Raw genomic sequence first — 66,086 nt, 5'->3', positions numbered from 1 at the left:
TACTACTACTGTGAATTTCTTCCTACCTACTGCTCTGTAGTATCATATTCCAAGTCTGAAATAATCCATGGGAAGCCAGCATATTCAGGGCTGGGAGACAGCTCAGAAGGCTATTGCATGCTTTAGATGCCACAGGCCAGGCACTGCATGGTCTCCTGAGCAGTGGAGTGAGTGACCACCCAACCCTATTGTGCTGGGAATTGCCCCTGGGCACTGTGAGTGTGACCCCCAATACCCAAAATAAATAAATTAGTACATATATATATATCACTGTATCACTGTCATCCCGTTGTTCATCGATTTGCTCGAGCAGGTGTCAGTAACTTCTCCATTCGTCCCTGTCGCGTGCTAGTGTAGCCCAATGGCATATTGGGGGCTCATTCAGGGTCAGGAGATTGAGGACCATCGTTGTTACTGTTTTTGGCATATCAAGTATGCCACGGGGAGCTTGCCAGGCTCTGCCCTGTGGGCGGGATAGCTCTCGGTAGTTTGCTGGGCTCTCTGAGAGGGACGGAGGCTTTTGGGACGGCCTCTAATTGCCTTTACAGGCGTTCCCAGTCTACCAAATGTATACACACCTGCCTTCGTCTCTGGGCAGCACCTGGGACATCTGTGACCTCAGGTTGATCGCAGGTTGAGGTTGACAGAGTACGCCTAGAGGTTGTTGAGCTATATTTGTTAACTTATTTTTTTTTTTATTGAACCACTTTGAGATACACCACAAAGTTTTTCATGATTGGGTTTCAGTCATACTATGTTCCAATACCGGTCTCTTCATGAGTGTACACTTCCCACCAACAAGGTTCTCAGTTTCCCTCCCACTCCCCACCTCATTAGTATATATTTTTAAAGTAGAGCAGCAGGGGCCAGAGTGCTAATACAGAGGGTAGGTTGCTTGCCTTGCACACAGCCAATCTGGGTTCAATCCCAAGCACCCCATATGGTCCCCTGAATCATCCAGGAGTAATCCCTGAGCCAGGAGTAAGCCCTGAGCGCAGTCTGGTGTGGCCCAAAAAAAAACAAAAAAGGAGGGGTGTAGTTCATATAACAGAATTCAACAAATGCTACAAATTAGAACTTGTTTATTTTAAAATTTTTACTGTCAGGGAGGGTGATGTTCAGAGCCACACCAGATATGCGCCAGGCTTACTCCTAGTCCTATGTTCAGGGGTGATTTCTGGAGTACTCAGGGGACTATAAGTGGTACAAGGGATTAGACTGGGGTCAGTGTCATGTAAAGGTAAATGCTTTAACCCCTTTACTAGCTCGCCTGCCCTTATTTTGGTTTTTTGTTCTGTTTTGTTTTGTTTTATCTTGGGGGGGGTCACACCCGGCGATGCACAGGGGTTACTCCTGGCTCTGCACTCAGGAATTACTCCTGGCGGTGCTCAGGGGACCATACGAGATGCTGGGATTCGAACCTGGGTCGGCCCCCTGCAAGGCAAACGCCCTACCGCTGTGCCCCTCCAGCCCCTCCTGCCCTTATTCTGTTTGTTGACTGGCCTTAAGAAAATGGTGGGAGATGGGGACGATACTCAAAGGGCTGGAACCCATTATTTACATGCAGGAGATTTGGAGTGATAATAAGTGAGTAGAGCATTTGCCTTGCATGCAGCTAAATGGGTTCAATCCCCGGCATCCCATTAGGTCCAAATGACTGACAGGAGTAATTCCTGAGTGCAAAGCCAGGAGTAACCCCTGAGCATCACAGGTGTGACCTAAAAAGCAAAAAAGAAATTGTTCATGATTAAAAAAAAAATCATCATGAGGGGCTGGAGCGATAGCACAGCGGGTAGGGCATTTGCCTTGCATGCGGCCAACCCGGGTTCGAATCCCAGCATCCCATATGGTCCCTGAGCACCACCAGGGGTAATTCCTGAGTGAAGAGCCAGGAGTAACCCCTGTGCATCGCCGGGTGTAACCCAAAAAAACAAAAACAAAAAAAAAATCATCATGAAAAAAATTTTTTGCAGAGGTTCAGGTTTGACCCTTGGCACCACACAGTTCCCTGAGCACTTCCAGGGAACTGACTCTGGGTGTTGCCCCCAACCCCAACAACGAAAGGGGAAAAAATGGTAGAGAAAATGTTAATAGTGCAGATAAAATTTGAAAAATGTCATTTCTAGTAAATGAGTATACATAGTGAATAATGTAAAACTTTCCAGTAGTTAGGGGCTGGAGCAATATCACAGCGGGTAGGGCATTTGCCTTGTACGCGGCCGACCCGGGTTCGAATCCCAGCATCCCACATGGTCTCCCAAGCACCACCAAGAGTAATTCCTGAGTGCAGAGCCAGGAGTAACCCCTGTGCATCACCGGGTGTGACCCCTCCCCCAAAAAAAGCAAAAAAAAAAAAAGGATAAATAAAACCTTTCCAGTATCTAAAAGCTATCCTTCAGTGATGAATGAATGAATGAGTGAAGTTCCTGAATGCTCACCTTACTGGATTGTATAAATAAGAAATATCTGGCCCCTGGATCCTTACACAGGACTTCTAAAACATTTGTGATTCTCTGGGTGAAAGATTATCTTTTATTATTCAGAACAAGCTCATTCCTGAGCCAGAGAGATAGCAGAGTGGACAAGGTGCTTGTCTAGTGAGTGACCAACCTACATTGATACCGGGCACCCCATATAGTCCCTTAAGCCCTACCAGGAGTGATCCCTGAGCACAGAGCCAGGAGTAAGCCCGAGCACTGCCAGGTCTGCTCCCAAAACAAAACAAAACAAAAGAACAAACCCTTTCCTGCCTGAGTGTATGCTAATAAGATGGCTTGGGTGGGCTCTCTATGCAACCTCAGGATCCCCTGATTAAACCTCTGTTTGTGGGGGCCCAGAGCCATCGTACAGGGCCCTCTGGTAGGACCCTTTCTTGCATGGGGCCAACTGGAGTTTGACCCCTGGTATATTCCATATGATTGCCTGAGCCCTTCTAGGACTAATTCCTTAGTGCAGAGCCAGGAGTAAGCCCTGAGCACAATTTTGGTGAAGCCCAAAAACAGTGAGAAGAGAAGGGAAGGGGAGGGGAGGGGAGGGGAGGGAGGAGAGGGGATGGAAGAGAAAGAGATCTGATTTTCTAGCTTTATGCCTGCCAGGGAAGGGAAGGGAAGGGAAGGGAGGGGAGGGGAGGGGAGGGGAGGGAAGAGAGAGAGATCTGATTTTCTAGTTTTATGCCTGCCCTGGATTAGAGTAGGAACTTTCTGCCCTTCCCACCCAACTCAGGGATAGGCGGAGTACACCCGGTTGCATCCACCTCAGCGCCCCCCAACCCCGGCCCCATGCATACCTCCTCTTCTGGTTCATCTGTATTCTTTATGAAATCCCTTGTAATAAACTGGTAGCACTGTAGCACTGTGTCCTGTTGCTCATCGATTTGCTCGAGTGGGCACCAGTAACATCACCATTGTGAGACTTGTTACTGTTTTTGGCATATTGAATATGCCACGGGTAGCTTGCCAGGTTCTGCTGTGCGGGCAGGATACTCTCAGTAGCTTGCCAGGCTCTCTGAGAGGGGCGGAGGAATAGAACCCGGGTCGGTCCTGTGCAAGGCAAATGCCCTACCTGCTGTGCTATCGCTCCAGTATGTTAATAAATATTTCCTGAGTTGCATGAATTGTTCTAAGAAATGATAGAGTCCAAGGAAGGAGTTCTGAGAACCTCTGGTTTCTATCTGGTTCATCAAGGTCTGGGGAGAGATCTCCATGGACTGGAGCACATACTTTACCTGCAGGAGGCTCAGGTTATCCCTGACACTGCACAGCCCCTGGGCACCACCAGGATTAAAAAAAAAAAAAAAAAGATTTATGATTTGTCAATTGTCTTACACATCATTTAAAAAAAAATTTTTTTTGGCCACACCCAGCAGTGTTCAAGGGTTCTCTCCTAGCTCTGTGTTCAGGGATCACTCCAGGGGGGGTTGGGAGCCATGTGGGGTGCTGGGGATCAAACTGGGTTGTCTTGTGCAAGGCAAGTACCTGACCCACTGTACTATCTCTGTGGCTCTTAACACATACTTTATATCAGTCAAGTTTATAAATAAATTGTGTATATGTATACATGTGAATTTATTTTTGTGCGGGGGTGGGGGGCGCGGGGGGGGGAGGGAAGTGGTTCTGGTGACACTCAGGGATTACTCCTGGTTCTGTGCTTGAGGGATGCTCTCAGCTGTGCTGGGGAACCTTATGTTGCTCTAGGCTTAAGCTGATGTTTGCTGTATGTGATGCAAATGCCTTAATCCCTGTACTATCTTGACAGCCCCATCCATTCATCTTCTGCAATCTCTGCAATTGTTCTCTCTCTCTCTCTCTCTCTCTCTCTCTCTCTCTCTCTCTCTCTCTCTGTCTCAGAGGCCATCTGGCAGTGCTCAGGGCTTTCTCCTGGCTCTACAGTGCTCAGGGATTACTCCTGATGGGTCTGGGAGACCATGTGGGGTGCCAAGAATTGAACCTGGGTTGACTGTTTATAAGGCGAGCTCTCTACCAACGACTATTACTGTTATTCCAAATTAAAATAAGTTCATTTATTTTTAAGTTAATTTGTTTCTGTTTCCTCCCCTTTACTCCCCATTGTTTTTGTTGTTGATGCTATGGCGACTGGTTGTTGGGCTCAGACACTAGCTAGTGTGTTCGCAAAAGGTTCATACCGGGTTGATGTAAACACTCAGCCACAGTGCTCACAAAGGTTTGCACACCTTCCAGTTATGGTGCTTGCTTGCACAGCCGGGACTGCGGACAGTAGAGCAGCTAGGCTCTTACCCAGTGCGTATGCTCACAGTCACCGTGGGCCTGCATTTGCTTCTGAGGGCTTGTTTAGTCACTGATTTTGATCCTGATGTACTCAGGATCGACTGAGGAGCTAGTACTTGAGGATAACCTGCTCCAGAGTGATCCCTGGTGCTGCCCAGAGGACCATATGTGGTGCTGGAAATGGAACTGGGCCACACGCATGGCAGGAACTTTAAACCTTTTTTTTCTGGCCTGAGAGCTAATCCTCAAGTTATCAGCATACCAAAGGGGAGCATCAGCCAGTTAACAGACAACATAATGTGAGGCTTAAGGAACAGGAAGAAATCAGAGAGCAGGGAGGGCCTGGGATTAGTTAATCTTGGGAAAGTGTGCTATTTTTGATGGACTGTCAGAGAAGATCCCTATAATAAGCTAACAACCACCAAGGTGTGAAAAAAAATAATCAAGTAATATCCAATGGAGCTAGAGAGATAATACAGCAGGTAGGGCACTTGCCTTGTACTCAGTTGACCCGAGTTTGATCCCCAGCATCCCATATGGTCCCCTAAGTACTACCAGGAGTGATTCCTGAGGGAAGAGCCAGGAGTAAACCCTGAGCAGCGCTGGATGTGGCCAGAAGACAAACAAACAAACAAAAAGTCCAAGCAGAGACAGTGAATCAATCATGGGAAGAGAGACTCAAGGTGGGAATGGACTCTGTGTGTCTGGGGACAGACCAGGGCCAGTTTGACTAGCGTTGGTAAGCCAGCTGAAAGCCATAAACTGAGATCCAAGACCTGGAGGGGGCATGTAGGGAGGAGCCCAAGTGGTAGAGCTTGATCCCTAGCACCACACGCCCATGCCTTCCAGCATCACTGGGTGGGGCTCTGTAATTTATCTATTTTGGTTTTGGGGCCACACCTAGCTATGCTCAGAGTTTATTCCTGATTCTGCACTCCGGGATCATGTCTGGCAGAGTCTAGGGGACCATGAGCGGTGCTGGGGATCACACCCAGGTTGGCCACAAAGAAGGCCAGAGCTTTACCCTCTCTACTATGTCTCCAGTCCCTGTGGCTCCTGTAAAGCTGACAATCGCGGGACTAGAGAGAGAGAGAGCGCTCAATAAGATGAGCACAGGCTTTGCAAGCAGGAAGCCTGGGCTCAATCCCAGGCACTCCTGGTACCCTGACCACTGCTGGGAGTGACCCCTGAGCAGTGAGCCTGGAGTAGCCTCTAGCATCTCCCAGTATGGTCCCACCGAAGAAAACCCAAAATTCATTTGCACACCCACCACCACCACCCCTCAAATTTAAACAATAACAACAAAACCCTAACAGACACAGAAATGGCCTGGTAGGCTTAGGGGTTTGAGTTCTGTTTTATTGAAGACACTCAGTAGTGGAGAGTTTAACAGAGAGCTGTGTCATCACCTGGCCTATTTTTATAAGCTCACTTAGGGCAGCTTTGCAAAGGGCTGCAGTGGGTGGGGCAAAAGAAAAAAAAAAGTGGAGACCAGTCAGGAGCCGAGAGATGCTTGGCTTGGACCCGGGAGGCAGTAGTCGGGAAGAATGGGCTGATGAGAAAAAGGAAGATTGGAGCCAGAGAGTTAGTTCAGTGGGGAGGGGGCTTGCCTTGCACGTGGCTGACCAGGTTCAATCCTCGGCATCCCAAATGATTCCCCCCAGCTTTCGAGGAGTGATCCCTGAGTGCAGAGTCAGGAGTAACCCCTGAGAACGGCCAGGTGTGGAAAAAAAAAAACACTAAATAAATGCATCACATTTTTTAAATGGGAGATTTTACGTATGTTGCAAAGCCTACCTCACTGGAAGAATGAAGGGTTTGGCTCTCAAAGGAAAAAAAGTGAATGGAGGGGCTGGATCAATAGCACAGAAGGTAGGGCGTTTGCCTTGCACACAGCCAACCCCGGTTCGATTCCCAGCATCCCATATGGTCCCCCGAGCACCGCCAGGAGTAACTCCTGAGTGCATGAGCCAGGAGTAACCCCTGAGCATCGCTGGGTGTGACCCCAAAAGCAAAAATAAATAAATAAATAAATAAATACATTGAGGATGACTTCTTGGGCCTGAGCATCTGTGAGGCTGAAATTCCATTTCCTTGAAAGAAACCAGAGGGGCCAGAGAGACAGACAGGAGGGAGGCACTCGCCTGGCACAGGGCTGGCCCTGGTCCAGTTTCCTGTGTCATCTAAAGTCCACTTCTACCCCACCCCCATCTCCAAATGAAAAAGAAATCAGAAAGTGGATGAGAGTGTGTAGGTCAGGAACCATGGTGGAATTTATTGGTAAGACGCTCCAATGAATGTCTGGTGTAATGGAAATGTTCTGTGCCCTATTTTAGGTGGCGGCCATCTGTGGATAACTGTCCAAATTCAAGGCGCTGTGGGGCCTGGGCCTGGGATCTGCTCGGTGGTAGAGCACAGGCTTCCCGTGTATGAGGCCCTGGACTTGATCACTGGCACAAAAATAAAAGCAAAACCAAACAATGGCTCATTAAGTTTATTGTGTTTTGTTTTGGTTGGGGGCCATACCCAGCAGTGCTCAGGGCTTACTCCTAGCTCTCCATTCAAGAATTATTCCTGGCAGTGCTCTGGTCACCATCTGGGGCTCCAGGATCAAACCCAGGTTGGCAATGTGCAAGGCCAGTGTCCTACTCATCACACTATCTCTCCGGCCCCATCAGTGAGTTTTTTTTTGTTGTTATTCCTTTTTGTTGCTAGGGATTAAACCCAGGGCTTCACATCCAGGAAACCTGCCCCTCTACCTCTGAACTATATTATCCCTGGCCCCAATGAACCGAATATTTAAGATCGCTGCGTTTTGTTTATATAAGTTGTACCTAAACACACACACAGAGACATACCCTGCCCCGGAATGATCATTTATGGGGGAAATGAAACAAAAGAGGGACTATATTCCAGCCCTTCAAGCCGAGGGCCCACCCTCTCGAAAAGAAAAAAAAAAGCAGGTTTATTTATTTATTTTTATTGTTTGTTCACTTGGGGCCACACAGAAGTCCTCAGGGCTTACTCCTGGCTCTGCACTGAGAGGTCACTCCTGGCAGGCTTGTGGGAACCATATGGGGTGCAGGGATTGAAGCTGGGTCGGCTGTGTGCCAAGTAAGTGCCCTACCTGCTGTACTATCGCTCCAGCTCCTATAAGTCATCTTTGATGTTTCTTCCTGCTCTAGGAATCTTAGGGCTATTGATGGCTCTAGTTCAAAAGAAATGACAGCCTGCCTTCTAGGTTTTAAATATTGTTCCTAAGGGCACACTTATAAGGAGGGGTCAGAAAGATACTACAATGAGGAGGGCACTTGCCTTGCACGTGGTTGACCCCGGTTAGATCCCCAGCACCTCATATGGTCCCCTGAGCATCGAGAGGAGTGATCCCTGAGCACAGAACCAAGAGTAAGCCCTGAGCACAGCCAGGTGTGGCCCAACACCCCCAAAACAGAAAAAAAAAATCACAAGTTCATGGCACCTGTGTAGTACAAGACAGGTAGTAACTTGTCCAAAGTGTCAAGTTAAAGTGAAAGGTCAACATTGATTTCGCTCTAGAGAAACTTCTGTGAGCCCAGCAGACTCCAACAGGGAGCACTCTCCCTCTCACTGGCCACTCTGGGTGCTGCCCACCAGGAGCCTTGGTTTCATTTCTGATTCCCCCCGTTAATAGGTCTATCAGAAATGACTTTTTCTTTTCTTTTTCTTTTTTTATTTTATTTATTTATTTTTGCTTTGTGTGTGTGTGCGTGTGTGTGTGTGTGTGTGTGTGTGAGACACCTGGCGATGCACAGGGGTTACTCTTGGCTCTGCACTCAGGAATTATTCCTGGCATTGCTCAGGGGACCATATGGGATGCTGGGAATCGAACTCGGGTCAGCCGAGTGCCAGGCAAATCCCCTACTCGCTGTGCTATTGCTCCAGCCCCCTCTTTTTCTTTTAAATGGAGCAACACAGAGACATAGATAGAAGCAAACATACAGAGGCAACCTAGATTAATAGAAACAAAAACCAATCACCACCAGCAAGGATTTTTTTTTACTTACTTTTTTTTTTCTTTTTTGGGGTCACACCTGTCGATGCACAGGGTTTAGCCCTGGTTCTGCACTCAGGAATTACCCCTGGCATTGCTCAGGGGACCATATGGGATGCTGGGAATCGAACCTGGATTGGCCACATGCAAGGTAAACACCCTACCCGCTGTGCTATTGCTCCAGCCCCCTTGTTTTTATTTTTTTGGTCTTGAGGGCCACACTCGGCACTGCTCAGGGCATACTTTTAGGTCTGTGCTCAGGGATCACTTCTGGTGTAGCTAGGGGAACAACATGGGGTACCGAGGATCAAATCTGAGTTCACTGCATGCAAGGCAGGCATCCTACCCGAGCTACTATGTCTCGGGCCCCTTTCCTACAATTTCTAACAAGACAAATGACGCTGAGCTGAATCCTCACAATTCCCACCACTGGGTGTGCCCTGCCCCCACCTCCCAATAATACAAGAGGGTAAAATATATATACACGCTACACCAAGGGAAACTTTTCATACCAGTTATTTAGGGAAGGAGGGGATATTCCCAAACATTGCTCTGTGGGTTACTCAAGTAATATTCAGGGGTTACTCATGTGACACTGAGTCTGGTACTGCTCAAGCCTGCCAGGAGCCACCAGTCTTCCCCATCCTTCCTTCTCCTGGCGTTCAGGGACCATGCATGCTAGGAACTGAACCCAGGGCCACTGCATGCCAGACATGTGCTCTAGCCCTCTGACGCCCTCCTGGGTCCTCCCCACTAAATTTTTTTAGTGTTGTTTTGGGGTCACACCTGGCAGTTTTCAGGATGACTCTTGTCTATGAGCTAGAGGGTCATTCCTGGAGGTGCTCAGGGGACCATATGGGGTGTGAGGATAGACCACATGCAAGGCAAGTGCCTTACCTGGCCCCTTCCTACCAATTCTTTTATTTGTTTTTTTGTTTTTTGGACACGCCTGATGGTGCTCAGGGTCTTTTCCTGGTTCTGTACTCAGGGACCAGCCCTTGGAGGGGCTCTGAGGGCCATACTGCAGTAACAAGGATCCAACCCCCATGAGCCATGTGCAAGACGAGTGCCCTACCCACTGTACTATCTCTCTGGGCCCCAGCTCTCTACCAATTCTCTCTACCAATTCTTTTTTTTGTTTGTTTTTTGCTTTTTGGGTCACACCCAGCGATGCACAGGGGTTACTCCCGGCTCTGTACTCAGGAATTACCCCTGGCGGTGCTCAGGGGACCATATGGGATGCTGGGATTCGAACCTGGGTTGGCTGCGTGCAAGGCAAACACCCTGCCCACTGTGCTATAGCTCCAGCCCCTCTCTACCAATTCTTACCTCCAGGGTAATACCACAAACTCATCCACCCAATGCCCATGGAATCATTCTAAATATTCTCCCACTCAGGCACCTGTTTCCCTACCTCACGCCTAAGCACTATGAAGTCTCCCGGACCTCAGAGCGATCCCCAAGCACCTTCCTCACGCTGTGGCATCTCGTGCTGGAGGCATCAAGGCTGAGAGAGGCGTCTCAGCTGTCTGCGTCTCACAGAGCATAGAGGAGGGACAGGGAGATGTGAGGAGTGATTCATATTGGCTCTGTGGTCTGAGTCTCACCCATAGTCTCCAAAGGGACACATGGATAACTACAGAGCGTAGGCTAAGAGAAAGGCAAGGAGATATGGTGGTGGCCAGTGGGACACTTGATCCCTGCTGGGCCCAGGGGGACACCGGGGGGGGGGGGGCGGGTGGGAGCAGAGAATGTACAGAAGTCGCCTCTGGGCAGGGGTTTGCAGAGCCCCAACTCTTAGGGAGGTGGATAAAGAATCCCACGATGGAGAAAAAGTCATCTTGCATGTGCTTCTTCTCCCGCCTCATGTTCTCCACTGACTGCCTGACCCTCAGCAGAAGGTACGGGACAAAGAAACCTGTTGACCAGACACCAACCCTGGGCCCGAGCAGGGCGGAAAGCAGATCTGTAGGGGGGCAAGTATGCACCACTGGGGGCCGGAGTGATGGAACAGCAGGTAGGGCGCTTGTCTTGCACACAGCCGGCCTGAGTTCAACCCTCCGTACCCCATCTGGTCCCTGGAACACCGCCAGGAGTGATTCCTGAGTGCAGAGTTAGGAGCAAGCCCTGAGCATTGCTGGGTGCGGACTGAAAGAGAGAAGGAAGGAAGAGAGGAGACAGAGAAAGGATGCACGCACCGTCATCAAGTTCTCCATTGAAATTTCTTACAAACTTGTGATTGCCCCCGACTGTGGACTGAAAAGGAGGAAGGCACAGGCCTGCCAGGACCCTAAGACCTGCAGGACAGGCAAGAGCCCCTGGCTCTGGTCCTGGGATACTGGTGAGAGGCAGAAGACCGGCTGGGTGGAAGGAAGTTTCCCGGGGCTGTAGTGTTGGCTCGGCCCAACCCTGACTCACCTATATTTGGTGGAATTAGGAAAGCTGCTGAGGCCCTGCCTCAAGGAACCTGGAGTACGGAGGAGACCAGGGATGGCGACTGACCGAAATGGGCCGGGGAGACCCTCCCATGGGCACCTAGAGAGCAGTCAGAGATACTCACTCTAGGACAGACCCAGAGGGGCTGGGGCCTGCGTCCTCGGGTCTGCAAGGGAGCTCGGGGGAGTCTGGGAGGCCATCTCCTTCCTCAGAGTAAAGATATCCTTCCGGGGCTCCTCACAGACTTTTATTTCATGCTGGGGCCTCACCCGGCAAGTTGTTAGGATTCTCTCCTACAGTGCTCAGGGTTCACTCCTGACAGTGAGCAACTGAAGCAGAATCGACCTCCTGCAAGACCCTGACTCTGCCCACCACTGCCGCCGCCGCCTCCTCCTCCTCCTCCTCCTCCTCCTCCTCCTCCCCACTGCCGCCTCCTCCTCCTCCTCCTCCTCCTCCTCCTCCTCCTCCTCCTCCTCCTCCTCCTCCTCCTCCTCCTCCTCCTCCTCCTCCTCCTCCTCCTCCTCCTCCTCCTCCTCCTCCTCCTCCTCCTCCTCCTCCTCCTCCTCCTCCTCCTCCTCCTCCTCCTCCTCCTCCTCCTCCTCCTCCTCCCTCTGACACCGGCTGACACCCAAGGAGTCTGGGGTGGAGTCAGGACTCAGAAGCAAGTCAAACCAGTTTCTGCAGGTCCCCACAGGCCCTGGGAGGAAGAGCCCCCCACCCCCCACCCCAGGAAACCATTGTCCCCAAGGTTAGCCACAGTCAGTTACACAGGGTCACAAGAGAGATGCGGGAGCGGAAACACCTCAGGGAGCACACGGATCAGCCCCTGAGTCCACACCCCGGTGGGAGGAGGGGCGGGGGGGGGGCGGCGAGGGGAGCGGGAAGCCTGTGCCAGGGGTCTGCCTCAGCGGCCTCGCAGGGCACCTGCTTCTGCAGCCCCGCCCGCCTTGCTCCAGTTCCAGGCCTCACGGAGTTCTCAGGTTTCTCTGAGAAGAGCCTCTGTCCCTCGTCCCACCCTCCACCCACAAGCCCAGCTCTCTGCAGGGTCGTTCGGGTTCCCTGTGTCCTGGGGAAAGGTCGCCCAGGGCTGCTGCCCCTGGGCACTCACTCAGAGGAGGGCGGAAGAGGCTCCTGCGGGGGGGCCAGGGGGTGGACTTGGCACTTGGACTCCAGCGGGTGCCCACCCACGCCAGCCTGGCAGCCCGCAGGCACAGTGCTGGGGCCCGGAGTTTAAGGGATCCTGCTGTCTCGCTGGGATTGTGAAATCTCAACAGATGGCTCCAGCCCTGGGGACCCCTTAAGAGAACTTTCCAACAGTTGTGCTGTATTTCAAAGCATTCCACACCCCTTATCACAGAGGCTGGCAATCGGTGGAGAATTCAAACAGCCTACAGTCAAACAAGAGCTTAATGATTAGAGAAAATATCTAACTAGGCACATCAACCTCACATCCAGGGCTCTCTCCAGAGGCTTCCTTATTTTGGGAGGGTTTTGGGGGAGGGGTGGTTCTACCCTGGGGGGCTCAGGGGTGCTGGGATCAGATTCGGTACTGGGGATCAAACACAGGTATCACACGTGCTTTTTTTAAAAAGTGATTTATGTTATTTATATTGTGTTTATTTTATGTTTAGGGTTTGGGGCCACACCCAGCAATGCTCAGGGATTACTTCTGGCTCTGGACTCAGGGGTTTCTCCTGGCAGGCTCGGGGGACCAATGGGCTTCTGAGGATTAAACCCAGGTCGCCTAGATCAGCTTTGTGCAAGGCAAGTGCCCTACCGCTGTACTAGAGCTCCAGCCCCTAGTTTATTTTTTAATTTTAATTTAATTTTATTTTAGGTACCGTGATTTATAAAATTGTTATATAAGGCAAGTGTCTTAACCCTGTACTATCTCTCTGGCCCCTCCAAGTTGCTTTCTACCCAGCTCCTTCAACTGAAGGTATTTCTCAAATTTGGAGAAACAGTGGCCACATCCTGTTCCTGGCAAGATCTATCAGATTTTATATGCACTTAATTTCTCAACGTATACACACTCTGAGAAATTGTGTTATATAGATATGTACATATATATATGTAGTGTGTGTGTGTGTGTGTGAGGGGGCTTGCTGGGGATTGAACTGTGCTCACGGCTGACTCCTGGCTTTGTGTTCATGGATTACTTCTGGTGGGACTTCAAAGACCATATGGCATATGTGGGATCAAACCCAGGTCCTAGCATGAAAAACCAAGTGCTCTACCCTCTGTACTATTTCTCCAGCCCCAGTACATATATTTTTGTAATTTGATTGTCTTTTGTTTTTGTCCTTGGTCACACCCAGAAATGCTCAGTGTTTACTCCTGACTCTGCACTCAGGAATCACTCCTGGCGGTGCTCAGGGGACCATATGGAATGCTGGGAATCGAACCCGGGTCAGCCACAGTACAAGGCAAGAACCCTGCTTTTTTTTTTTTTTTTTTTTGCTTTTTGGGTCACACCTGGCGATGCACAGGGGTTACTCCTGGCTCTGCACTCAGGAATCACCCCTGGCAGTGCTCAGGGGACCATATGGGATGCTGGGAATTGAACTCAGGTCGGCCTCCTGCAAGGCAAACGCCCTACCCGCTGTGCTATTGCTCCAGCCCCCCTACCTGCTTTTTGTTGTTGTTGTTTTGTTTACTATCTCTCTGGCCCCAGTACATACCCTTTTTATAATCTGAATCTGCATAAAAATTGACAAGGAAGATTGGGTCAGGGATGGGTTCTCGGAAGAGATCATAAACATCCCCCACCGCCATCACTTCCCAAACAAACAGAACAGAAAGTCTCCTCCGAAGACTGCGGTTCCAGGGCCCGGAGAGCGCTAGGGGCTGGAATATGGGCCCTGCACGTGGGAGGCCCGATTGGATCCCCAGCACCGCGTGGTCCCCAGCACCACGTGGTCCGCCGCAGCACCACCAGGAATGATCAGCCAGTCCCAAGCTCCTGGCCAGGAGAGCTCCTGAGCACTGCCAGATGTCTTTGCCTCAAATAAGTAGAAACAAAATGAAAGAAACATAGGCTGCTATTCCAGCTCTCCCTTCCCCCTGCGGAAGAAAAACAAGTTTTGTATCTTAGATCGCACTCCACATCCAGTTCACGTATTCAGGGGTGGTGCCTCCAGAGGCAGACAGTAAATTCTGGCTCCCCCTACCGGGTGTAGAGTGAACTCACTGGACCAGAGTGATTTACCACCCGCCAGGGCCAGCTGCTTGGGAGTCAAGTGTCTTACCCGCTGTATTAACTCTTGTGCCCCAAATTTATTTATTTGTTGTTATTATTATTATTATGATTATCATCATCATCATTATCATTATTATCATTATTTTGCTTTTTGGATCACACCCGGTGATGCTCATGCACTCAGGAATTACTCCTGGTGGTACTCGCGGGACCATATGGGATGCTGGGAATTGAACCCGGGTCTGCCACGTGCAAGGCAAACGCCCTACCCGCTGTGCTATCGCTCCAGCCCCATTCAGCCCAATATTTTAATTTCTACTTTGGAAATTAAAGGAGGCTTAGGAAACTATTAGGGTTTTTTAATTTGTTTGTTTTCTTTTCTAGTATTTTTTGTTTGGTAGAGGGCATACCCAGAAATGTTCAGGACTGCTCCCGACTGTCTGCTCTGGAGTGATCAGCTCAGAGAACCATTTTCAGGCTGGGGATTGAGCCAGGATAAAGTAGAGGACAAAGTAAGTGCCTAACCACGGTATTTTGTCTGGCCCCAGTTCCCAACAATTTAGTTGGAGGGGGCCCACATCCAGCTGTACTCAGGGCTTACTCCTGGCTCTGCACTCAGGAATCGCTCCTGATGGTGCTGTTCTTGGTGGACCTTATGGGATGCCAGGGATTGAATCTGGGTTAGCTGCCTACAAGGTGTAGTAGTATCTGGCCCAATTTCCAGAATTAAAAAAAAAAAACTATCTCTGTATGGTTTGGGACTACACCCAGCAGTGCTCAGGGGTTCCTTCAGGTTCTGCACTTAGGTGGTGCTTGGGGAACCAGATGCAGTGCTGGGGACAGAAGCAGGGTTTTCTGTGTATAAGGCAAGTGCCTTAACCCTGTACCTAAAAAAAAAAAGACAACTTCTTCTTTGTTTGTTTTTGAGCCACACCTGGTTGTGGTTAGGGCTTACTCATGGTCTTTGCTCAGGGATCATTCCTGGTGGGACTCTGGGTACCGTATGGCAGGCCAAGGATCGAACTCACCTCAACAGCATGCAAAGCAAGTGCTTTACCTACTGTACTATCTCTCTGGCCCCCATAAATTCCAGTTTTTTGTTTTTACTAATCCATGCTATGCTGTCTGTCATACATCTATCTTTGCACACTTACCTAGAATGTTTCCAAAAGTTCTCAGAAATAAAACCACAGGGTTGGAAAATACAATCAATATGTTTTGACACAATAAATGCTATTTTGATAGGATGGGTTTCTACTAAGGATCATAGTCAGCAGTTAAAATAAATCAGCAACCTGGGAAAGGTAAAGTCAAACATTTATTTGATGATGCACACACACCCTCATCTTTGATTCATGCATCCTTCTATCCTTAGGGATTCTTCTTCTACCCTGGCTGGCAAATCCAGGTCTGTAGGGACAGATTGCATAGCAGGGCAGGTTTAGGTCTCTGAGGATTTGCAAGCAGGACCCTGGTTTGCTCCCCAGCACAACATGATCCCTATTATCTCTCTCCTGCTACCAAGGGAACTCCAGGGATCCTCTTCTGGTTGTAACTGAGCATCTCTGATAGTGCTCTGGGCTGGGGACATGGTTCTAGAGGCCACTAGGGAACTCATGGGAGGCGAGCCTTTGTTTTCCTCCTGTCCACAGGCCAAGAAACACAAGGCACACACACATAGCACACACACGCAGCACACACACACAGCACACACATATAGCACACACACACACACAGCACACACACACAGCACACACATATAGCAAACACACACACACACAGCACACACATATAGCAAACACACACACACACACACACACACACACACACACACACACACACACACACACACACACCCCAAGGAACACACAGCATGGAGGCAGGACCACACCCGGAGCTGCCCCGGCTCCACCCAGCAGTGCCGGGGAACCACGTGAGGCCAGGATCAAACTTGGGACCCCGTACATACAAGACATGTGCTCCAGTCCTTTGAACTATTCCCTGGCCCCACATTGAATTTTGGCTTTTACAGATCTGATTTCCTGCAGTGCCAGGGACTGAACCCAGGGTTTCACGCATGCAAAGTAAGGGCTCCACTGTTGAGTTACATCTTCAGCCCCACATTTACAAATCTTTTAAATTTTTTTTTTTCTTTCTGTCCACACTTGTGGTGCTCAGGGGTTATTCCTGGTTCTATGCTTTGTAATTGCTCCAGAGGGTCTGGGGACATTCAGTATCAGGGATTGAGCCTGGGCCCTTCTTTCTAAGCATTTAGCTTTCCGCATTTAGCAATTTCACTGGCCCACTTTTTTGTTGTTGGTTTGGGGGGCCGCACCTAGTAATGCTCAGGGATTACTCCTGTCAGTGCTCAGAGGACCGTATGTAGGGTGCCAGGAATCCAACACAGGTAAGATGCATGCAAGGCAAAAGCGTTATCCACTATACATTCTCTCCATCCTCCAAAGAAAATATATATATTTTTTATCTTGGTGGGGTTTTTTTTTGGTGGGGGGGTCACACATCTTAAGGGTACCTAGTAATGGCTGGGGGACCCTATGAGTTTCCAAGGACTGAATCAGTGTTGTAGTGTTGGTGATATATAAAAACAAGTGCCTTTGCCCTTGTACTATCTCTCTGGCTCATGCTTGGTTTTGTTTTTCATTTTGGACTATACACAGTGGTACTCAGGGGATATTCCTGGTTCATTCCTGGGAGTGCTCAGAGTATCATATGAGGTGCTAGGGATCAAACCTGGGCCTCCTGCATGCAAAGCGTGCACTCAGTCTATTGAATTATCTTCTTGCACCTCCCTGCAAAATTTCTGTGATTTTATAGAAACTACTGAAAATTCTTTCTTGAGGAGGATGGGGTACAGCACACCCAGTGATGTTCAGGGGTTATTCCTTGCTCTGCACTCAGGAATTACTCCTGGTGGTGGTTGGGGACAATATGGGATGCTGGGGATCAAACTAGATGGGCCGTGTACAAGGTAAGTGCCCTGCCCACTGTACCATCACTCTTGCCCACAAACCTGATTTTTTTTAAAAGTCTTTATTAAAGGAAAGGGAAAGGAGGGCAGAGAAGCTTCCAGGTTATGGGTGCTTTTCCTAAAGATTCCCTCAGAGGTCACATTCTATTTTTCTCTTTTTTTTTCAATTTTACTTATTTATTTGGTCTTTTTGGCTCACACCCAGCAATGCTCAGGGGTTACTCCTGGCTCAGCACTTAGTAATTATTCCTGGTGTTTCTCGGGCTACTGTATGGGGTGCTGAGAATCAAACCTGTGTTGACCAGATGCAAGGCAAGAGCCCTACCTGCTGTGCTATCTGGTCCCCCACAAACCTTTAAAAAATTACTATTACCTTATATTTTGAGGCCACGCCTAATAGTGCTCAGGTATTATTACAGGTTCTGCAAATCATTCCTGGAGGTGCTCAGGGAGCCCTACAGGGTACCAGGGATCTAACTGGTGTTGGTTGTGTGCCAAGCAAACTCCTTAAGCCATGCTATCTCTCTGGCCCTGCATAATCTGCTTGAGATCAGGAATCAGTTCTTATTCTTTAAATTTCCTGTATCAGTGCAGTTGTGATGTTAAGAATCTAGAGATAAAGTACAGCAGGTAGGGTGTTTGTTTCACAGGTGGCCAACCTGGTTTTGATTCTTGGCATCCCATATGGTCCCCTGAGCACCAACAGGAGTGATTCCTGAGTGCAGAGCCAGGAGTAATTCCTGAGCATTGCCAGGTGTGGCCCAGAAACAAAACAAACAAACCAAAAAAGAATCCAAGACATCAGGGGGCAGGGATGTGACTTAAAGGTAGAGCACTTGCAGGCTGGAGCGATAGCACAGCAGGTAGGGTGTTTGCCTTGTACCCGGCTGACCCGGGTTCGATTCCCAGCATCCCATATGGTCCCCCGGGTACCGCCAGGAGTAGTTCCTGAGTGCAGAGCCAGGAGTAGCCCCTGAACATCACCAAGGGTGACCCCCCCCAAAAAAAGACAGAGCACTTGCCCTGTATGTGTGAGATACTGGGTCTGATCTTTGGCACTCATAAAACAAAACAAAACAAAACAAAAACAACCAGGGAGTCAAATCTAATTTTTTCTCTTATTTTTTTAGGGGTGGGGTGGGGTTTGGGACCTGAACTCCTCATTGAGTAAGATGTAACAAAATAAACAAGAACTGATGTCCAGGGAGGGAAAACAATGTTGAAAGCCAAATGGCTCCAAGCGGCAGAGCCAGGAAGAGAACCACATCTGTCTGAGGCCATGCTTACACTCACCAGCTGGCCCGTGGGAGCAGTTTGTGATTCCTTACAGGGAAGAGTTATAGATACATTTATATATATATATGTAAATATATATATAAATGTATATAAATATATATATATAAATGTATCTATATCTATATCTATATATTTTTTGCCACACCCAGAGATGCTCAGGGGTTACTCATGGTTCTGCACTCAGGAATTACTCCTAGCGGTGTCGAACCCGGGTCGGCTTTGTGCAAAGCAAACGCCCTATTTGCTGTACTATCTAAAAGCAATAGAGTTAATCAGGTAATGCAACTTCCCACCTCCTCCAGCACCACTGCTCCCCCTCAGCTCATGGTAGAAGCGTAAGAGCTGGTCGGTGGAGCAATACGCTTGTTTCTGGACCACACCTGGGCATGTCGCTCCCTGTGGTGCTGAGGGGGGAACCTCATGATTTGGGGGCTCCCTAGTCAAAGCACGTGCTCCGGCCTCTGTGCCACTTCCCCAGCCCAATTTTACATATTTAGCTGAAGTGACTAGAGGGGCAGAGGAGAACATGTTTGTGGTGGACATGTGGAATATTTCTTAGGTGAAGAACAAATTGTTGGATAACATTGGGTTGTCCTTGCTCCACCTGCAGGGAGCTTAGTTTTATTGAGCTACTTCCACAACAGTGCCCCTGAGGCACACCCAATTCCATCAGGCACTGATAATCCTATATTGCTTTTCTCTTTCCTTTATGTCATTTGCATGCCTGATTCAGCAATATCCTTTTTGTACAGACCCAGGAAGACAGTTGATGCTATGCTTCTGTAACATGGGAATTAATTGACTCCAAGTAATATTTCCTCCTGGGCATCCATCATATTTACTTAAGCCTCTTGCCTTTACTTCCTAACACCGCCAATAGGAGGGCCCCAGAGAGGGACAAGGATCTACCCAAGGCAAGCTGTAAGATATCCTGGCATCAGAAAGGGACAAGCTAAGTGCCATAACAAGTATAATAAGTTAAGAGCATGGTCATGGAACAAACTCTGTCATGACCCAAAAGAAGTAAGTGAATAAGGACCTGGCCTGAGGACTGTGGTCTGGAATATATAGTGAGATGTCTCCAGGAAGAGCCAAACTTTTTTTTTTTTTTGAGGGGTCACACCCGGTGATGCTCAGGGGTTACTCCTGGCTCTACACTCAGGAATTACTCCTGGAGGTGCTTGGGGGACCATATGGAATGCCAGGGATCGAATCCGAGTCGGGTGCTTGCAAAGCAAATGCCTTACCCTCTGTACTATCATCCCGGCCGCCCCCCAAGCCCCCAAAACCTTTTGACCTTGGATTTGAACAATGTTCCCAGTACACTGTTCTGTGCAATCAGCAATGTGTTGGATTTTTGTCTGTTTTTTCCTTTAGTTTTTGTTTTTGGGTCACACCCAGAAGTGCTCAGGACTTAGGACTTAACTCCTTACTGTGCACTCAGGGATCACTCTTGATGGGGCTTGGGAGGCCATATGGGATGATGGGGATCAAACCCAGGACAAGGCAATCACCATGCCTGCTGTTCTATTGCTCCAACCCCCAATTATTATTATTGTTGTTACTGCTCGCAACACCTAGTGGTATTTGGGGCTACTCCTGGCTCAGTGTTTGGAGATGATTTCCGGTGGTGCTCGGGGTACCTCGAAACGCTGGGGATGGAACCCAGGCCTCCTGCACACAAAGCATGTGCTCAGACCATTGAACCATCTTTCTGGCCTTTCCAGTTTGGGCCTTGGTAAACAAAGGCGCATCACTGTAATTCCCAGTACCTCATCAAGTGAAGGAAGATGCAGCTACGAGTGAGTGAAGTTTATTTTCTTTTAGATGGGAGTTTATCATTTGTTTTCCTCCTGTCCACAGAACTAGAATGTTAATTACAGCTCTGAATACTGCTTAACAAGAAGAGCAGTAAACATGTGACTCTGAGCTCAGCTAATGAGTATTATTATCCTTTAAAAATTCTGACTTTGGCAATTATACACTAATCAAGAGGAGTGTTCAGATGTGATGCTCAACCTAGGGGGAAGTGGAAAGGACAGCTCATACCTTTGTGTTGGAGAGCTGAATCCTAGAAGAGCTTCCAACCCCATCCTGAGCACTTCACATCATACCTCCTCAGCTTTCTCTTCTTTCTCTCGTGTGCATAGGGCCACTCCCAATGGTGCTCAGGGAAACATATGGGGCCAGGGCTCGAACCCAGGGCTCCTGGATGCTAAACATTTGCACATTTGCTCTAGTCGTTTGAACCATTTCCTTTTTTTTTTTTTTGCTTTTTGGGTTACACCTGGCAATGCACAGGGGTTACTACTGGCTCATGCACTCAGGAATTACTCCTGGCAGTGTTCAGGGGACCATACGGGACGCTGGGAATCGAACCCGGCTTGGCTGCATGCAAGGCCAACCCTGACTTTGTACCCCCTCTCTCTGGCTTAGTTTTGGTGTTAGTGGTCCCAGAATTAACAGCCCACCTTTCTAGTTCCCAAATCTTCCAACCCTCTTAGCAAATTCACGTGAAATGAGATGTGGGTAAAAGCAAGCAAACAGCCTGCCTTTGCCTCCCATATTATCACCTCCTGGACACTTATCAGCTGAAAAGAAAAACAAAACAAAATAAAACCTGCAGGAGCAGGGACAGAAAGTGGGTAAGGCCTTGAATGTAACATATCCAGGTTCGATCCCGAGCACCACATGTGGTTTCCAGAGCCTTGCCAGGAGTGATCCCTGCATGCAGAGTCAGGGGTAAGCCCTGAGCATCACTGGGTGTGGCTCCTAAGAACTAAGGGGAAAAAGTCCTCTTGGATCATAAACCGACTCTTGGATAAAAGACTGCCCACCCCCAGCCCAGGTTATATATCTGGCCCCCTGGCTTTCCATTCTGGCTTTCCATTTTGGGTTACATATTCTAGAAATTGGCTGCTGGATGAGGCCTGGGCCAGGAGCTTTCAGCTTTATGAAGAATGATGAGGGTCAGATTAATGCTAATTGCTTTTGGGAGGGGCGGGGAGGAGGAACCTAGAGCATAACTGAGGTTCCAAAGCCATCTGCAAAAGTACCCAAACAATTGTCAGGATGTAGCTGACAGCAGCGCGCGCTTCATATGGATCAGGCCCTGGGTTCCATCAACAGCAACAACAAAAAGACCCAAGGCACGACGGGAGGAGTCACTAAATCCCTTGGAAGGAGCCATGTGGTACGAGGAACAAGGTCGCTCTTTCATGAGCCGGGAGTGGGGACGGCTGGCAGGAAAGGGAGGGACCCCATAAAACCCACAAAGCTTCTCTATCATACCCGCCTGGCGCTCAAGCCTGGATGGAAAGCTGGAGCGAGGCCAAGATTCCGTGGCGGCCAGCGGCCCAAGCCCAGCCCACTCCACATCCCGCCACACTCCTCCGGGCGTGTGCCCGTGAACACAAGCTCCACAGTCACCACAGACCTGAGGCTGTGAAGCCAAGAAGTCCATCTCTGTGTTACTCTGCATTTCTCAGAAACGGGTTTGGTACCGGAATGTTTTGCAAACACCACTCGTTGCTTCCTGGACGGGGGACTAGAGAGAACCTCAGCTCCGAGAGGCCAACTCCAGTCCCCCTCCCATCGGACGCCTTCCCTGGGAGGCGCTGCCCGGCCCTTTCAACTCCTCTCACCTCCCCTTCCTGTTCAGACTGTTGAGGTGAGTCCCCGTGAGTCACGCTCCGACTGTCTCGGCAGGTGCAGAGGGCAGTTGTCTCTGACCTGCTCGGCCGGGGAGCAAAGCGTCATGTGACAGAGGGACGGGCACTGCCTCGTCTGTGGCCCAGCCCCGCTGCTCCAGAAAAGTCCGAGTGAGAGGGTATGATTCAGCCTCCTGCTTGGACAACCCCCAGGAGAGCACCTCGCACTGTGGTCACTGCGTCTTCATGAGAGGCACTCGACCTTTGGTTCCAACTTAAAAAGCACATGTACATTATGATGTGTCATTTGTAAATGCATGATGCTTAAGAATCTGCTGTTCCCCAGCTCCATGCTCCCACTCTGTCACCCCACAGAAACACCACTCGACATCCACTGGGTCACTGTGCTCAGGTCCACTGAAGTTCAGATAAGGACTAAAGCCCTTACTTCCTAGGGACTGGAGTGATAGCACAGCAGGTAGGGCGTTTGTCTTGCACGCGGCTGACCTGGGTTCGATTCCCAGCATCCCATATGGTCTCCTGAGCACCGCCAGGGGTGATTCCTGAGTGTAAAGCCAGGAGTAACCCCTGTGCATTGCCAGGTGTGACCCAAAAAGAAAAAAAAAAAAAAGCCCTTACTTCCTTGTTTTTGTCTCCATTGTAATTTTTTTCCATTTTTTATTAAGGCACCATGGTGTACAAAATTATTCACGATTTTCAGGCATACAATGTTCAAGTGCCCTGCCTGTTGTACTTTTTTTTGGTTATACCCAGCGATGCTCAGGGGTTACTCCTGGCTCTGCACTCAGGAATTACTCCTGGCAGTGCTCAGGGGACCATATGGGATGCTGGGAATCAAACCCAGGCTGGCCACATGCAAGGCAAACGCCCTACCCGCTGTTATCACTCTGGCCCCACCTCTCCATTTTTATTTTTGGTTTGGGGGCCGCATCCTGCATTTTGGGCCAGATAGAATAGCTATTCTGGATTGTTCTGAGTTCAGGAGTCACCCCTTTTGGTGCTCAAGGGACCATATGTGGTGCTGGGGATGCAAGCCGTGGGTCAGCCATGTGATAACCATGGGTCTTCGCCCTCGTACTGTCTCTGGTCCTAGTTAGATTTTTAAAATTCCCTTGTCCAGCGGACATGAATCCACAGATGACGGTTTCCAGCAGCTCCGGATCCTCTCCGTGGTCCTGTGTGCTTCTCCACGGAGGCAGGCGGGTGCCTTTCTCTAATCCCCACATCACATGTTGAAGTTGTGATGGCCGGGTCGGGGTGCTGGGGGGAACTCGTGCTGCCCGGGGCGCTCACACAATTTGGGGCTGTGTTCAGCCAGTGGTGCACTCCTGACACGATGCTACCACACATTCTGGTGGTGCTCACACATTGGCTCCCTTTTATCGGGGGCAGGCGCGCAGGACATGGCTCTCACGGCTCCGGGAACCATGTGCAGCGCCCTGAAGTGACTGGCGCTGGGAGCACGCATCTGCCTTACTCCTCCACTACCACTACTCCTGCGCACTCTCTCTGGCCTTGGAATCCTTTTTCTGTGTTTGGAGGTCACACCCGGTGATGCTCAGGGGTTACTCCTGGCGGTTCATGGGGAACCGTATGGTACACTGGGAATGGAACCCTGCAGGTCTACATGCAAGGAAAGCGCCCTACCCACTGTACTCTCTCCCCAGCCTTGGCTTCCCTTTTCCTCTCATTTCCCTTTACTCATTTCAGGACGCCATTTTATTACTGTTTTGAGTGCTTAATATACCCAGAATGAACACAAGTTCTCTTGCCCTTTCCAACAGTGTCTGTGGTCACATGTGAGGGGCGTTCTCTGTCAAGTGCCCACTCCCTTCATGTCTACATCACCACCTTGCTGTAGATCCCACGTACGTGGCTAAAGAAACAAGCCCCACATTTTCCAGGAGTCCTGGAGAACATACAGCACATGCCTCTCCTCTTTCCCTTCCTGTTGGTCATTTTGGTAATTTGCTGAAAGACAGCTGTTAGGTCAAAAGTCACCTTTAAGGAAAAATACAAGGGGCTGGAGAGATAGCACAGCAGGTAGGGCATTTGCCTTGCACGTGGCTGACCTGGGTTTGCTTCCCAGCATCCCATATGGTCCCCCAGCACTGCCGGAGTAATTCCTGAGTGCAGAGCCAGGAGGAACCCATGTGCATCGTCAGGTGTGACCCAAAAACAAAAAACTTCCCAAGAACCTCAATATTGGAGATAGAGAAAACAGACTGTCGAGCAGGCCAGAGGCCCAGGTTCAATCTCCAGCATCACGATGTCCTCCCAGCCATGAACAGCCCCTAGGCAGCTAACCAGAGTATGTGGCCTCCCAAAACACAAAATCAAAACAAAAGGAAACACAAAGCAGCATACAAAGAACTCTGGGGCTGAAGCAATAGCACAGTGGGTAGGGGTAGGGCGTCTGACCCAGGTTTCCCAGCATCCCACATGGTCTCCTGGGCACTGAGTGCATGAGCCAGAAGTAACCCCTGTGCATCGCCGGATGTTGCCCCCCCCCGCAAAAAAAAAAAAAAAAAAGAACTCCAAAGAAGAGGCCCAAAGTACAAAAGCCCTTTTGAGAAGAGTGGGGGGGAAAGAGAAAAGAAAATGGGAGGGAGCTGGTTCGACAGTACAGCATGCAGGGCATTGCCTTGCACCCAGACAACCTGGGTCCAATCCCTGGCGCACCCCTAGGAGTGAGCCCGAAGCACAGCTGGGTGTGCTCCCCAAACAAAAGAAAACCATGGTTCTCTGGGGGTATCACTGGCCTGCCCGGGGCCCAGAGCACTGGTTTCGGGTGTCTGAAGCGGGCAGGTGCTGGTATGCGGACTTGATCTATTTTTACTCTGGGGGAGCTCGAGAGCCACTTCTGTGCCAAGCGATTCCTCACTCCTCAACGAGCTGACCGCCCAATCGGCCTGTTGGGGCCTTTGCCCTGCTGCTTCTTGGCTTCGTACACTCATTCACACCACCGTGCACTGGAATAATATTTATTATTATTATTTTTACTTGCCAAAAAAGTCAAGTGTGCTACATTTTTAAGAACAAAATCTCCAAAACAATCAAAATCCATTTACCCATCACAGAAGAGGGGCTGGCAACAGTACAAAACACCCTACTTAAGATCTTTTTTTTTTTTAATATACAAGTCAGTTTAAAATGATAGAAGTTCTGTGAGAACTAAGAGATCTACAGCCTGTAGTGTAATCATAGAAAACAATTAAGACAATTAAAAGATCTAAAGCATCCAGCATTTCGCTTCATTCCCTGTGTATAGCACCTACTTCTCTAGGTTAGAAGATGCAAGTTCTAGAGTCTATGCGAGTCTATGCCTTGTACCACACCGAGGCAGGGCCAACTCTCTCCCCCCACCCTCGCTCCCCGCTCCCTCCTGCCCCACCCTCCCCCCCACCCCCCCCCTGCCCATCATCAAGACACTCTTAAAAAACACAACCCAACCCTCCCACTCACACCCTGCAGGACTCAGTCTGACCCTGGCCCTGGCCAGGAAAGGGCTGGTTGTTGGCAGCAGCAGTTCCAGCTCAGAATGGGGGAGAAATGGGTGGGTGAAAAAACAGCTGTTCTCTGCAACATGATGCGAAGAAAGCAAGGGATAGCTGGACATCAAGGTCAGCTGGTGGCCGGCAAGTTTCAAAAAAAAAAAAAAAACCAAACCAACTCCTTAGATGCCACAGCTGGAGGGAGGGAGGAGGTAGGAAGCACACAGACGCTTTGACAGGCTGTTGGCCCGTGGGCACCCCCAACCCCCCGCAACTCCTGAGCTGACAGAGGGGACAGCAGGCTTCACAACGCCCCGCCCTCCCCCATCCTGATGCACTAAGAAAACAGACGTTCCACACGTGGAGCACTCGCAACACAGAGGTACAGCCCCCGTGCACCCCCACCCTCCCACCCTCCCAGACTGAGCCCTGCTTAGGAAAGAAAAGCAAAACCCACTGACTGGGCAGAGGAGGGGAAGGTCCCGAGGGCTGCCGGGGGGTGGCTCCCAGCAGGTCTAGACACCCCTCTGCCCCCTGCAGCACAGATGTAGTGTGATGGGAGGGGAGGGAGGGGAGGAGGGGGTCACTGGGGGGCACGGGAAACAGATGCAGACATGGTCCCTGCAGGGGCTACACAGACGGGGAGACAGGCAGGGCGGGAACCACTTTTTGGAAGCCTGCAGTCTAATGCAAAGGGTCTTTCTGGTGGGGAAATGCTGCCTTTCTACTTTCATTTCCTATCATCAGTGCTGTTAGGTTCAGAAAAAAACAAAACGAAAATCCCGAAAAACACCCAAGGTAAAGATTAAGTCCTACAGCTGGACTCTGTAAATAGAGTTGTTTCTTTTATAAATATTTTAATTACAAGTAACCCTCACTCCAGGTCATCTCAGTAACACACGGCACTCACAGGCACACACACAGGTTCACACGCGCACACGCAGCCGCCGGACTTTCACGGAAAGCCTGACAGCGACTGGAGAATTAGAAAGGAGCCCCACCTCCCCCGGGGAAGGCCGGTGAGGAGGACGCGTCGGCTGAGGGGGGCCAGGAAGACAAGTAAAGAAAAAAAGAAGAAGGAAATAAAAGGGATTCGACAGCAACATTTGGTTGAGAAGTCAGGAAAAAAAAAAAAAGTCAAGGAAAATGCAGATTGCCAAAAAAATGGGAAAGGGGACCCAAAAAGCGTTCAGAATCCAGCACAGCGCTTCTTCCTGTCAGGTGCCTAAACCACGTGGGTGACTGGAGTCCCCACTAAAGCGAGGGCCTCACACAATTGGGGGGAGGGGGAAAAAAAAAAAGAAAGAGAAATAAGGAAACGGAGGGGGGAGGTTAGTGTAAATCTCTGCATTTTTGGGGCGAGTTAGTCGTCATTAACTCCAGAGCCCGGCATAGTTGCCGTGGAGCCCTGAAGGGAGGGGACCTCCTGCCACAAAGAGTTTCGTGCCGGACGAGTCGTAGCAGTGGGTGTAAACAGCATTAGGGAAGAAATCAATGTCCGAGAAGTAATTCCTCCAGGTTTCATCATGATTCTACGGGAAGAGAAGGAGACTTGGGTTAGTACCACGAGGCCAGGGGGCAGGGAGTGGGAACGGCCCGACAGAGGGCCGGAACCGTGTCAGGAAGCAGGCGGGAGCTCAGGCCAGCGCAAGGGGCAGAGCACGTGCACCGCGCACAGCAGGCGCGGCTCAGCCGCGGCACCACACGCTCCCCTCGGCCCCTCTGGGCGCAATCCCCAAGCACTTGCCGGTGGGTCCCCAAATCAAACAACGACTAGAAGACAATGATGCTCTTGGGGCCTGGAGACTCAAATTTTCCAACTGAACCACCAGGAGGCAGTGACTGTCTGGAGTATGGCTACAGGGGCCGGAGACATGGTGCGCCCACCCTGCATGCAGCCGACCCGGGTTCAATCCCTGGCATCCCACAGAGTCCCCCTGATCCGTCTGAGACCTTCCAGGAGTGATCCTTGAGCAGAACCAGGAACAAGCCCTGAGCACCAACGGGTGTGGCTCAAAACCAAAACACAGTAATAACTTTTTTTTTTTTTTTTTTGCTTTTTGCAAGGCAAACACCCTACCCGCTGTGCTATCTCTCCAGCCCAACACAGTAATAACTTACACAATTCTCAGGGCAGGCAGAACCAAACTCTATTATTATTTTTTTTGGGGGGGGAGGGCAGCGGGTGGTCTCCTGGTAATGCTCAGGAGCTGACAGCATGGAACTGATGACTTGGTGCTGCTTGGGTCCAGCAACACCAAAGCGACTAGGGTTACCCTAGTGGTGCTTGAGGGCCCAAATGGGGTGCTGGGGAATCAAACATGGGTTGGCCGTGTGCAAGGTCCAGCCTGCTGCACTCTCTCTCCAGCCCAGGAACCAAATTCTCTTTTTTTTCTTTTTTTTCCCTTTTTGGATCACACCCAGCTTTGCTCAGGGGGTTATTCCTGACTCTGCACTCAGGAATAACTTCTGGCGGTTCCTGGGGGACCATATGGGATGCTGGGAATTGAACCCGGGTTGGCTGCGTGCAAGGCAAAAGCCCTATCCGCTGTGCTATCGCTCCAGCCCTAGAATCAAATTCTTTACTAAATTCACTGGCAGCCTCAGAAGGTTCCTTCTCCTCCTTGCCCTGTCATCATTTTGGTGAGATTCTGGGTCAACAAGTACATCTTACTAAGCCACAATTTTTTTCTTTCTTTCTTGGGTTTTGGACCAAACTCGGCAATGCTCAGGGGCTCACACCTGACTCAGTGCTCAGCGACTACTCCTGGCAGGCCATACAGGGTGCCAACTCCGAGCGCCCTGTCCACTGTGCCATTTCTCTGGCTTGCTGGGGCCACGGTTTTCTTACAGAAATGCAAAAACACAAGAGCAGAGTTGAGGGAAAGTGTTTTCCTCTGCTCCTAGAGACTCCAAGTGAAGAAGCCTGTGGCAGGCAGTGGGTGAGCGGCAGTGCGAGGGGTGGGCAGGACAAAGGGAGCCTTCGGCCGCTGTGGGGCTGAGGCCACTCACCAGCCAGCCTTTGCCGGTGGTTAGTCTCAGGTTCTCCCCTGTGAGTTTGGGCTTGGACCCGTAGGCCGAGAACCGCTCCTCCAGGAACCTCTGCGCTCGGATGTCGTAGAACAGCAGGGAGCCCTGGCCCGTGCCCACGGTGATGATGTGCTCGTAGAAGCTCACGGAGCGGATTCCTGCGGGAGAGAAGCAGGGCGTGAGGTGCAGGGAAGGTCTGGAGGGAGAGCTTCCTGGGCAGCCACACGGCACCTCGGACACCAGGCCGTGTCTCCCCCACGGCAGACGTCACTGACGAATCAGCCACAGACTCACGGGGACCTGCCCTTGTCGCAACTCCCCCTTTCCAGCCCCCCCCCCCCGCCTCCCATCCCTAATGCTGTCCCCACATGCCTTTGCTCTGCACCTCCTTGCCTCTCTGACTCACTCTCGAGTCACCGCTCCTAACTCGAAGCTCTTGGCTATTGAACGTCTCCAACCCAGGAGCCAGGGAGATGGCGGCTCACAGGGCTAATGTGTCCTGCATGTAGGCAGCCAGGGTTCAAGGCCGGGCATTCCACAGTCTCCCCTGAGCCCCGCTGCAAGCTATGCTGGAGCACTGTGCTGAGTGTGGCCCCACAATCTTCTCCCCTCACCCAGATTTTTTTTTTTTTTTTGGCTATTTGGGTCACACCTGGCGATGCACAGGGGTTACTCCTGGCTCTGCACTCAGGAATTACCCCTGGCCGTGCTCAGGGGACCATATGGGATGCTGGGATTCGAACCCGGGTCGACCGCGTGCAAGGCAAACGCCCTACCCGCTATGCTATCTCTCCAGCCCCCCCTCACCCAGATTTTTAACTTGTGCCTACACTAGGGATGTTTCGCACATTCAGAAACATTCAACACTGCCTCAATAAGGATCTCCTTTCATTGGGCCCCAAACTGCTATCCTGAGGCCAGAGAGAGCGCACAGGAGATGGCACTTGCCTTCCATGCTGCTGCTTTGGCTGTGAACCTGGTCTGACCCCCAGCACTGCATATAGTCCCCAGAGCACTGCCACAAATAAGTCCGAGTGTTAATGCAAACAAAACAAAAAGCAGGACCCTAAGACTATTCTGCTTTAGTTAGTTAGTTAGTTAGTTACTTAGTTAGTCTTTTCGGGTCACACCCTGCAATGAATGCTCAGGGGTTATTCCTGGCTCTGCATTCAGGGATCACTCCTGGCAGTGCTTGGAGGACCATATGGGATGCCAGGGATCGAACCCAGGTCAGCCAGCCATGTGAGAGGCAAACGGCCATGTGAGAGGCAAACAGCCTACCTGCTGTACTATCGCTCCGGCCCCAGACTATTCTGTTTTAAAACATGATCTTCCTTTGTTGTACTTTTGTTGGTTTTTGGACCATACCCAGCAGTGCTTGGGGCTTACTCCTGGCTCTTCACTCAGGGATCACTCCTGGTGGTGGGGTAGAGGGAAGAAAGGGAATTTTTGGTTAATAAGTTAGTGGAGGGCGAGCGATACAGCTCAGGGGTGAAGAGCACCTTGTATGCCTCGCACACAGAACTGAGGTCAATCCCCAGCACAGCAACAGAAAGGAAAAAAAGTTTTCAGGGGCAGGAGGAAGTACAGGGGTTAGAAAAAAGGTTGTGGGGGTCAGAAGTATACAGGTGAGAGTCCTTGCCTTGCACAAAGCTGACACCAGTTTAATCCCTGGAACCACACACAGTGTCCCAAGCACAGGTGAGACCAAAAGCACATACAGTGTCCCAAGCACAGGTGAGACCAAAAGCACATACAGTGTCCCAAGCACAGGTGAGACCAAAAGCACATACAGTGTCCCAAGCCAGGTGAGACCAAAAGCACATACAGTGTCCCAAGCACAGGTGAGACTAAAACCACATATAGTGTCCCAAGCCAGGTGAGACCAAAACCACATATAGTGTCCCAAGCCAGGTGAGACCAAACCCACATATAGTGTCCCAAGCAGAGGTGAGACTAAAACCACATATAGTGTCCCAAGCCAGGTGAGACCAAAACCCCCTCACAACCTCCTCAGAAGAGGAAGTATGAAGCTGGATGATCTGAATTCTTGTCCCTGGCTTTCCCGACAAGATGCATGATACTGTGTCTGTTATCTCATCACCATGGGTCATAAGTCTCCACTACTATACACATCAATTCTACCTTTCTCTACCCATTTCTACGCCCCCTGCCTCTCACCAAGGACTATTTGCAAAATGAAATGTGCCAGATAAACGTATCCTGGAGAAAAATACTATGTCTGGCACACCTGCAGTGAGAGCTGAACCCCCCCCCGCCCCCCATGCCTAGCCGAGGGACCCTGACACACATACACACACCGTACACACTTGAAGTGTACAACGAGGTTTTGTTTTTTTTTACAACTCGAGGTTTTAACACGCTACATCATTCACAGCACCAACACCATCACAACTGCGAACACTGATCTTCACCCCACGAAGTTTCCTCTGGCCCCCTTTAAAACTCCGCGTACCGGGGCCCAAGCAATAGTATAATGGGGAGGGCATTTGCCTTGCACGTGGCCGACCCAGGTTCAATCCTCGGTGTCCCATATGGTCCTCTGAGCACCACCAGGAGTAATTCCTGAGTGCAGAGACAGGAGGAACCCCTGAGCACCACTGGGTCTGACCCAAAAAAGATAAACGAAACAAAACAAAACTCTGCACACCATCCTTAGTAAGAAATGAAATTTAAGCCTCAGGCAGTTCACCGGATTGAAAAAAAAAAAAAAAAGCACAAACTGAGGCCAGAATGATAGGACAGCAGGGAGGGCAGACACTTGCCTTGCATCCAACTGGCCCTACTTTGATCCCCGGCATCCCAGATGGTCCCCTGAGCACCACCAGGAGTAATTCCTGAGTACAGAGCCAGGAGTATGTGGCCCCCAAACCCACCCCACCCCACCCATCCACGGGAAAGGAAGTAGGTTCTGACCAATGTCCTGCCTGTCCGCTCTCCTCTCCCCAATGGCATGTGTAGCCACACATTCCTCTGGGTTGTCTCAAACGCCCCTCCTGTGCCAGCACACACCCACCTGGCTCCACCCAGGTCCCACCCCCAGAACTGAGGGTCAGCATTCACATGCCGTGAGCCCGAGAGGAGCCCGAGAGGAGCGGCGGGACGCTTACCACTGCCTCTTTCCCTGGAGCACACAGACTTCACGTTGCCCGACGGCTGCCGTGGGTCCAAGAAGGAGACGTGGGCTTGGGAGCCCACGGCATACACGGACCACTCGCTACCATAGGCCAGACACACATTCTCGCGGCAGTACGGCAGTTTGGTGGACAGGAGCTGAAAACAGACAGAGGTGCTGCCGTGGACGCTGCCCTTTGTTGCTGCGGTGGCGGTGGGGGCCAGAGGGCTCCCCCCACAGGGCTGGGCCAGGGCCTTGGCTAGCGGTGCTCAGGGGTTCTGAGGCACCGGGGACGAGACTCAACCCACAGGCTCAGAAGGCGTTAAGGCTTATTATGTTCTACCACTTGAACAGGTCCTAGAACATTTTCCTGTTTAGGTTTTTGGGCCACCCCCAACGAAGCTTTCAGGGGCCGGGACGACAACTTGGGTCAGCCGCTGTAACCCCTGCAGTCTCTCGGCCCGCAGAGCAGTGGAGTTCCGCTTTTCCATGATTCTTTTGGGAGCACTGCTCCACAACACCCACTTCTGTGGGCTTTCTCCACGTGGGGGCCACACAGAGTGAGGAATAAAGAGAAACCTCCATGGAGGAAGCCAGGCCCCACTCCACTCCCAGGCATTGGAGAAAAAAAGAGGGTGAGTTAAGACACACCACGATGTGGGCACTGGGCCGGGGAGAGGGCCCAAACTATTTTATGCGTGAACCCCAGGCTCCATCCCCAGCACCCACAGTCCCCCTGTACTGCTGAGCGTGACCCCCTCCAACAGCAAACCAAAGGACTAAAGACTTTTTTTTTTTTTTTTTACTTTTTGGGTCATACCCGGCAATACACAGGGGTTACTCCTGGCTCTGCACTCAGGAAATACTCCTGGCGGTGCTCGGGGGACCATATGGGATGCTGGGAATCGAACCCGGGTTGGCCGCATGCAAGGCAAATGCCCTACCCGCTGTGTTATCACTCCAGCCCCAGGACTAAAGACTTGAGAAGCATGTCAAAACTCCAAAGTCCACGCGCTGTGCAGTCATATGCTTGGACTCTTGCAAACTGGGGCTTTACAAATAAGAATGAAAAGAACTGAGCCAGAAAGGTAGCAGAGTGACAATGGGCAGAGCGCTTGCCTTGCATGTGGCTGACCCAGGTTTGATCCCCAGCATTCCATATGGTCCCTGAGTCCTACCAGGAGTCATTCCTGAGTTAACAGGGCCAGGAGTAAGCCCTGAGCACCACTGGGGATGGCCACCCATCATCCCCCAACAAAAAAACTCTGGGAGGATGGAAGCATTTTAATGATAAGGTGCAATCTCAGGCAAAACCATTCTGTCCCATTCACCTCACCTTAGACAGTGTGTTTTCCGCTTTCCAGAGATGAAAGTAGCCGTCCAGAGACACCGCTCCCAACTCCTACGGGAGCAACAACAGCTGGGTTAGCATCCATCTGAAGCAGGAGTGCGCACTAAAGCCTAGGCAGAGCAGACCTTGACGCCTGGCAGCCCGTCCCTTGCCTAGGGCAGGGGTGGGGTGGGGTGGGGGGAGAACCTGTGGGGAACTGCCCGTCCACAGTGCACCCCTGGCTGCTTCTTACAAGCAGAGCAACGAGTCCACAGGGGAGTGATGACACGGACATCCTGCACCAGTCCTCCCTACACAGCCACGGCACGACATCCTGCTGGGAGTCCGGCCACAGCACAGACACTGCAGAGAGGACAGGTCTCGGCCCGGGAGCAACTGGACAGGGAGGCGGGAGTGGGGGTGTTGGATGGGAAGCACTAAGTCTACCCTGCATCGCGAATACAGACGGGAGATAGGGTGTGGCCTCGTCTCATTCTGAAGAGAAGTGTCCACTTCCTCGGTTGGCTCTGGGTCCCCACCCCAGCCCTGGACTGGCCACTGACTCCATGTCCAGTTAAGACCCACCGGTACCATGGGAAAGAAACAGTAAGAGACGAAGTAAAACCAAAAAACAGCCCTGAAGGGCAAAAGCTGACTGCTTTCAGGGATGTATGAAAATCACACCGAAAATAGAGCAACGGTAACAGCATGTGCAAATCAGAGTCAAATCAGAGTCGCCCCGGGGAAACGGAGACTGCCAGCTGGGGATTCTGAGTTCAGCTCCGACCCCTCAGCCTAGACGTGCCTGGGTGTCAGCACCAGTCTAAGCAGCAAGCTGACCTTGGGAGTGCGTGTCCCGAGAAAGGGCAGGAAGTGAAAGCGGGGGGGGGGGGGGGTGTGCTCGGGGGTGTGGGGAGGGAATGGCAGGTCTGGGGGCCTCGAGGCTGCTCTGCCAGTCTCCTACCTTGTTCTTGTTGTTGAAGGCCAGAGCCCGGACTTTGCAGTTGTCAGGGTTCGTGTCTTCTTTGGGGATGTCCTTTAAGGCCTTATGCGTGATGTGAGCGTAGTCGGGGACTTGGGACTCGTGTCTCGCGTCACTTCTGGTCAGCACGTCGTCGGTCACTTCCCAGAGCCCCATAGAACCATCACGTGAGCCTGCAGAGCAAGGGAAGGCCGGGTGTTAGTTGGCACGGTCACATCTCCCCAGACCACTACCAGAGAAGTCCAGGGGACCATATGGGATGCTGGGGAACAAACCCAGGTCGGCCACGTACAAGGCAAACACCCTACCCACTGTACTATCACTCTCACCCCCAAAACCTTAACATCTTTGATTGTTTGGTCTCCCGATAGTGCCTGGAGGCCCAGGGGTCCCACCCAGGGATTACCCAATCAACCAGGTCAGTGGTTCAATGTGAGGGTCTGAGGTGCTGGAGGTACTCAGGCCATCCCAGTGGGGCTCCAAGGCCTCCAGGATTACAGCTGTAATGCTCAGGGGACCACGTGGTGCTGGGGACCAAACCAGGGCCAGAATACACCCTACCCGTCATATTACCTCTCCTGTCCCCCGACCCTCAGTTTTTCCTGAATATATTGCTCGTGGTAAACTAAGAGGGTACCATCTTTTTGAGTCTGTGGGGACTGAACTCAGGAGCTTCATACACTCTAGTCACGAGCTCACTCACTGGGTAACATCCCCAACTCTGGACAAGCTCTTATTATTTAGCTATTTTAAAATTTTGTTTGTTTGTTTTCTGGGTCACACCTGACAACTACTCAGGGATTACTCCTGGCTCTGTAGTCAGGAATTATTCCTGTTGGTGCTTGGGGGAGGGGGAGCCATATGGGATGCCAAGCAGGTTGGCTGCATGCAAGACAAGTGCCCTGCCTTCTGTACCATCATTCTGGCCCCTATTGAGTTATATTTCTTTCTTTTTTTTTTTTTTTTTTGCTTTTTGGGTCACACCCGGCAATGCACAGGGGTTCCTCCTGGCTCTGCACTCAGGAATTACCCCTGGCGGTGCTCAGGGGACCACATGGGATGCTGGGAATCGAACCTGGGTCGGCCGCGTGCAAGGCAAACGCCCTCCCCGCTGTGCTATCGCTCCAGCCTGAGTTATATTTCTATAACTTTATTTATTCAAAAGTTTGGGCCACACTCAGCATTGCTCAGGGCTTCACACCCAGCATTGCTCAGGGCCTATGCCTGGCTCAGTGCTCAGAAATCACTGCTTGGCAGGGCAGGGTTTTGGGGACCATATGGGGTGCCAGGCCTGAAACCTGGGAAGGCTGCATGTAAGGCAAATACTCCACCCGCTGTACTCTCTGGTCCCTCATTCATTCACCCATTCATTCCAATCAGCGCTCTAGAGGCCTGGGTCTACTCTTGGTGATACTCAATTAGGATGGATGTCTCAATGCTCACCCCAACCATCTGGTACTGCTTGAGCCCAGCAATGCTGGGGTAGGGGCAGAGGGTGGTCACTAAACTTGAGTCCCCATGCATCATAAGGTATGTACGCCTGACCAATAAGCCATTTCCTGGCCCCACAGGACCATCCTCTAAAGTACAACTGGAAATCTGTGGCAAAATCCAGGAACATCTATGGTCGTAAAACAGTACCAAGAACAACTTAAAAAAAAAGTGCTTCTAAATTCCTGTCCAGCAGTTATCTGCCAACTCTCCTTTGAGACCAGAAGGTGGCCTTTCCATATGGCAAAGCTCTTGAATGCTTCAGAAATTATCAAACATGGGAAAAGATATCATCTACTTTGTTGGCATCATACAGCTTAGGGGCAGGCTTTCAAAGCAGAGGGTTCATCAGGTGTGAAATCTAGAAAAAGGCCAGAGAAAAGGCACATCTGGAGAATTATGCATGGTTTATTGTGCAAGAAAAAAATTTTTAAAGTTAAGCTACACAAGTTTTATTAAGAAAAATGTCAAGCATACTAAAGGTTGAGTTTCCCAACAGATTGTTTATTTATACCTATATTCTATTGATTAGCTAGATCCCGTATCTATTTCTCTGTCCACCCTGCTATCGAAGCCCATTTCTACCACGTAGGCAGGGGCTCCTCCTGGCTCTGTGCTCACAGGTCGCCCTGGCGGTGCTCAAGGGACCATGCGGTGTCCGGGCATGAACCCGAGCCTCCTGCATGCAAAGCTGTGCTTGGCCCACTGGAGTATCTCTTCGGCCCCTCTTTTTCTTTTCCTTTTTTGTTTTTGGTTTTTTTTGGGTCACACCCGGTGATGCACAGGGTTTACTCCTGGCTCTGCACTCAGGAATTACTCCTGGCGGTGCTCGGGGGACCATATGGGATGCTGGGAATCGAACCCGGGTCGGCCGCGTGCAAGGCAAACGCCCTACCTGCTGTGCTATTGCTCCAGCCCCTCTTTTCCTTTTTTGGTTTAGGTGCCACACACGGCTCAGTGACTGAGGGTCACTCGTGGCTGTGCTCATGGTCTCGGGCTCCTCCGTGGACAGCACGTGCTCCAGTCCCATGAGTCCTCCTCAGTCCTTACTTGACTGAGTTTGTCCTTTTGCCCACTTTCTTTCTTTCCTTTTTTTTTTTTCTGGCCACTTTCAATTGCCTTACAAAGAAGCCAAATGAATACTTATATTCCTTTAGATTTGTTAGTTCTGACTTTGAAATCGAATCAGATTCAGATCCTAGGTTCAATCCGTCTCTGTTTTCATTATCTGTGTGGCCTTTGGCCAATTATGGTATCATTTCATAATCTAATTATTTTGAGAAGTAAATATTTTGTATGAGATACATATTTAATGATGATTATTCTTTTCTCTTATTCCTGGCAGTGATGGGAATCAAAATGCACTCATGCAAGTTATTTACCTCCCTGGCCCTATTATGATCATTTTTTTTAAAATTTGGGAATCTAGAATTAGGGGGGGTTCTATCTCTACATAAGGGTATCCAGCAAAACTGGTTGGAAGAACTCCTTTTCAAGCTGCTGTGGAAATCCAGAAAACATTTGTTTTCAATCTCTCTGTTGTCTTTTCTACAATTATTTCTGTAGTTTTAGACTGCTTTACACTGGAAGGAAAATTTCCCAATCTTATAGAGCTCTTCACAATCAACAAGAAACAAATCTCGGGGCTGGAGGTACGTCACAGGGGTCAAGGCACTTGCCTTGCATGCAGCCAAGCCCAGTCTGATCCCCGGTACTGCATCTGGTTCCCCTGAACACTGTCAGGAAGAAACCCTGAACACAGCCCCAAATAAGAAACAAAAGCCCCAAACAAACAAAACCTCTGAGACACAGAAAAGAATTACTCCTAATACTTTGTAGAGCACATCAACTTTTTCAGAAGGGCTCCTGAGGGGGTCCTGGGTATGGCTCAGTGAGAGGGCTTGCTTTGCATGTGTGAGGCACTGATTCCATCCTTGGTACCACACACACACACAAAAATTAAATAAAAAACCTTAATGATCATTATCTTTCCCCCCATACACAAAAAGCTGAGGCTGGCTGCTGCCTGCATGACTAATAAATATAGCGTGCCAGCACCTCCACTGTCCAGACCAGTAATATACACAGGAAGTGACTTGTTCAAAGTCAGGTGGTAATCCAAAACAGGAAACAAGATCTTTGTCCCATGGCTGACGGTCTATTACTGGGCTGCTGCAATCATACAACTGTCTCTTCTCTGTTCTCTGCCATCCCCTCCCTGCCACACCAAAGGCGCCCTACAAAAGGGTAATTTTACCAGATACTGCCATAGTATCACTGATCCAAGCAATGGAAAAGATCCAGTCCTTGTGTCCATCCTTGAGCGAGGGAGCGACAGACAGGAACAGCGAGGGGAAAAAAACAACAGATTAGTAAAATAAGGATCACAACAGACTCCCGCTAATCCTACAAGTCTGGTGAAAATATTGTTGTGAAAAGACCAACTTTATTCCCTGACTCATGGTTCCATGATATTTTGTCTTTTTTTTTTTTTTGGTTTTTGGGTCACACCCAGCAATGCACAGGAATCTCTGCACTCAGGAATCACCCCTGGCGGTGCTCAGGGGACCATATGGGATGCTGGGAATCGAACCCGGGTCGGCCTTGTGCAAGGCAAACGCCCTCCCCGCTGTGCTATCGCTCCAGTCCCCATGTCCCACGATATTTTGTATCCACATGAGTTCAAAGCTGGAATGCCACTGGCATTCCTGTGGGCATGAGACACGAGGTGGAGGGTGCCGAATTCTGGCTTTCTATCTCCGATGTCTTACAGATCTGGGGCTCCTACATGCAGCCACCCACCCCCCACCTACCCCTCCAACCTTGTCCTACACGCCCACCCTTGCTCCTGACCACAACAGCTGTGCCCGCACTCTGCTTCTTTGCTTCCCCTTCTGTCGGGAATGTCTGGAACTCTCTTCCTCCAGACATCACGATGACTTGCACCCTCATTTCCCATTTCCGTAAAGCCTCCCTGCTTAAATATTGAATTTTCACTTGCTTTGGGGCACGGAGGGTACCCAGGGATATTCCTGGCATAGTGCTCGGGGGTCAGTCTCAGCAGTGTCCGGGAACCATGTAATGCTGGCCGTACTGCTCTTCGAGCTATCGCCCTCAAACACCACACTTATCTATGAAGTCCTCTGTGGCTACCCTCTAAATAGAATTTTTCCTGCACTTTTTGTTTTGGGGCCACACCCAGTGATGCTCAGGGATCACTCTTGGTGGTGCTCGGGAGACAGGCATGTGGTGTCAGAATTGGAGTCAGCTAAGCTCAAAGCAAATACCTTTCCCTCCATCTTTCAGCCCCTCTGACATAGAGTTCTAATCCAACAATGGCCTCTCTTTCTTCAGACCAAAGGCTTTTCCACTTACAACTCCTCTTTGCCCAAGAGATGCAACATAGCGGAGTGCCACTCTGATTCATCATGCAGTTGACTCTGAATTAACTGCTGATGTGTTCAGAAACCTTTTTCTGTTGCCAAAGATTTCACAACCCTCCCAAGCAGTAACTGAACTCCGTATGTAATCATGAACCCCAGTTTAAGAAGCTAAGTTTAGAGGGTCAGAGAGAGTAAGTAAGGGGGCTAAGGTGCTTGGCTATCATGCAGCCAGTCTTGGCTCAAATTCTTATGCCACATATGACCCCCCTAAACACTGTCATCAATCAATATCTTGAGTATTTCCAGATGTGACCCAAATGCCCGGCAAAAACAGAGAAGCTAAACATTAGACTGCTTTCATTATTGTTGTTGTTTTTATTATTATTATTGATTTTGGGCCAGCGACACCCTGTGATGCTCAGGAATTACTCCTGGCAATGCCTGGGAGACTATATAGGACACTGGGGATGGAACTCAGGTTGGCAGCATGCAAGACAAATGCCTGACCTGCTGCACTACCTCTCCAACCCAGCTTTTACTATTCCTTTTGCTTTTGAGGTGCCAGGAATTAAGTCCAGTGTCGCACAGAAAAAAGGCAATCACTATACCATTGAGCGACATCATCCCTGTGATACTTTTATTATGGGGGCCACATCCCGTGATGCTCAGGGGTTACTCCTGGCTCTGCACTCAGGATACATTCCTGACGGTCTTCTGGGGACCATATGGGATACAAGGGATAGAACCCGGCTCTGCTGTGTGCAAGGCAAACACCCTACCTGCTGTACTATTACTCCAATCTAATACTATTTTTTCAGGGAGGGAGCGGGGAATGTATCAGACTGATTTATTGCTGGTAAAAACATACTGGCTGAGGGGCCGGAGAGATAATTTAAGGAATGAGGGGACAGGCTTTGCTCGAAGGAAGCCTGGGCTTAATCCCTGGCACCACATGATCCTCTGAGCACCAGAGGCGTGACCTTAAGCTAGAAGTCGTCTCAGAGCAGTGCTGGGTCTGCCCTCCCCATCCAAAGTGAAACAAAAAATCAAAATCAAAATCTATCAGGGGCTAGAGAGATATTACAGTGGATAAGGCACTTGCCTCAAATGCAGCCCACCCGGGTCTGATCGCCAGCACTGCACCTGCACCCCGCTAGGAATGATCCCGGAGTGCAGAGCCAGGAGGAAACACTGAGCATCACAGGGCGTGTCCCACAAAAAAACAAACAACAACCAGAAAACGCAGTTGCTATACCTCCTTCCACAATAGGGGTTTACGTGCTGTAGGCACTGAGACCCCAATGTCTGCAGCAATGCTTGGCCACGAAGGCCCAGCAAACAGCTGCTGAACAAATGAGCTGTTCCCTTCTGCCCGCGCTATGTGCCGTGGCACACGTGTAAACGAGCACCGGTGAGTTCCACACCAAATTGAGGCTGCTTGCCTCTTTATCAAACTCAGGCTCCATGTCAACGGACCTGATACGAGTCCCGTGGCAGGAGTCCAGTCCCACGCCACTATCTCGCTCACCGCACTCCTCCCCTCCCCCTCAACCTCTGGAGGAGTCAGCAGAAATCCAGAGGGAACGATCCTTACCCAGGGGTTCACATTTCAGGCTGGGGTTTAAAACAGACTGCCACACACCACAGCAGTGGGGAAACTTACATCTCCCACACACACGGGGTCTAGTGTAGGCAGCCGGTAGATGGCGAGACTGTTGGGGTTGTCGCCTCCCGTGGCCAGCAGTGTGCGAGAGGGGTTCAGCTCGATGGCATGGATACCACAGCCCTGCTGGGTCACACCTCCAGGCTCTCGATCCTTCAGAATGGGAATCTTGGTGATCTGGCTTGTCTGGACATCCACTACAAAGAGCTACGAGGGAAAGGAACACAGAAGCTGAACTCCGTGATGGGGCTAAAGCTCAGCAGACACAAGCATGCAGAAACACAAATTCCACTACAGGCACAATGCTGGGAATGATTAGATGCACAGTCAGGAGTATTAGTCAAATAAAAGACAATGAGAAGATTAATAAGAAAATATAGCAGAAAGAGGTAAAATATCGTCTGGATGACACAGATTATAGGTAGCAGTAATTCTACCTGGGATTCAAGGGTGCTGTAGAAGACGTACGTCAGACTTAAGGACTAAGAACTTAATTTAAGGTTTTTTGCCAGTTAGGGCATATTTCATACATCTCATTCTTACTTGTCCAAGCACAGACATTTATCAAGAAAAACACAATTCCCAGAATGTATCAAAACCATTACTAAACAGTCCTAAACCACAGGTACAAGCACAACCAAAGCAATGCAACATCTCAGAGGGCAAGGCAGTGAAGTGTGCAAGCATCATGGCCAGGTGCACATGGGACCCTGGGTCACTGCAGCAGTAAGAAGGGAAAGGGAAGGAATTTTTTTTTTTTTTTTGCTTTTTGGGTCACACCTGGCGATGCACAGGGGTTACTCCTGGCTCTCCACTCAGGAATCACTCCTGGCGGTGCTCAGGGGACCATATGAGATGCTGGGAATAGAACCCGGGTCGGCCGCGTGCAAGGCAAACGCCCTACCCGCTGTGCTATCGCTCCAGCCCCAGTGAAGGAAATTTTTGAAGGAAAAAAAAAAAAAAGAGTAAGAAGGGCTGGAGTGATAGCACAGCAGGTAGGGCGTTTGCCCTGTACTCGGCCGAATCAGGTTCGATTCCCAGCATCCCATATGGTCCCCTGAGCGCCACCAGAGGTAATTCCTGAGTGCATGAGCCAGGGGTAACCCCTGTGCATCACCGGGTGTGAACCAAAAAGTAAAAAATAAATAAATAAATAAAATAAAACACCAAAAACAAAACAAAAAAAAAAACAAAGAGTAAGAAATAAAGAAAACGGGAGATGTGACTTTTGCTGACACAAAAATGGCGCAGCTCCACGACTGATCTTGGAGAGACGCCACAGCTGCGTCAGCCCAGGTAGGTCGGCTCCTGGCCCAGATCTCTGGAGCCTTCTTGGGATGGGGGCAGGCCGAGTCCCGGCCCTGGCAAAGGGCCCAGCACTCCACTCACACCTGACTCCCACAGCATATGTAACGGCCCAGCTGAGACAGCAAGCTGCTGAACCAGCACAGCCCCACAGCTCCTGGAGCACACGGCCGCACACCTCCAGGTTTCAAGTCCCAACAGCCCAGTGGGAACAGAGTAAACTGGACAGGAAAGATGCACAGAAGTCCACTCAGCTCAACGAACAAAAACAATACACAGAAGGCTCAACTAGCACCGAACAGCTCAGTCAATCCTCAGACAATAACTTTAAGCAAAGTATTCAATATACGGGGTTAACTGGGGGTGGGGGGCACTGGGGACACTGGTGGAGGGCGGGTCATGCTGGTGGTAGGACTGGTGGTGGAACATTGAATACTTGAGACAACTGCATTATGAGCACTTTGTAAATCAGGGTGTTGGAAGTTTCACACTTTTTTTTTTTTTTTTAAAATGTAAGGTATAGCACCTCCTGACTTTGTAGTAGTCAAAACAGCATGGTACTGGGGCTGGAGTGATAGCACAGCGGGTAGGGGATTTGCCTTGCACGCGGCTGACCTGGGTTCGAATCCCAGCATCCCATATGGTCCCCTGAGCACCGCCAGGGGTGATTCCTGAGTGCATTAGCCAGGAGTAACCCCTGTGCATTGCCGGGTGTGATCCAAAAAAAAAAAAAAACAAACAAACAAAAAAGCATGGTACTGGAATAAGAAGAGGCTGACTGATCAATGAATGAGAACTGCAAGCAAAGAGATAAACCCTCAAATCTTAGGGCAACTGATCTATGGCAAAGGAGCTAGGTATATGAAATGGAGCAAGGGAAGTCTTCCCACAAAGGTGCTGGGAAAACTGGAGAACTATAAAAATAAATAAATTATTTATTTATTTATTTATTTTTAATCCAATATTATTTTATTTTTTACAAATTTGTTGGCTTGGGGGCCACACCCGGTGATGCTCAGGCTTACTTCTGGCTCTGTGCTCAGGGCTTGGGAGGCTACATGGGGTGCCAGAGGTTGGACCTGAAGGGGCCTCCTACAATGCCGGAGCTCCACATGCCGCACTATGTCGCCAGCCCCTCACTGCAATTTTCAAAAGCCCTATCAGAGGGAAGTAGAGGCAGATTTGGCTGCAGAGAAGAAAAAATAAAATAAATTTTAAAAATATATACATATTTTTGGGTAACATTGGCTTGTCCTTGCTCCTCCCACAGGGAGCTTAGGTTTGTTGAGTTCCTCCCACCATAGCGCTCCCAAGGCACACCCAATTCCATCTTACACAGACGTTTGTGCAAAGGAATTATGTTTTCGGGTCACATCCAGAATTGCGCAGGACTTACTCCTGGCTTTGGGCTCAGGGATGATGCCTAGCAGGGTTTGGGGGACCACATGGGAGATGCTAGGGATCAAACTCGAGTTGGCTGTGTGCAAGGCAAGCAGCCCACCTGCTGTGCCATCATTCTTTCAAAGTATCAAAGACTTCAAGATTAGACCAGAACCCACAAAATACGTAGTGGCAAATACAAATAAAGGCAGAATGCTGCAGGCTTTAGACCTCAAAGGCATTTTCAATTCTTTGATTCTATTAGCAAAGATAATAGGAACAAAAATAAATGGGAAGACATCAAACTAAAATGGTTTTGCCATCCATGAGGCAAAACATTCAATCTGGAGAGGGAGGTAGTGCCGAAGCATGGTAAAGTGTTATGTATGACACATGCTGTATACCGTCCACTGAGACCCCTGAGCTAACAGCCTGGAGAAGCCCCTGGAGCACTGCTAGTCACAGCCCCCAAATGTGCTTTTTTTTTTAAAGAAAAGGATTAATTGGGGGCTGGAGCGATAGTACAGCGGGTAGGGCGTTTGCCTTGCATGCGGCCGATCTGGGTTCGATTCCCAGCTCCCCGCATCTCATATGGTCCCCTGAGCACCGCCAGGAGTAATTCCTGAGTGCAGAGCCAGGAGTAACCCCTGTGCATCGCCGGGTGTGACCCAAAAAGAAAAAAAAAAAAGGATTAATTATATACTGTGTCTAACTTTTTAAAATACTTTTTTTTTTCCTTTTTGGGTCACACCTGGCGATGCACAGGGGTTACTCCTGGCTCTGCACTCAGGAATTACTCCTGGCAGTGCTCAGGGGACCATATGGGATGCTGGGATTTGAACCCGGGTCGGCCGCGTGCAAGGCAAACGCCCTACCCGCTGTGCTATCTCTCCAGCCCCACTTTTTAAAATACTTTTTAAAAAACATTTTGGGGCTGTGACAGTGGACTGGAGTGACAGCACAGCGGGTTGGGTGTTTACCTTGCACGCGGCCGACGTGGGTTCGATTCCTTAGTCCCTCTTGGAGAGCCCGGCAAGCTACCGAGAGTATCCCGCCCGCATGGCAGAGCCTGGCAAGCTACCCGTGGTGTATTCGATATGCCAAAAACAGTAACAGCTCACAATAAAGACATTACTGGTGCCCGCTTAAGCAAATCGATGAACAACGGGATGACAGTGACAGACATAACAGTAAAATAAAAGACATGTGGAGAGTCAAGTCTACTGAAGAAGACAAGCTGAAATCAAAGTCAAAGTAGTTGCCAGAACTGAGAAGATGGGGACAAGCGAAGGAGACAGCGTGAAATAAAAATGGTCAAACAACCTTGGTCATTCAAGTATTAATGTGACAACTGCAATTTCCCTTTTAGGGATTTATGTTAAGGAAGTAAAGATGAGTGAACAGATTTAAGTAAATGCAACTTTTTTTTTTTCTTTTTGGGTCACATCCAGTGATGCACAGGGGTTACTCCTGGCTCTGCACTCAGGAATTACTCCTGGCAGTGCTCAGGGGACCATATGGGATGCTGGGAATCGAACCCGGGTCGGCCACGTGCAAGGCAATCGCCCTACCCGCTGTGCTATCGCTCCAGCCCCAATGCAACTTTTTTAAAAATAAAAAATTTTAAGCTATTTTTCTGGTTTGGGGGGCCACACCCAGCTGTGCTCAGGGTTTACTCCTGGCTGAGTGCTCAAGGATCGCTCCTAGCAGGGCTCAGGGGACCATATGGGGTGCCTGGGATCAGAACCCAGGTTTGGTGCATGCAAAGCAAGCGCCCCGCCCTGCCCGCTGTTCTTATTTCTCACTGTTCTTGTTCTCTCTCAGGCCCTAAAATGCAACATTTTTAAATGAGCGAAACGGCACAGAAGGTTGGGAAGTCACACAGCAGACAGCCTCAGAAAGAACAAAGGAATAATAAAGAAGATCAACAAACACCAAAATGTGCCTGTGCTAAATCCATGGGGAAAAAAGACTGCCAGGATACTGAAATAGCAAACGTGCACAGTTTTCAGCCCCAAGCCATCTGCTAGGGCAGTGGCCTGAAAGTAAAGGACAAGTGGCCTGAGATCGCAGCGCTCCCGCACTGTGAGCTCAGAAGCAGCACCATGGATCCTAGCAGGAGCGGGCTTTCTCCTGAGCCAGAGAGACAGAGACCCCTACTGGTAACCGTCCGGGCTCCAGTCCTGCTGCACACAGTCCTGTTAGGGACAAACTCCAACAACCAGCCAAGAATACCGGCCGTTAACCCTAATTCTTACTCATTCTCCTCCCCCGAGGAAGTCCAAAGGGTCGTCCTAGACCTCTGTACAGTTCAGAACATTCCTATCCCTACCGGCTGGTCCTCTCAATGCCCTGAGTCACCGTGTCCTCGTTGCTCCCTTCCCAAGTTTCATCTACAGCAGATGACAGTCCTGTCACCTCTTCAAAGGCTCAACACAGGGCTGGAGAGACAGCACAATGGGCAGTGCACTTGCCTTGCACACGGCCGACCAGGTTCATTCCTGGCATCCCGTATGGTCCCCCAAGTCTCCCCAGGAGGGACATCTTCAGTCCAGAGCCAGGAGTGAGCCCTGAGGACAGAGTGTGTCTCCAAAACAAAACTGGCAAAATACTAATACACTCTGTCCAGGGCCAAAGAGACAGCACAGGGTTAAGCTGCCTGCCTTGCACGAGCCTTATCTGGTTCTGTCCTGGCACCACATGTGGTTACCTGAGCACTTCCAGGACTGGCCCTGAATAATGGCAGTGACAGGAACAACAATCTATCCACTGAAAGAACTGTGGATCAGTGTCATACCGACCCCAGGGTTGGGCGGCATTCAGGGGGCCGCTCCTGGTACAGTGTGTGAGGACCATGTGGTGCTAGGAACCGAACCCAGGAAGGAATGTGGCACACAAAGCCTGCGCTCCAGCCCTTCACGATGTCATCTTCTGTGGGGGGTGTTTGGGGTCACACCTAGTGGTCTGCTCTGTGCTTGGGGTCACCTGGCAGTACTTGGATCATACGGGATGGCAGAATCAAACCCGGGTTGGCCACTAGGCAAAGTGCCTTCCTTCCCGGCTACACCATCTCCTTTGCCCATTGTTGTCACTTTTAACTGTACACTCCCCAGGATACACAAAACAATAGACGGACACCACAGTGATTATAAATAACTGGCCTGGGGTTGGAGCGGTAATAAAGCAGGTAAAGCATCATCTGCCTTGCACATGCATGTGGCTGACCTGGGTTCGAGCCCCAGCATCCCATATGGTCGCCTGAGCACCACCAGGAGTAATTCCTGAGTGCAGAGCCAGAAGGAACTCCTGAGCATCGCCGGGTGTGACCCCCAAAGCAAAATAAATAAATAAAGGAGTTGGTCATCTCCAGAGATCTTACCAATTGTGTCCCCCTCCCCCAGCAGTAGGAAACATGCCCTGCATGTATGAAGCAGGGGCACTGCCCCCGCCTTGCTTCGTCTTGCTGAGGCAGCCCTGCATCTTCCCCACTACAACCTTTTGAAGCTTTGAGTCAATCCACCAAGCTCGCCCACTCATCAAAGCAATCTTCTAAACAAAGAAATCTATGCTTACGAGGAATTCCAGCGGGAAACACTTCTTTTGCTGTCAACACAAAAGAAGTCTAAACAGGAGGTGGGGGACTGAGAAGCACACTGAAATAGGAATAGGTGAGAGAAAAGTATGGGAAAAGGAATCCGAGCAACATGGCAGTAGATGGGAGCCAGGACAGGAACCTGGGAAGAAGCCCCAGAGGAGAGAGGGCGGCTGCAGAAACACACCATGGAAATCATTTCAGCCTGCCCCACTTCCTGTCCAGTTAAGCCATGGATCAGTTTGGCCATCCTCTTACTTTTCAGTAAGTCCACTACCATAAATTGAGAACTCTTTGAGACAGAGAGGAGAGGGACTGTATTTAAAACAAAGAAAAGAGAAGACAACAGGGCTGGAGCAATAGCACAACAGGGCATCTGCCTTGCACGCGGCCAACCTGGGTTCAAATCCCAGCATCCTATATGGTACCCTGAGCACCGCCAGGGGTGATTCCTGAGTGCAGAGCCAGGAGTAACCACTGTGTAATGCCAGGTGTGACCCAAAAACAAAAACAAAAACAAAAAGAGAAGACAACAGCATACAAAGATATCAAGAATGTCAAACAGGGGCCAGAGTGATAGTAAAGTGGGGAGAGTGTTTGTCTTGCATGTGGCCAACCTGAGTTCAATCCCCGGCATCCCATATGGTCCCCCAAGCACCAGCAGGAGTAATTCCTGAGTGCAGAGCTAGGAGTAACCCCTGAGTATTGCTGGGTGTGGCCCAAAAAGCCAAAAAAAAAAATCAAACAAGTGGCAAGGAGTACAAAAGATCTTTGAGGGTACAAAAAAAAAAAGAGAGAGGGAGAGGGAGAAGGAGAGGGAGAGGGAGCGAATAGGCGGGAAAAACAGTACAACAGGTAGGGTACTTGCTTGTATGAGCACGGCCAGGAGTGATCCCTGAGCACAGAGCCAGGAATTAAATTCTTAGCACCGTTGGGTGTGTCTCAAAACCAAAAGAACAAACACAAAGAAGCCTGGGGGTCCTGCAGATAGTTTAGGGCTGTGAAGGATTATATACCTAACCCTGGCCACAGATGACTACCCTGGCACACGGCCGCATAGCAGCACTGGGTGTGGTTCTGATGGTTCCTGGTACCACAAGGCCTAAGAATCTGGCGAAGTGGGAAGGATCACAAGTGGCCTGTCGGCCCCATCAACAGCCCTTGGGAGCTCCCGGGCCCCTCAGCAAGGATAACTGCAAATTCTCTCTTCTAGTTTATTCCGCTAGTCAAGTTTCTGTTTAGTCTCCAATCATGTTTATGCACAATTGTGCTACTTTATGAATAGCAGGTAGAATTTTATGCCTCACTATACTTAATGTAATATGTTTTGTATGTGATCAGTCTTCACATTATGTTAACGCAAATATCTGTACAGTATCACGCAGATTTTATTCACCAAAAATAAGTTCAGTATTCCCCTATTGTCAGCATTTAGAGAAAATGATTTTCAACGATTATTGTGTTTAAAAAGCTCTTCTTAGGAGCTGGAGTGATAGCAAAGCGGATAGGGCGTTTGCCTTGCACGCAGCCGACCTGGGTTCAATTCCCAGCATCCCATATGGTCCCCTGAGCACTGCCAGGAGTAATTCCTGAGTGCAGAGCCAGGAGTAACCCCTGAGCATCATCGGGTGTGACCCAAAAAGCAAAAATGAAATTAAAAAAGTAAAAAGCTTTTCTTCTCAGGGGCAGGGATATGGCTCAGTGTTTGGAGAAGTACACACCTAATGCCTGTGAGGCCCTGGGTTCAACTGCCCAGCGCTGCAAAAAATAAAAATGAAGTAAAAGTTAAATTAAATTAAAAAACAAGACAAAAACAAATTGGGAAAAAAAAAACACTAACAACAAACCACACCCACTGTCCCTCTGGTAAAATTTCCTAGCCTGAAAACATTAGGACAAAGAGCACAACAGCCGTAGGTTTGGGTTTTTTTCCAGGGGAAGGGGGGAGGGGGGTTTGGTTTTGAAATCATCCACCAGGTGATACTCAGGAATTACTCCTGGGAGTGCTCAGGGAACCATATGGGATGCCAGGGATCAAACCTGGGTTGGCAAGTACTTTACCTGCTGTACTATCGCTCCAGCCCCAATATTTCTAGGTTCTTTATTCAAAAACGTATGTACCAGGCTTTTTTTGTTGTTGTTGTTCTTCTGTTTTGCTTTGTTTTTGGCCATACCTGGCAATACTCAGGTGTTACTTCTGGCTCTGTGCTCAAGTATCACTCCTGGCGGTGCTTAAGGGACCACACATAGGATGCCGGAGGTCAAATCTTAAGTTAAGCCTCATGCAAGGCAAGCGCCCTACCTGTTGTACTACCACTATGGGCCCTGTTCCAGGCTTTTGGAACATAACTGTCGAACTTCTTCCAGGAAGAGTTTAGACACAGATAATGTACACCTCTTCTGCTTCAGAACTGCATACTACTTTAATGTGTGTTTGCTTCAGCAGCTCAGATACTAATTTGTACACGAAAATATGTCTTGCTTTTATCTATATTCCTTCTGTAACGAAATGAAATACAACCCAGTAGTTGGCTAATTATACTTCCTCGTATGTCAGGATGATTTTGTTTTTGTTTGGGAGACATACCTGGCAGCGCTCCAGGTCTACTCCCGATCCTGCGTGTGGCTGCTCCCTGTAATCGTATGCCTAAGAGAGTGCAGAGCTGGGGACTGAACCTGGGTCTCCTGCGTGCAAAGCAACCTGGAGAGCGCTTTCTAGTCCCAAATAAATGGATTTTGTTTGGTTTGGGGTTGGGCCAGCACTCATTAAACCCCCAGATCCTGGCTCTGGACTTGGGGGTCGATCCTGGCGGTGCTCAGGGGACCACCTGGGGTGCTGGGGATGGAACCCAGTGGGCTGCATGCAAGCCAAGTGCCCTACCCACCGTACTGTCACTCAGCCCCAAGTTTTTAAATGTCTAAGTTATTTGGGATGTGAGTGACACATGACATGCTTTAATGTGTGCTTGCTTACACAGCTCGGATACTAACTTGTACACAGAAATATGTCTCCTTTTTATCTGGCCCCCGTTCCAGAGGGGTAGTACAACAGGTAGGGTGCTTGTCTTGCATGAGGCCAATCTGGATTTGATCCCTGGCATCCTGTGATGACAAAAGAAGTCATCTGGGAATTGTGAAATGCTCACTGTCTTAAGTGTATCTGAATTTGGCCAGAAACACAGCTACAGCTTAGAGTGACCTGAAGATTGTCAATTCCTTCTCCCTCTTCCACAGACCCATGTTCTAGGTACCATGAGAAGGAACGTTCTATTCCTCAGGACTAGTTGACACAGACTACTCTCCCCATTTTAAAGGTGAAAGAAGGTACACGGGTTTAGTCCGGGCTTGGTTTCTTATTAGCTTTGTACCAGAGGACAAGTGAAACCTCTTCTCCTAAGCCTTTCTTCTAATTTTAAAATGGGGGGAGAAGTATACGTATCTTTGTATCCATATACACAACATAAAAATTCTTTCACTGCAGCCGAGGATGTGATTCAGAGGTAAGAGAGCTGGCCTTACATGTGTAAGGGCCTGGGTTTGATCTCCAGCACTGGAAAAGAAAAAATTTCCTTGGGCCAGAGTGATAGTACAGCGAGTATGGTTCCTGCCCTACATGTGGCCAACCCAGGTTTGATTCCCAGCCACCCAATTGGTCCCCCAAGCCTGACGTGAGTAATTTCCGAGTGCAGAACCAGGAGTAATCCCTGACTACTGCCAGGTGCGGTTCAAAAAAAAAAAAATCTGTATCAAACTTGTTTGGTATTAATGGGAATATTTCTGATACATTTACTTATTAACTTCAGGCTGCAGCCAAACACTTGGAAACTAATGGACTCAGCTAAAATCTGACCACTGTTTTTCTCCAAAAATAGTGGACAAATCTTTTGCCTTGTCTCTGGAGATCAGAATAGGCAAATAAGAAAAATAATTATTTGTCAAGAGCTTCTTCAAAATGTAGAAATAAGATTTAATTACATTCTACTAGCTACTGGGCCAGAGCAATAGCACAGCAGGGAGGGCATTTGCTTTGCGTTCCATATGGTCTTCTGAGCACTGCCAGGAGTGATTCCTGAGTGCAGAGCCAGGAGTAACCCCTGAGCATTGCTGAGTGTGACCCAAACAACAACAACAACAACAATAATACTCTACCAGCTACTGAACGGATATTAATCAAAACGCCTTCCAGATCTGTGAATCTTATGTTTCACCTGTTCCTTCAGTGTGATTTAGAAAGTGTATAGAGGAGTCAAAGAACTGGGCTAGATTTAATAAGCTGGGAAAAAGAGGACTGTCATTGGGGCAACAGCACACAGGGGAGGGCACTTGCCTTGCACGTGGCTGAGGTTCAATCCCCAGCACCCCTGAATTTGGCCAGGAGTGATCCCCAAGAACAGAGCCAGGAGTAAGCCCTGAGCACTGCCAGGTGTAGCCCCCAGAAACAAAATCCAAAATATTAACAAAAACTGCCTTGGGGACTGGAGCGCACTCAACAGACTACGTGCGTGTTCTGCTGTAGAAGCTCGGGTTCGTGCCCATCAGGTCTCTCCAGCTAGATGAAAAACAAAACCACCCCCCAACACACCCCGGAGAAGAGAAATAGCTCAAGGATGAGAACAAGGGCCAAAGGTGAGTGGCCCTGAGTTCAACTCCTGACGCTGCACAAATACCACACCCCTACCCCACGATAGCCCCACCCTTACACTGCTGACCAAGTACCACACTGCCAGCCCGCACTGTGCTGCTGGAGCACGGCTGCAGTGGCCCCAAGGACCCCCCCAACACCACTGGGTGTGGTTCTGCATACAGGGGCCAGAGCAATAGTATAGTGAATAGGACGCTTGCTTTGCACACAGGCAACCTGGGTTCAATCCCCAGCACCCCTTAGGGTCCCCCACAAGCCTATCAGGAGTGCTCCCTAAGCACAAAGCACCACATGGTGTGGTTCCCCCACCAAAGAAATTAAAACAGGGGCTGGAGCAATAGCACAGCGGGTAGGGCATTTGTCTTGCACGTGGCTGACCTGGGTTCGGTTCCTAGCATCCCATAGGGTCCCCTGAGCACCGCCAGGGGTGATTCCTGAGTGCAGAGCCAGGAATGACCCCTGTGCATCGCCGGGTGTGGCCCAAAAAGCAAAAACTAAATAAATAAATAAATATTAAAAAAATAAAAAATAAAAACAAAAAACACCTCTGCATACATTATTGCTCTTCCTATTAGTACTCTTCTCAAACTACCTCTAAAAATATCCTCTCTTGAACTTTTTTTGGTGCTCTCCTGATTTCCCTGTTCTCCCTGAAGTTCTCGCTCTCAGAATGCAAGCGTTTGCCAAGATTCTGTCCTTGGCTTCTTTCAATGTCAACGGTCGCTCCCCTTACTTGGCTTACAAGTTTCACGTTGAAAACAGAATGACACCTATGGAATGCTTCCCATACTGCCCTCCTCGCTGTGTACAGAAAATGCACATATAATGATGAGTTCCAACTTCAGAGCAAGTTTGCCAGATTTGTTTGTTTCTGGGCCACATCTGGCCAAGCTTAGGCATTACCCTCGGCGGGGCTTGGGGAATCACGTGCAGCTGCCAAGGGATCAAACGTGGGCTCGACAACTTGCAAGGCAAGCTCCCTACCCGTTGTACTATCTCTCTAGCCCTAACAAACTTCTTTTCCCCCTTTGCGTGGCACAGGGGTAAGGAGGTTAGGGGGTACATTCAGAGGTGCTCAGGCTCAGGAACTGGGAGGGATGAAGGGGAGAGTCTGCACTGGGGACTGAACACAGGATCCTGTAAATGTGTACTTGAGCTATCTCTAGAACCTGATGAAACGTCCTCCCCTACGGTTACAGAGCAATTCCAACAATCCCATGAACATGCCCTGCTCTCAAACCACCAACTTCCATCTTGACCTCTCTCTCCTCAAATTCAACCAACGGAAAGTGTAAAGCTAAACTCATTTTCTCTTGGAATCTGCTCAGTAGTTGCCCTGCTCTCTGTCCTTCACTCAGGCTGAAGACATCAGTATCCACTGGGTCTTAATCCTCTGAAGGGATTAAATCTGAGCTATGCATCAGCTATGGAGTCTGCGCAAACCCAGTGTTCTCCTTTGAACATGTATCTTGTATTTTGCTTGCCTGATTCTTTGTATCCTTGGCTTGCTGAGTTTTCCACTTGGGAGAAGTCAGTGTTCTCCTTTCTCTCCCCACACAGCTTTCTAAATAAGTTTCATTCAATTTTTGCTTTGGGGCCACACCCAGCAGTGCTGAGGGCTTACTCTTGGCTCTGCATTTAGGGATCACTTTTGCAGGGCTCAGGGGACCATATGGGTGCGGGGGGGGGGGGGGGGCGCGGGGGGAGAGGCAAGGATTGCAAGCCCCTTACCTGCTGTACTATCGCTCCAGCCCATCATTCAATAAAAACTACTCTGCTTGGGAAGGGGAGAGGGGATGATAGCTTCTGTAGAAGTGGCTGACCCGGGTTCAATTCGTGGCATCCCATATGGTCCCTTGTGCACTGCCAGAAATAATTCCTGAGCACAGAGTCAGGAGTAATCCCCGAGCAGTCACAAACCAAAAACTAACCCAAAATTTAAAAATTCGAGAATTAAAAAGGATAGTTCTGTCTCTTCAAACATTACCTTTCTGCCATTATCCCAATTTTGCCTGCCAGCTACACCACAGCACTGAACCACTTTTCATTGTTCTCTCTAAAGCATCACTTCAACCACAGCACTCCTTCCTTAAAATCGTTGGGCCCAGGGCTGGAGTGATAATACGGTGGACAGGGCATTTGCCTTGCACACAGTCCACCTGGGTTCAATCCCCAGCATCCCAGATGATCCCCCGAGCGCCTCCAGGAGTTCAGAGCCAGGAGTAAGTTCTGAGCACCGCTGGGTGTGACCCTTAAAACAAAACAAAACAAATCTCATGGGCCCTTTCTCCATTCCCAACAAAATAGTATCTTAGACACTTAAGTCTCCCAAAATTTGATTCTAATATATCTTTCCAGTCTTAATCTTACAACTGTATTCCAGGCACACGAAGGTCAAGTCACACCAGATTCTCAAATATTCTAAATAAATGGTTGATAATGTTTTCTCACCAAGATTCTCAATTCTTCTTTAAGAAGGAAAAAGAGGGCTAGGGGGATCACTTAACAGGCTAAACTCATGCCTGGCAGCCAGGAGGCTGGAATTTGTCCCCGGGGACTGCAAGGTCCATTGAGCATAGCTAAGAGTGAGCCCTAAGTACAGAACTAATGCTGGGTGTGGCCCCCAAATCCCAAAATAAACAAATAAATAAAAAGGAAAGAGAGACAGGGAGATGGCTCAAAGGGCTGAATCCTGCTTATGAGAGCCCAGATTCAATCCCTAGCACTACCAGTCCCCATGACATGGCCAGGAGTGATCCCTGAGCACAGTGCCAGGACTATTGCCCCTCCCCTACAGTACTACTGGGTGACTCCCTGGTAGAACACAGGGCCTTGTGTTCTAACCCTGACACTTCATATGGTTCCCTGTGCACCGCCAGAAATGATCCCTGAGCACAGAGCCAGGAGGAAGCCTTCAGCCGCCGGGTGTGGCCCCAAAACAAAACAAAATTATTCCTTAACCATTATTCTCCTTGGAAAATAGGGTCACTAACATCAAGCAGCAGGAGACTGATTCATTCAGCCACATCTGTCAAAAGCTATGATGTTGTATGAACTATGATGCTGGACACGGTGAGAAGAATAAATTCCCTCAAATGGGAGATTCTTTTTTTTTTTCACTCCAGAGGACAATGACAGTCCTCTGATACCACTGAGTGGAGTCCTGAGACACCAGGAAAGGGAAGTTTGTAGTCGCGTGCCACCACATACTTAGCTATGAAAATTTGCTTTCTATATATGACAAATAGCTTTCAACAGAAGAGGAAATGAAAGCTTGGACCCAACCAATATGGTTTTATGTTCTTCCGTAGAATCAAGTTCTTTTTTTTTTTTTTTTGCTTTTTGGGTCACACCTGGCGGTGATGCAGAATTACTCCTAGTGGTGCTCAGGAGACCATATGGGATGCTGGGAATCGGACCCAGGTGAGCCGCATGCAAGACAAATGCCCTACCCAGTGTACTATCGCTCCAGCCCCACAAGTTAAGATCTTTACTTGGGTCCTGTGTAAGCAAAACACTTCTAGCACTTTGAAGACCTTTTTGGGGGGGTGAGGAAGGGGTAGAGATTCTCAGGGGTTACTCCTGGCAATGTTTGAAGACCATATGGGATGCTGGGAATTGAACCAGGGTCGGCCGTGTACAAGGCAAATGCCCCACCTGCTGTTTACCTCTCTAGCCCCTTTAAGATTTTCTTGATGGAAAGTAACCTTCTCTTGAGCTAAAATACGTTTCTGATCAGTATAAACTTCCCCAGCCATTGTGACACTGCCTGTGTATCCACACAGCCTGCACTGGGCCTCTGGCTCATCTCTTCTCACAGCTTATCTCAAGGAACCTCTCTCGTCTCACCTGCCATTCCTTTGACTTCAATGCCATCAAATACAAACACAGAGTGACTTCATTTCATCAGTGCATTTACAGGCTGGCTTGTGTCGTACTGGTCACACAGCTTACTGATAAGTATTTTCCTTTGTTCGTTTGAGTCAAGTGCTTTAACTATCATCTATGTCATCATGTGGAAAAAAGCCCTTCTACTGAAGCCATCTGGAACAATAGCACTTGTTCCAGGGCATTTGCCTTGCAGGCGGCCGACCCAAGTTCGATTCCTCCATCCCTATCGGAGAGCCCAGCAAGCTACCAAAAGTGTTCCGCTCTCACGGCAGAGCCTGGCAAGCTACCCATGGCGTATTCGATATGCCAAAAATAATAACAAGTCTCACAAGGGAGACGTTACTGGTGCCCGCTCGAGCAAATCGATGAACGGGATGACAGTGCTACAGTGCTACTGAAGCCATACTTAATTTCTCTCTGTGCTGAATCTGTTTTAGGTCACTTTACAAAGAGTAAACATTCCCTCCTGCAATATACCACCAGATACACACTCCTTAAATCTGTATACATTTTTCTGATTCTATTCCCAAAGAACACTGGCCTTATTCATTATCTTTGGCTAAATGCTCTTTTAAGTACTCCCACGTATGTCCTAATCTAACATAGGCTGTCACTACTGTGCATCCTGGACAAGGCCCTGGACAAGTCGTCCCACTGAGGCTGACATACAAAGGCAATCAAGGGCTGGGGAGACCGGTCACTTTATACATACACCTTGGGTTCCATCTCTGGGACCACACACAGACACACACATCTAGATGACGCTGCGCCAAAGCGACATGCACAGCAGGTTCAATCACCTGGTCCCCGGAGCCCTGCTAGGAGTGATCTCTGAGTACAAAGCCAGGAGTTAGCCCTGACCACTGCTGGGTGTGGCCCCCAAAACAAGCAAACAAAAAACTGGTGAAACACCTTCTACAAGCAGTAGCATATTCAGATGGCAAGAAGTCCAAAGAAAAACTCCCTTGGAAACTGATCAGAAATGAGTCAAGGAGCTCTTGAAAGAGGCAGAAGTTACCAACACCAGGAGGGCATGGAGAGGAGAATAAGGTGAACACTTCTCAAAGAACAAGAAGCAGGAGTCTAGAATATGCAGAGCCACGGAACTAACACCTATGAGAAAATTCACACCTGTATCCCCCGCCCCTCTCCACTTACCGTGTTACATTTCGTGCCACACACCACTTGTCTATGATTCAACCACTGAGATGCAAACACTTTGTTAAGGGTCCCAAGGTGAAACTCTCTCTCCTTCAGGAGACTAGGAAGTCGCTGTGCAGCATATCCATGCAGCACCCGAGAGTAGTTGCTTTCATCCTGGAGCCTGACTTCACGGTTCTTCAGGTAGGAGACCAAGGATCGCTTCACCGGGGGGAGCCTTTTCCTTTTGTGAAGTGAGTGATCCCAGCCAAACTGCAAAGCAACATTGGAAATCAGGGCTTCTGGCTACACGAGTTCAAAAACAAGAGAGCCCACTATACTAAGAAACCCTTAAGGCCTCATCCCGCAGGATTTACCTTCAACAGAAAGGCATATGCAATAGAACAGGAATTTCAAGCTACGAAACCCAGTTTTAACTCTTCTAAAACTGAAAAGCTCCTAACAGGAAAACAACAAGGGTTGAAAATCAGGGAACGGAAGCAAAAAGGAGCCAAGGTTTCATAGGCCTTTTAGGTGTGAAGGACTCAGATCACCTAAAGAGATCCTTGACAGGAATGAGAATGAGGGGCTGAGCGATGACCTTACCAGTCTGGTTTGCATCTCTATCTAGTTCTGTTCTCTCTCTCTGAGTACTCCTAGGGTAAGCATGGAAGGTGGAGCCCCTAAAGAGCCAAGCGGGGTTCCCAGGCTGCACTTTATCAAAGCCATCAAGCCCCACCAACGGGCACTCACACAATTTGAAAATCAAAACACCAGCCTGAAGAGACAGCAGAGCTGGTAAGGGGCTAAGCTGTGCGCGCTGGCCAACCCAGGTTGATCTGGGGTCTTGCATATGATCTCCCCCAAGTCCGGCCAGGAGCGATCCCTGAGTGCAGAGCCTGATATAAGTTGCAAGTATCGCTGGTGTGGTCCCAAAACCGGAAAAGAAAAGGGGAGAGGTACTGAAAATGCATTCAACTTCCAAAGAGTGACAGACGGGTGATACCTATTATCTCTTGGAGTGGTGTTAGTGGTGGTGGGGGAGGGTTCCCACGCGCCCAAACTCTCAGCTCAAGCTTGGGTATCCCTTGGGAGACCTCCACGGGAGGCGGAGGGGGAGAGAGGGGGAACACAAGCACCCCAGCCCAGCCCCCGGGGCCACACGCTCCCTCGTATCTTCCGAGACATTTTGTTCCCAATTCCCTTCGACTTAGGATGCCCCTTCCTCCAACTCCCCCAATTCTGGTGGTCTCTTCCAAGCCTCTGGGCGGGCTGCACTGCTCCAGCACCAATATGCTATCTGCTGAGTTACCCTTGGGCCCTTCACCCGCTCCGGCCTAACTGCTTCCCCGGTCAGCCCCTCTCCCAGAGCACATCCCCAAACCTAGGAGCCGGCGCCCTGCTCCAATATTCCAGCCCCCGGATCGATGCGGACACGCTTCTCCCTCTCCGGGCGGGGGAGGGGTGTGAGAGTGGATCTCGGGCTCCTCGCGGGGTCCAGCCTCACCTGCGGGCCATGAGCGTCGCTCCCAGCTCCCGGCGAGGCAGGCGCTTTCCGCTTCCTGCTAACTGCTTTCCGGGCCATAGTGGGCAGCGCCGCCGCGGCCCCGCAGCCACATGGGGCTTCGCGGGAAGCGAGGGGTTGCAAGGCGTCGGGTCATATACTGGGCCCCGGGGCCGCGCGCCCGGGTACGCCCGGCCCGGAAAATGGCCCAGACGCCGGGCGGCAGGGAAAATAAATAAGATAAAATAAAGGGGGTGAGGTGGGGGGGAAGAGGCAGGCAGGAGGGAATGAGGAGGGGCAGATCGGAGGGCTGGAAAAGGGAGAGGGACGAGGGGAAGAGGCAGCAAGCAGCGGCAGCGCTGTCGGACACCGTCTGGAAAGGACGGCGAGCGGCGAGAACCAAAACACCCCCTCCCCCCTCGCCCGCCGCCGTCACCCTCGCGCAGGCGCACTGGGCCGCGCGTCGCCAAGGAGACGGCGGGGCTAAGAGGGGCGGGGCCCGGAGGGGCGGTGTTCGGAGGGGCGGGGCCTGGAGGGGCGGTGTCTGGAGGGGCGGGGCTTAGGGTTTCGGGGCGCGTCCTCCGCTGGGGCTGAGCGGCTACGGGGACCCCTTCTCACCGGTCGGCGGGCGGCCGCTGGAGGTGGGCGAGGGGGTACCGACCGAACCAGGCTCCTGGCCGCCAACCTCGGTCACCCGGCAACCGGTTTGCAGGCACCCGGAAGTGAGAGCGTCACCCGGCTCGGGGTGGGGAGAAGTCCGGCCCCGTACGCGCCGGTAGCCAAGGCTGTCATTGGTTCCCTTTCTTGGGTGGCACTTCCCTGAGCCTATCACAATCGGGGCCGCGGCGCTGAGGGCGGGCGCGACGGGAGGAGGCGGACACCGCCTCCTGGCTGTACTTCACCGGGCCCGGGCCCTGGCCATTGCCCATGGTTTGTACCTGCTGTCTTCCCCCATGTCCATGGAGCCCCCTGGGACTCTATTCTTCAGGTTCCTTCCAGCTCCGCTGGCCTCCCCCAACTGTCCTGTCCGGCAGCAGCTCCCTTAAGCTTCCTGGAACCCGTTGGATACTGTGATTTAGGAACTAGGTGTCACTCCAAAATGCATGTTTGCCGTGCTACCCCAAAGGAGAAGCTGGGATACCTTGTGTCAGATGGTCTGCTCTCTCCCTTCGGGTAGATGGGGGATATGCGTAAGACAGTGGTTCACTGACTTGTCAGATCAACTAGGGTTGGCATTGGTCACCAGATAAGTGGACTTCTTTAGATGCATAGTTGCCTTTGTTTTCGGATGATCTTTTAGGATTATGAGTGTCAATCTCTCCACTTATTTGGAGTTTTCTGTTGTTTTGTTTCTGGGTCACACCTGGAGATGCTCAGGGCTTACTCCTGGCTCTGCTCAGGGATCACTCCTGGCAAGGCTCGGAGGACAATATTTGATTTCAGAAATCGAATGTGGGTTGATCAAGTACAAAGGCAAGTGCGCTACCCACCACCATACTATCTCTCTGGCCCCTAGCCTCCACTTTCATGGGGCAGAGAAACCCATCCAGGAAGCCGTATGCCCTTGTTCAGGATTGACGGACCTTCAGATATTAGTGCCCGGTTACCTGCTGGTCCCTTCAAGGCTTCAGGCCTCATACCTCCAAGGAGCTCTGTTGGCCCATCTGCAGTTCTGCTTACAAGATTTGGATTTGTTTTCCAAGCCGAACCAAAGACCAGATTGAGATAGGGTCCTCTGCCATCCCAAATTGGCACCACCACTGACCCCTAATACCACTTTGGGAAAGGCAGCCCCATCTTACTTGGTCAGGCCAATCCCTTCAGAGATATACACATTGAAGGGATTAGAAGTGGGTCCACTGCTTGTCTTGAGCCTGTAGTTCTGGTTCTATCTTGCCTCACAATGCCCTGCATGACCCAGGGGGGGGGCCCAGTGGGTAAGAGCCTGACACTCCTGAGAATCTCTAGGCTCCTGCAGGGCTGTGCTTGGATCCTGGAGGCCTCTGCCCAGAACAGAAGCAGCAGGCTCATCCTGGATATCCCTTCACTTTAACTTGGTGCTGGAAATTATCCCGGAATGCTTATCTCAGGAGAACTCACAGCTTCTTCAGAATCAAATAGATGAGGATTCACTTGCAAATGGACACTTTACAGTTGCTTTCTCTCCCCTACTCTTCCCTTCTCTAGTGATGTGTGATGACTAGGGGAAGCACACACACTTGATTTTGGTGCTAGAATCTTTTAGTTGCAAGGCTTATCTTGGTGGAGACCCCACATTAGATGGCAGTGTGCAGTGTGTGTGTGTGTGTGTGTGTGTGTGTGTGTGTGTGTGTGTGTGTACGTGCATGCTCGAGAGCATGTGTGCAAGGGGAGGGAGGGGATTGCATTCTTTTCTTCTTTTTTGGTTTGTTTTTGCTTGAACCACACACAGCCATGCTCAGGGATTACTCCTGGCTCTGCACTCAGAATTACTCCTGGCAGTGCTCAGAGGACCGACCATATGGGATACCAGCGATTGAACTCAGGTTGACTATGTGCAAAGCAAAAGCCCTACCTGCTTTACTATATCTCCAGCTGCATCTCTTTTCTTTTGTTTGTTTTATTTTAGGGCCACACACAGCAGTAGTCAGGACTTACTCCTGGCAGTGCTCAGGGGCCCTTATTTCGTACTAGGTCCTGCCCACTGTACTATCTTTATGGCCCTGTGATAACATTCCTTTATTCTTGGTGCCAGCACATAACCTGCTATAGTGAGGCTGTGAGCTACTGATGTACTCACACATGTGCTCGCTGGGGTGGGTCCCCCTGGCTGCAGCACACATCTTGCTGTGCTCACTGAAGCTACAGCCTTTAGTTGCAGTGCTGCGCACACCTGGCAAGGTGTGGCTGGAAATGGTTTATAGTACCAGGGGCCTAAGGCAACAGAACTGCCAGGTTCCAGGCTTGGCACATGGTGAATTCACTGGGAATTAAACTCATGGCCCCATGCTTGCCAGTCAGATGCCACCACAATCGTTTTATTTTTTTTTACTTATTTTTCTAGTTTTGCAGCATTACCCAGCAGTACTCAAGTGTACCCCTGGCTTCCATATTTAGTCAGTCCAGACACTACTTAGGTGACCATGTGGTGCTGGGGATCGAGCTGGGGTCACCTGAATGAAAGTCAAAGTGTCTTAACTCCTACACTATCTCTCTGGCCCAACAATTACTTTTTTTTTTTTTTTTTTGCTTTTTGGGTCATACCCAGCGATGCACAGGGGTTACTCCTGGCTCTGCACTCAGGAATTATCCCTGGCGGTGCTCAGGGGACCATATGGGATGCTGGGGATCGAACCCGGGTCGGCCACATTCAAGGCAAACGCCCTACCTGCTGTGCTATCGCTCCAGCCCCAATTACTTTTTTTTATTATGTATTTATTTTTGGCTTTGGGGCTCAGGGGTTACTCCTGGCTCTGTAGTCAGGAATTACTCCTGGCAGTGCTCGGAGGTCCATATGGGATGCCAGGGATAGAACCGGGTCAGCCACATTCAAGGCAAATGCCCTGCCTGCTGTACTACCGCTCTAGCCCCAACAATTGTGGGTTTTTTTTGTTTGTTTCAAAAGAGTTTTGATATTATTTGTTGGGGGGGGGTTGACCATGCCCAGTGATATTCAGAGATTATTCCTGGCTCTGTGCTCAGGAATCACTCCTAGCACCATATGGGCTCATGGGACCATCTGGGATGCCAGGAACTGAACAGAGGTTGGTCATATGGAAGTCATCCCTGATCACTGCCAGTTGTGGCCTCAAAGCCAAAAATAAAGAAAAGTATGGGACTTTCAGTAACTGTGGCAACTGGAAGAGATGTGCAGGTACCGCATGGCAGAGGCACGACGCTTAGAGAGGGGGTATACATGCAGCCTGGTGACCTCCCACCCCCATTGGCATAACCAAACTGTATGCAAGCACAGTCAGCTAAAAGGAGGGCCAGCCCTGTGAGCACTGTTGTGTGTGCACTTGTGGTCCCCAGTCATCATAGCAACAGAGAAAAACATCAACAGGGGCTCCTCCAACCTCCTATAGTTTCCTAATTTGCTACAGTGGCTTAAAGAAGTCAGGGAAATGCCCCACTACAAGGAGCAGTAATCAAGTATACAAATGAACATCTGGAGAAAGAGGTAAATAGCATGGGCTGAGTCCAGAGGGGACTCACAGCACAGGAGCTTCTGTTCCTGGGGCTTGAGTGGAGGCACGTGGCTGGTGCATGTGTTCACCAGCTTAGAAATCTCTAAAGCCCATAGTTTATGGAGATTCTGCCAGACATGATGGATTCGATCATTAGCCTCTGGGAGGTTGGGTGTGGGGCGGAAAGTTCTAACCCTCTAATCATATGGTGTTTCCTCTGGCCACCAGGTCCCCAGCCTGAAGCTATCTGGGTCACCCTATTAACTCGAATTCAAGTATGATTGAGAGGCTTTTCAGTAATAAAAATTCTCTCTTGGGGGCTGAAGTGTTAGTACAGTGGGTAAAGGCACTTGCCTTGCACGTTGTTGCCTGTCCGATCCTCTGCAGCCCACCTGGTCTGGCAAGCCCACCAGGAGTGATCCCTGAGGGCAGAGCCAGGAGTAAGCCCTGAGCCCTGCAGGGTGTGGCCAAAACACAAAAACAAAACAGAATAGCCTGACTCAAAGTCTATCTGGATTCCCCACTGTCCAGGAGGGAAGAACACCCACTGATCTCTCCTTCTTGGTGGTTACAAAAGAACAGCAAACATCCTGTACTCAGCAGGGATTAGGGCCAGCTGCTAATTGTTACAAAAGACCCCACACTAGAACTCTCAGAAGGTTCTTGTCAGCCCATCCAAAAGTCTAACAAATGGCCTAAAACCAAGATTATGCTCCTTGCTACATCCTCTAGTGCCCCACCCCCATCCCAGGTACAAACGGTGGAGCACACTTTGGTATTGTCCCTTGGTTGTAGACCCAAGTCATGTTTCCTCTCCTTGAACCAATGCTTTCCTGATGACATTATAGCCTTTCTCGCCTGCCTTCCTTTTTGGTTTTGGGGTCACATCATGTCTTCTTCATATTCAAACAGAGGGCTGTGTACCCAAAGGACATCAGGCAATGCATATGGTGAAGGAGGCCAGAGAGAGCAGAAGGAAAACTAGGTGTCAGAAAAGAAAGAGGACCAGAGAGAATGCCATGCACAGGTGGAGCTGAGCTCACCTGTGTCAGGTGGCAGGCAGCATCAAGGATAGAGAGGATTAGAGGAGGGCCAGGGTGGCTGAAGCTGAGATCAGGTAGGGAAGAAGGGGGTGGGGAGTGAGGGGGGCGGGGTCGGGGGGAGAATTGGGCTATGACAGTGCCTGGAGTCACATAAGAACCGGATCATGCAGCATCTCCCAGGTTCAAAGAAGGAATTTACCTGTCCTCAAAGAGCAAGAAATAGAAGACACTGAAGAAAGTTAGCCTGGACATGAGAATGGGGCTGACCTGATCAAGTTTGCATTCAAAAAGTATCATGTCAAGTGAAATGAGTCAGAAGGAGAGGGACAGACATAGAATGAGTGCGCTCATTTGTGGAATATAAAGTAACATCATAGATTAACACCTAAGGGCAGTAGAGATAAGAGCCAGGAGGATCACACCACGGCCTGGAAACCAGCGTCACATGCTGGGGGTAAGGGCAGTGGGGATAGAGAAGGAATCACTAGGTAAATGATGGTTGGAGCGATGGCTCAGGATGGGAGATGTGTGCTGAAAGTAGACTATGGACCAAACACAATGGCCTTTTAGTACCTGTATTGCAAACCATAACACCCAAAAGGAGAGAGAATAAGAGGGAACGTGCCTGCCACAGGGGCAGGAGGTGGGATGAGGTGGGGATGGCGGAAGGGATACTGGGAGCAGTGGTGGTGGAGAATGGGCACTGGTGGAGGGATGGGTGCTCGATCATTGTATGTAATCATTGTACTCAGTAATCATTGTATTACTGAAATGTAATCATTTTCATAAATGATGATTTCGTAAATGATTAATGATTTTGTCATCATTAATCATAAACGTGAACATTTGTAAGTCTGTAATTGTATCTCACAGTGATTCAATTGGAGGGATGGCTCAGGATGGGAGATGTGTGCTGAAAGTAGACTATGAACGTTGAATTCTGTTTAATAAACTCAGTAGTTCCTCTTGTTGATTTGCGAAGATTCCTCAGAACAAGCAAAGCAGATGTTGTCACAATTCCCTGCCTAACTCTGCCTTTCTACATTGGCATTGACTAATGATCCTAGCTAGCACAGGGCGCAGAAGGATAGCATTTCTATTAGAAAAAAGGATTTGGGTTCTACACTTATAAAACCAGACCAAAAAAAAAATACAGACAGAAACATGGATGACACAGGAGGTGGAGGGCCTGAATAATAATAATATCTTCCATAATTGCTTTCTGATGCCGCAGAGATGCTAGGTGGTCTCTGAGGAACAGGAGTGGAAATGTTTTACCACTGTGAAAATATTTTTCAGATCCTGAAGCATCAATTAATAAAAATGGGAGTTACTGAGCCAGAGTTATAGTCCAGCGGATAGGGTGGGATGTTTGCCTTGCTAATTCTTAAAGGGCGTAGGGTATTTCAGGGAAAAGATGCTGGCTTCGATTAGAAGGATGGAGACACTAGTAAAGGTTCCCCAATAGCCCATATTTCAGTTGGTAATGGGCCCACTTCCAAATTTAGCTGGCCATTTGGTAGTTGGTTGTACTCCATTTTTTATTTGTTTATTTGTTTTGTTTTGGGGCCACTCCCAGCAGTACTCAGGGGTTACTCCTGGCTCTGCACCTAGCTCAATAGCTCCTGGTGGGCTTGGGAGAGCATATGGGATGCTGGGGATCAAACCCGGGTCAGCTGCAATCAAGTCAAGTGCCTTACCTACTGGACTATCACCCGGGGCCCATCCATTTTTAACCCCTCTCGCAGTCTGAGAAGGTGACTAAATTGAAGTCAAAAGGGAAGTGAGCCAAATTACATCAGCCACTTGTAGGTCACACCTTTACTAGGAAGCTGCTTGCAATCTTTCTGGAATGTAATGACTGCAAGTCATCTTTGACCTCTGGCCAGTGGAGTGGAGTGCAGTAACACAATGGACAGACTGAATGAATTCCTGGGGGAGTATCAGGGCACAGCCCCAGACCACACGTGGTCTACCTGTCCAGACATTTTCCTGCAATAAACAGAAGCTCTTTCTTCTTCTCTTTCTTTTTTTAATTGAATCAAGGTGAATTACAAAGTTACAAAATATTTATAATTGCATTTCAGGCATATATAGTTACAACAATCCCTTCACCAAGGCCACTCCCCCCAGGATGTCTCTAGTTTCCATCCCACCCTCCATCCTGCCTCTGTGGCGGGGCACTTTTCTCCTCCCCCATTGGCCTACCGCTCCCTTCTCCAGTTTACTCTCCCACCCTGCTCCAGAAGCAAGCTTCCTATTATAGACCGGTTCTCCTAAGGAATTTCTTTCTCTCTCTCTCTCTCTCTCTCTCTCTCTCTCTCTCTCTTTCTTTCTTTCTCTCTCTCTCTTTCTTTCTCTCTCTCTTTCTTTCTTTCTTTCTTTCTTTCTTTCTTTCTTTCTTTCTTTCTTTCTTTCTTTCTTTCTTTCTTTCTTTCTTTCCTTCTTTCTTTCTTTTTACTTTCTTTCTTCCTTTCTTTTTTCTTTCTTTTTCTCTTTCTTTCTTTCTCTCTTTCTTCCTTCCTTTCTCTCTTTCTTCTTTCTTTTT

General features: G+C 49.7%; 1 protein-coding gene across 1 annotated transcript; it reads right to left on the bottom strand.

Moving 5' to 3' along the window:
• Positions 1–25,336: 25,336 nt before the first annotated feature.
• On the bottom strand, positions 25,337–58,752 carry DCAF12 (DDB1 and CUL4 associated factor 12). The gene is made up of 9 exons (XM_055141838.1): positions 58,333–58,752; positions 56,844–57,098; positions 40,876–41,082; positions 38,087–38,147; positions 34,321–34,511; positions 33,363–33,428; positions 32,022–32,184; positions 28,873–29,048; positions 25,337–27,392 (listed from the first exon to the last, which is right to left on the bottom strand). Exons 1-9 carry the CDS (start codon positions 58,408–58,410, stop codon positions 27,234–27,236), a joined length of 1,356 nt encoding a protein of 451 aa, XP_054997813.1. The 5' UTR covers positions 58,411–58,752; the 3' UTR covers positions 25,337–27,233.
• Positions 58,753–66,086: the final 7,334 nt, after the last annotated feature.

This window comes from Sorex araneus, chromosome 1, assembly GCF_027595985.1.
Source record: "Sorex araneus isolate mSorAra2 chromosome 1, mSorAra2.pri, whole genome shotgun sequence".
NCBI lineage: Eukaryota > Metazoa > Chordata > Mammalia > Eulipotyphla > Soricidae > Sorex > Sorex araneus.
The sequence above is the reverse complement of the archived record's forward strand: the minus strand, read 5'-3'. Positions and strand labels throughout refer to the sequence as shown.

Excerpts from the sequence above, each read along its gene's own strand:
- DCAF12 (XM_055141838.1), bottom strand. The coding sequence starts at position 58,410 with ATGGCCCGGAAAGCAGTTAGCAGGAAGCGGAAAGCGCCTGCCTCGCCG. Across the intron at positions 34,512-38,086 it reads TGATACTATGGCAGTATCTG|GCTCACGTGATGGTTCTATG; the intron begins GTAAAATTACCC and ends CTTGCTCTGCAG. Across the intron at positions 32,185-33,362 it reads CGGAAAACACACTGTCTAAG|CTCCTGTCCACCAAACTGCC; the intron begins GTGAGGTGAATG and ends GTCTGTTTTCAG.